The 72089-nt window shown below is 40.2% G+C and overlaps 1 protein-coding gene across 5 annotated transcripts; it reads right to left on the bottom strand.

Moving 5' to 3' along the window:
• Window positions 1–17890: 17890 nt before the first annotated feature.
• PRMT8 (protein arginine methyltransferase 8) lies at window positions 17891–65102 on the bottom strand. 5 transcript variants are annotated; one of them, XM_052701694.1, is made up of 10 exons: window positions 64897–65102; window positions 62313–62468; window positions 51501–51564; window positions 47541–47683; window positions 47047–47134; window positions 43394–43509; window positions 40389–40539; window positions 37761–37882; window positions 34105–34206; window positions 17891–23836 (listed from the first exon to the last, which is right to left on the bottom strand). In XM_052701694.1, the coding sequence occupies exons 1-9, from the start codon at window positions 64975–64977 to the stop codon at window positions 34120–34122; spliced, it is 1008 nt and encodes a 335-aa protein (XP_052557654.1). In that variant the 5' UTR covers window positions 64978–65102; the 3' UTR covers window positions 17891–23836; window positions 34105–34119. The 5 variants fall into 5 exon arrangements, with proteins under 5 accessions (XP_052557654.1, XP_052557655.1, XP_052557657.1 ...); XM_052701695.1 differs by lacking the exon at window positions 17891–23836 and having other exon boundaries at window positions 32762–34206; XM_052701697.1 differs by lacking the exons at window positions 17891–23836; window positions 34105–34206 and adding an exon at window positions 34557–37571.
• Window positions 65103–72089: the final 6987 nt, after the last annotated feature.

Genomic DNA, 72089 nt, shown 5'->3' with positions numbered 1-72089 from the left:
TAGTGGCTTGGGTAAGGTGGCTGGAAGATTCACCAGCACAGAATGCTGCTTACCAGTTATACAAGAAGTTGTGACATACCAGACAAAAGTTGATGTGGGCAGTAGTAAAAGCATGAAGAATGCCTGTCCAAATATCAGATATTGGACACACCTGTCCGGGTATGTCACAGCTATGAAGCCTGTGCCAGAATGCAACCAAGACCACTACTAGAGATGACAGCTCACCTTGCCAGAGGACACAATCCCTTGCAGAGCTGGTACGTTGTCTATATAGTTCCCTCTACCTCAGGTCTGAAGGGACCAGGAACACTCAAACCTGTGTTGATACAGCAAGGCTATCCAGTACCTTGTGCAAATCAGTCCTATGCCATCAAGGCACTCACCAAATTGATCGCAACATGCAGTACTTCTCAGGTCACAGTGACCAAGGAACACATTTTATGGGTAGAATGACACGGAAGTGGGCTGAGTAAAAAACTTCAAATGATGATTCCATCTGACTTCTAATCCACTGGGAGTGGGCCTGATAGAGCAGTATAATGGCATTCTAAAGGCCACTCTGAAGACTGACTCCCAGTCCCTGTAGAGGACTGCAAAAACTGTACGAGATGCTGAGAGGTTTAAATTAAAGACAGAAAGATGGTTGACCCAGTTCTCTGCATAGGATCCAAATTAAGGGAAATGATGTATGCTTGAAACCCCAAGTTTGGATGCTGAATAATCTGCTGCTGCCTGCTCCTGAGGACCTTGCACCAGGGACCCATAAGGTAAAATGGCCTTGGGAGGTGCAGGTAGGACTGAAGTGATGCAGCCTACTTGCACCATGGGGGATGTTAGTAGAAAAGGAGGGTTTGGAAACTCCACAAGTAATTGGTATATGGATCCCAGATATTATAATACAAACCTGAATTTTCATTATGAAAGGAGCACTAATTGGGTTGCTCTGGCAGGTCAAAAATCCTCCCTTTGATGCCTGATACAATCATCCAACAATCAATTTCAGGCCAAAGGGTGTGGTACAAACAGCTTGGGCATGCCCCTGTTTGGGCAGAAATATTGAGCCAGGACTGTAATGCTGCATGCATGTTAAAGGGCAGACTTGCCTGTTATGGTACTGGTTAAGCATTTGTTTTACTCCCCCTGCAATCCATAGCCCACAAAACCACCAGCAAGAGCAACATTTCTGAACTCTGATATGCTCCAGTGTTGCTGAAGAGACATCATAGCATTCTGCTCCTCAGTGGCACCTGGTGGTGGACTTTCTTGAGGGGGAAAAAACCTCAACAAACTGGACGTTCTGGAAACATCCACTGAATAAATTCTGCAACATATGCAATCCTGTGACAACTACAAACCTTGTATGTGATCCTGCAACAACTACAAAGTCTACGCACTCAATGTTTACAGACGTCTGCGTATTTTGAACACGAGTTGTTGACTCTATATATTGTAATTCAATGTATGGCTCGTCTCCCTGCAAATGTGCCCAATCACTGTTCATTCTGTGAAGGGTGGAGTGTAGATGACCTGTATGGCCATGACTCAAACTGGTGATTCAGCACCTGGTGAAGGGGTATCCTGGCCAAGAGAGCACAGGCAAATTGTTTTCATCTCTTCACCCCATGGCACCAGAAGGGGTAGAGCCACGCTGGGCTCATATAGGGGCCAGTCTCTGAAGGGAGAAGAGAGACTTTTGGATTTAGGCTGGCGTCTGTGAAGGAGTGCTGTGGTCTCCTTCACCAGCTGGGTGACTTCAACTCTTCTTTCTGTATATGACTGTTGTCCTACCTGCAAGTACTTTGCGTGATATTGCTGAGTACCTGCCAGAAGCAGTTTCACTTCTTCATGGGCAGAATAATCCACATGATAACTGAATTATGGTCCTGCAATGAATCTTGCCAAATGTCACATGAGGCATGGAAAAACACCACAGTTTGTCAATAGTACCTTTGAACCATAACCATAGGTGTTAGGGAAAGCTTTTTGCTCCTTTTGTATTGATGCTGCAAATTCTGGGAGGGAAAAAGACTTACGTGAGACCTCCCAGAATCATTTTAAGATCAAAGTTATACTCAAACATGAATACATATTTATTTTTTTTTCGTGAAGAAGATATAAAAAATTTTCACAAAATCTCTTTGGAATGTGACTAACTTATGCAATCTTACCACCATGTTCACCAGGGGTTTCACAGGTGGAAGTCAAAGCCGTAAGATGTTTTAGAATTCCATAATCTATTTTCTTTCTCTTAATTTTAGTGATTTAAAATTTCAGTTCACATAGACGATTCCTCAAGTTCCATCAGTCATTATATATCTTCCATTCATTGCCTATCATATGCACATAATGTACTGCAAGTTGTGATATGTGCTGTTAGGATGATCAGTCAGAAGCGTACCACTTGAACATCTTGTAAGGGACTTTATTCATTTATTTATTTTTGTATGTCTACTTTTCTCACTTTCTTTTTGTTCATGATAATTGATTTTATTAAAAAAAATTGAGATTCCTTTTAAGACCTAGGTTTTTTTGTTTTTGTTTTTTTTGTCTTGTCCTTCAGACTCTCTCTTCTGCAGTCACCATCCCAATTGCTGTCCTTCGTGCAGCGAATTAAAAACAGACATTTTCAAAAGGCTTTTATTCTTCTAAGCTTTATATTTGTCTGAGCTTTTGTGGCTAATTAAATTAAAGAGGTGGATGCTAAGAGATTGTGGAATGTATCATTAAGAGTGTCTAATTTGCACACTTTTTTTCTTCCTTGCACAGATTTCAGATCAGAATTTGTGAGTAAATGAATTGGCAGCATCCCAAAATATTCAGTGACAGTGATGATGGAAGAAAGGGATGCCACTCAGAGGGACCTCAACAGACTTGAAAGGTGGGCCTGGGTGAACCTAATTTCAACACAGCGAAGTGCAAGCCTTTGCTCTTGGGCCAGAGGAATCCCAGGCATCCATACAGACTGGAAGGAGCAGTCCTTGAGAGCAGCCCTGCAGAGAAGGACCTGGGAGTCCTGATGGATGAAAAGCTTAACATGAGCCAGCAATGTGCTCTTGCAGCTCGGAAAGTAAATGGTGTCCTGGGCTCCATCAGAAGAGGGGTGGCCAGCAGTGAGAGGGAGGTGATTGTTCCCCTCTGCTCTGCTCTTGTGAGGCCCCATCTGGAGTACTGTGTCCAGATCTGGAGCCCCCAGTACAAGAAGGACAGGGAGCTGTTGGAGAGGGTCCAAAGGAGAGCCACGAAGATGATCAGGGGACTGGAGCATCTCCCCTATGAAGACAGGCTGAGGGAGCTGGGCTTGTTCAGCCTGGAGAAAAGAAGAAGGCTGTGAGGAGACCTCATTGCAGCCTTTCAATACCTAAACAGAGCCTACAAACAGGAGGGGAATCAACTCTTTGAAAGGGTAAATAACAGCAGAACAAGGGGAAATGGTTTGAAGTTGAGGGAGGGAAGATTTAGGTTGGATGTCAGGGGCAAGTTCTTTACAGAGAGAATGGTGAGGTGCTGGAACAGGCTGCCCAGAGAGGTTGTTGATGTCCCATCCCTAGAGGTGGTAAAGGCCAGGTTGAATGGGGCCCTGGGCAGCCTGGTCTAGTATTAAATGGAGAGGTTGGTGGCCCTGCATGTGGCAGGGGGGTTGGAGATTCATGATGTTTGAGGTCCCTTCCAACCCAGGCTGTTCTGTAATTTTGTGATTCTGTGATTCTATGATAGTCAGAACACAGGGAGTCAGGCCAGTCCTATGCCCCCAGAAGAAACAAAGAGGAACAGGACTGGAGAATAGGATACAGGACCTGCTGTACTGGGAAAAGCGCATCAGTTCTTTCCCATTTGTGATGTGATAGACAAGGGCTTCAACACTCACCAAGACATCCAGGTGAAACAAAAGAGGCTATTTGAAAAGTACAGTAAGAGAAACTGCCAATGCCCTTAATGAATTGAAATTTTAATTAAAATTTGTAATATTCTACTGATAAGTTAAAGAGATGCATAGGAATTAAATTAATCTGATTGAACTCTTACGTACTGTTCTCTGATTCTGTGATAAACCTTGCATTTGTTCCCACAGAAAAAGCAAGAAGTAATGGAAAGTTGAAGTATGTGCTGTTTTAAAAAAATTGCCTCAGAACTTCTATTATTTTGGGAATGTTGAATGTCCAGCAAATTCATAACTTTGCAATTTGCCTCCATATTACGAATGTCCATTAATGTTGCCTTTCTGTTTATTGTTTTTCTTTTTTTTCAGCAAAATTTTGTAAATAAAGTTTTTCACTTAAGTTCTGCCTATCAAACAGTGGTAAACTCTCTGTTGAATAACATATATATGAGGGAAATACAGAGGAACAGGCTTTTAACATTCAGAGTTCTTTATTATCTAATCAAATTGTACTTAAAATAGTAATAGAATTTGAGAGTCCAAATGCAGATTTGCTGAAGTTTATGGAAAGAAGCAACCATTTAACAAAATCTTTTGGAATCGCTGAAGAAATGATGAGGAGACTTGAGCCACGATGTGGTAGAAAGCAGGAATGTATTCATTAGTTTTCCTAAACTTTGGTCCTAATTTTACTCTTTGCCTGTCTCATATCCCTCCGAAGTGTGAACTCAACCATAGCATGATCACTACAGCCAAGGCAGCCCCCAGTCCTGATGTCACCAGTCAGTTCATTTGCACTGGTGAGTAAAAGGTCCAGTATTACAACCCCCCCGGTAAAGTCTTCTATTCCTTGACTCAGGAATTTATCCTCAATGCACTCCTGGAGCCTCGTGGATTGCCTACAGCTTGGCCTGCTACTATTCCAGTAGATGTCAGTGGTGGAAGTTCCCCAGCAGGACAAGCACTTGAGATCATGACACCTTCTGTAGCTGGAGGTAGAATGCCTCATCAACAGGCTCTGCTTGATTTGATGGTCTGTAGGAGATACTGATCATAAGGCTCCTTTTGCTGCCTTGGTCTCTAACTGTCAGCCATAGGCTTTCGACTTACTCATGGCTATACTTTAGGGACAACTCTTCACATTCGATTCCCTTCCTGATGTAGATAGTAACACCCCCCACCCCTCCTTCCTCATCTGTCCTTTCTGAACAGCTTGTAGGCGTCAATAGCCACACTCCAGTCATGGGAATCATGGTTTTCTAGAAGCACTGTAGCTTTCCAGCTCCTCCTGTTTGTTTCCCAAGTTGTGTGCATTATTGTGGAGGCACTTGAGCTGGGCAGCTGGTCTTTTCACCTCCCTAAAAGATAATTCCTTTATTCTTTTCAAGTATTTCCTTAGATTTTCCCCTCTTGCCTCAGCAGTTACTGCCTCATCATCATATGACTAAGAATGTCTATGTCCAAATACAAACCTACTAGCAAAATGCAAGTATACTTAATGTTGTTGCAATGAACTGCAGTAGTAGAAGTTGTAGCTATGTTGTTAAGGTAGCTAATGCTTGTTGATGGATAGCCCTGCAGTTTGTTTAGAAAACAGGAAGAGTCCTTTTGATAGATGACCCTGTAGTTGTTTAGAAAAGAGGAATAATCTGTGTCTTTGTACCAAGTATTATCTACTTGGTACTTGGAGATTCTGCTTTGAATCAACTAATTTTGTGAAAGCAAATATTGTGCAATCAAGACAAGGGGCTAACTGAGCATCCATGAAGATTAGATTCAACCAACGGATACAGTGAGGAACACTACTAACATCATTCAGAGGGTCCATGGATGACCACCACAAGAAGACTGAATACGTGCGAGGAAGCAGAATACTACGTTAATGATTTTGGGGAATATATTGAATATGTATGTACTGCCCAGGAAAATGTTTGCATGTGTAGCGCAAGTAATGTATATAAGTGGAATATCTTTTGTACAACATAAGTTCTTAGCTGTTTGACCTCTGTATTTTTATGTAGCAGAGTAAAAGATTGCTATTGTCAGTTAGGATAAGTGTCAGCATAAGTGTCATGAAAGCATAGAGCATATTAGGTAGAAGCGTAGACAATTTTCTCATTAAGTACCAGTTGTATCTTTGGATAAGTTTTCTTTTTTTTCGTTCTTTCTTTCTTTTTTCCTTTTCTTTTTTTCTTTTTTTAATGAAACTCATACTGAATGGCTATGCACATTTTTAACAGCAAACCCTAAATGAGAAAATTAAGAAAAATACACATGTGAGTCCAAGGACAACATTTTACTTTCTTAACAACAACTCTTGAAGAATTAAAAACGAGGATAAAAATCTACTGACTTAATAGCAATGCTAACAGTGGCCCTAGATCATAGAAGTCAGTAACTAATCCTCAGGGAATTTAAAGGAGCAAAATGTTGGTCCATATTTCACAATCTTTGTTTTATATTTATTCATGGAAATGCAAGTGATTGTGTTTTGCCCTGCAAATTTAGTGTAATTTAGTTCAGAATTTTCATTCTGCAATAAAGCAGTCCAGCTGCAATTGAAAAAGCATTCATTATCTCTCAGGGGTGACTTATTTGGACCTGGTTTTTCCTTACCACCTTCCCCTCACTCCTCCCATTCTACTAAAAGTACACGGTGAACCAAATACAGTACAAGTGGAAAGTGAAGGAGAACAGAAAGGAGAAAGGAGAGCAGATAATTTTAATTTCTATCTGTCAGTCTGGTTTGTAGCAAGACACATGAGCAATTATACTGGATCAGCAGATGGGTCTGAGTCTTACCTGTAGAAGATAGCCAGCTCTCATGAAGCATTTCTCCAACATTTCTCCAAGGTCCCCCAGATCTGCTACTACTATGCAGAGTTTCTCTTTTTAGTAAGAGTAAAAAAAGTCATTAGTTTGGATATCTCATCCCTTTCCAGTGCAATGTAGGCTGTAAGAATTTTACAGAAGCAGCTAATTTTTAAAGTTTACATTTAGGTCTAAGTGATTAAAATCTAAAGGTTTAGGAAGATGGATGTGTTTACATGAGAAACTGATTAGGTGATTCTGAAGTTCTGTGCTTCAGAAATGTTGGAAATATCCAAGTAATTTTTATCAGGACAGTATCTCTGATAAAAGCAGAATTTATTCGCGATTGCAATAGCGGGCGTCCCGCAAGCAGGAGCGCGCCTATGGACACAACATGACAGCCTTTATACCCTGCTTCCCCCCCCCCCTTGCTTCCCCCTCCCCCCTGTTTTCCCAATGGCTGGGTACTCGAGGTTCACAACCTTATCAGAAGGTTTACATCTGCCATTTACTTGTTAATTTATTTGTTATCTGGTGTCTGTCAGTAGTCATCCTGTTGTTTCCAAGATGTCTCGGTGCTCTCCTTGTACTGATATGATGATTTCCTTTAAAGTCATCGTTAAACACAGAGCACTGGGGGGGTGGGGGGGGATGATGCCAGGCCTTCCAATGCCTCTTCAGGCGCTTCCTTGGGCATGCCATGGCTTGTTCTCTGGTTTGATCTCGTGCAGGATATTCTTGCAGTATGTATGACAAAATATACATATATACACTTGTATACAGAGCGTGTGTTCCTGGGAAGGTTCGTCTAGAGGATAAGTGATGTAAACTTATCAGAGATCTTCCCCAAGCTAAGTAGAAGGACTCCCAAAAAGATCTATGATAGCAGAGATCATGAAATAAAAATATTATCCAATTCTAATGCAGAAACAACATTTCAGAAGCTCTCCTGCTTTCCTTTCACAGGATCACTTTGGAATTCCATTTAGTGATTTTCCCTTCAGCTCATACAGGTTTATAATCTGTATCTTAAACTTTTCTTTGCAGCCAGGAGAGTCCTGCTTAAAGCACATAACCAACAATTCCTTATTGTCTACTTTTTCTCTGGTTTGATCAATCCTGTTCAGGATGTTCTTGCGGTGTATGACAAAATATACACATATACACACATATACTGAGCATGCATTCCTTAGGAAGGTTCATCTAGAGGATAAGTGATGCAAACTATCAGAGATTCTATTCTATTCTACTATTCTGATAGTTTTCATCACTTACCCTCTAGATGAACCTTCCCCACGAATGCAGAGAACAAGTCATGGCATGCCCACAGAAGCGTCTGAAGAGATATCAGGAATGCCTGGCATTTGCTCTTTGTTTAATGAAGGCTTTGAAGAAAATCACCACATCATAGGACAAGAAGAACACTGAGACATCTTGGAAACAGCAGGATGGCTACTGACTGACACCAGATAACACACCAATTAACAACTGTAAACTTTGATAAGACTGTGAACCTGGAGTACCCAGCTGATGGGAAAACAGGCAAAATGGGAAACAAGGTACAAAAAGTTGTCATTTTGTCCTTAAGGGTACTCCTACTTGATGGACGCCCGCCATTGCAATTGCGAATGAAATCCGCTTCTATCAGAGATACCGTTCTGACAAAAATTATTTGGATATTTCCAACAGTGATTATGTGGAAGTGATTTAATGAAATTTATCTTCTTTGGTGTGAGCTTGTTACGTTGAAGGAATAGACGAACATGAAACTAAATGGGTTTGGACTGCAGCTTTCTTAGGTTTATTTTCTTTATGTAGTTACACATTTTAAAGAAGCCACAATTAGAAATCTATACCTCTTTTGAACTAAGTCTCTGTCCTTGGAGGGTGATAATCCTACACTTAGAGTGTGATGACCCTGTACTTTGCAGGTGATAACAGCCTAATGAACTTACCTCTCTAGTGGCAGGGTACTTGCACACATTGCTCATTGGCCCTGCACAACCTGTCCCCAAAAACTGCCAGCCACATCCTGTTTGCACTGTTCCTGGGTCATAGAATCGTAGAATCACTCAGGTTGGAAAAGACCTTATAGATCATTGAGTTCAGTCATGACGTAACCATACAACCCTAACTAACAACCCTCCGCTAAATCATGTCCCTGAGCACCACATCCAAATGGCTTCTAAACAACACATCCAGGAATGGTGACTCAACCACCTCCCTGGGGAGTCTATTCCAGTGCTTAATAATCCTTTCTGGAAAGAAGCGTTTGCTGATATCCTACCTAAACTTACCCTGGCACAAGTTGAGGCCATTTCCCCTGAGTTAGGAAAGGACAAACTGAGGGTTAACCATTGTATAGGAACGCAAGTAAGCAGGATGAGAGGCCAGATAAGAAAAGAACATCTCAAAACTCTATTGTAAACTTGAAGAAACATTACACAAGAAACAGGTCTGATAGGATTACTTCGGCTGAAGACAATGAACCTTCATCCCATGACCACCAGAAGGAGACCCCCACTGCTCACAGCACACATACAAGAGGGAGGCACCATATGCTGATGGGTTCTTGGAAATGTAATGAATATGTATAAAAATTCCAGGAAAATCATTGATTATGTGTTAGTTCGACCTATATCTGTACCAAATTTTTGCCCTACGTTGTGCAAGTTATGTGGATCTATCCCCCTTGCACCCGGCGTCTGCACAGCACTGAATAAACCATACCTGCTTTGTAATCTTACTTGTGGTACAGAATTTGATTCTGCACGTCAATTTGGCACTCTAGATGGGACAACGTCTGCTTGACCACAGGCTGAGAGAGGGGACACCTTAGGAGCGCCTCGAGATTTCTTGCAAGGACTCCCCTTTCTCATCCAGTCATTGCAGGAGCAGACAAGGACCATCACCTGGCAGACCAGGTATTGTATGGAATGAGGGGAACCTGTAAGCCGTATGTCCTACACTGGGTATAGCTGTTGCTGCTGCCCCTGAGTTAGTGAGCTCACGGGTTTGGTAGGTTGCCAGCTGGGGTGGGCAGGCTCTGGTGAGCAGCTCCTTGGGGGAGCACCCACAAACAGACCTTGTAAGTCGTATGCGGGGTAAGGAGACAGGATATAGTGTGTATCCTGTCAAATGGTTATCTGGGTTCTCCTGGTTGTGATAACAGGAATTACAGGTTGTGTAATTGCTATTATCATCTGTTATAAGTGTTTGGTACCATGTACCTGAATCAATACCATCAGAATGGTATCACCCCTCATCCTGTCCTGTCACCAGTGAGATCAACCCCGCTCTCACTGTAAGAACATGTCAGATATTGGAAGAGAGCAATAAGGTTTCCCTTCAGCCTCCTTTTCCCCAGACTGAACATCCCCAGTGCCTCCAGTCTCTCCTCATAGGGCATATTATCCAAACCCTTCACAAGTCTTCTTGCCCTTCTTTGGACCTGCTTCAGCACCTCAATGTCCCTTCTGTACTGAGGTGCTCAAAACTGTACGAAGTACTGGAGGTGAGGCCTCACCAATGCCGAGTACGGGAGCAGGATTACTTCCCTAGTCCTGCTCACCACTCCATTCCTGATACAAGCCAGGATGCCATTGGCCTTCTTGGACACCTGAGCACACTGCTGGCTCATATTCAGCTGTCTGTCCATCAGTACACCAAGATCCCTTTCTAACAGGCAGCTATCCAGCCACTCCTCCCCAAGCCTGTAGGGTTGTCTGGGATTGTTGTGACCAAAATGCAGGACCCAACACTTGGCCCATCAATCCAGTCTATCCAAGTTTCTCTGTAGTACCCTTTTCCCCTCAGGCAGATCAACACTCCTTCCCAGCTTGGTGCCGTTGGCAAACTTACTAACAGTGCACTCAATCGCCTCATCAAGATCATTAATAAAGATATTAAATAGAAGTGGCCCCAGTACTGAGCCTTTGGGGACACTGCTCATGACCAGCAGCCAACTGGATTTAACTCCATTGATCACAACTCTTTTGGCATGGCTATCCAGCCAGTGTTTCACCCACGGAGCATATGCACATCCAACCTGTGGGCAGCCAGCTTCTCCATGAGAATGTTATGGAGGACAGTGTCAAAGGCCTTACTGAAGTTCAGGTAGACCACATCGACAGCCTTACCCTCATCTACTAAACGGGTCACCTTGTCATAGAATGAAATCAGGTTTGTCAAACAGGTTTTATCGTTCAACCCATGCTGACTGGGTCTGATCCCCTAGTTGGCCTTTAATTGGTCAATGATGGCTCCCCAGATTATCCATTTTATGACCTTCCCCAGCACCGAGGTGAGAATGATAGGTCTGTAGCTACCAAGATCATCTGTCCAGCCTTTGTGAAGATGGGTGTCACATTTGCCAGTCTCCAGTCCGCCGGGACAGTTAGCCAGGACTGCCGAAGAATGATAGAGAGTGGCTTGGCAACCACATCTGCCAACTCAGCACTCTAGGGTGCAATCCATCCAGTCCCATGAACTTGTGAGCACTGAGCTTTCAGAGCTGGTCCAAATCATGGATCATGCAGGACCTATTCTGTTACATCCCTATCTACCAGCACAGGGGGCTGTGTTCCCAGGGAGTAACAAGTCTTACTATTAAAGACTGAGGCAAAGAAGGCATTCAGTACCTCAGCCTTATCCTAATTCTTGGTCACCGACTTGCCCTCAGCATCCAACAAGGGATGAAGATTCTCCCTAGCCATCCTCTTGCTGTTGATATAAGAATATTTATTGTTTTCTTTTACCCTAGTGGCCAAGTTCAGTTCTAGTTGGGCTTTAGCTTTTCTAGTTTTCTCCCTGCACAGCTTCACTACATACCTGTAATCATCATAAGTAACTTGCCCACTCTTCCAGAGGCCATAAACTTTCCTTTTGTTCTTGAGATCCAGCCAAAGGTTTCTGTTCAGCCATTCCAGTCTCCTTGCCCATCGGCTTGTCTTCCATGACTTGGGGATGATCAGCTCCTGCACCTTTAAAATAACTTCCTTAAAGAATTCCCAGTCTTCCTGGGCTCTCACGCTCTCCAGAGCTCCCTCTCAAAGGACTCTCTCAACCATGGTCCTAAAGAGGTTAAAGTCTGCCCTCCAGAAGTTCAAGGTGGCAGTTCTGCTGACTCCCCTCCGTGGTTCAACAAGGATTGAGAAATCTAGCATCTCGTGATCACTATGCCCCAGATGAACTCCAACCTTAACATCCCCCACAAGACCTTCTCTGTTAACAAACAGCAGGTCCAGGATTTTGCTTCCCCTCCTTGACTCCCTCTCCAGTCATGTCAGGAAGTTATCTCCGCGACTGCTCCCTATCTGCTATATTGTAAATCCAGCAGATGTCTGGGAAGGTGATGTCCTCCATAAGAACAAGGGGGAGTGAGCTTGAGACCTCACTGAACTGTTTATAAAGTGTCTTGTCCACCTCTTCATCCTGGTTGGGTGGCCTGTAGCAGACCCCCATTCGCTCTGCTCCCTACCAGCACATTTTATACATGTGTTGGGGTTCAGCCACTGTCACCTCCCACCTCTGCCCATACCGCGTCAGTGCTGCCAAATGTCAGGGGCTGTGCCCTCCCTTCATAATGGCTTTTTCCACTGTGTATTACCACAGATTTGCCTCTCTGTGAAGGCTCCCTTGGTGCAAATTTCCTCTATGCAGCTGATCTGCACAAGTCTTTGCTAAAATGCTTTATCAACCTGTACAATTCTGTGCTTCTGTGTGATTAATCTCTCGAGATTATTGCTCTTCTCCCTGCGAAGAGGGAGCACAAAGAAAAGAAACACTAAGGCCAAGTATTTAGGACTTGTGGATTTTCTACTCAACATCAACGGACTGACTGAACAGTTGACAGTATAAAAAGCAAGAAATTAATTTGGCATATCTCCACCCTTTAATCATTACTTATATTATCATTACAGTCCTATGTGGACCATTTAGCCTTCAGTGAGGCTATGTCAAACAAGAATACTTGGTATCTGGCCTTCATTACGTATGTTATAAAGACAAATGCCTTAGTATGTAGAAACCTGTTCTAGTCAATAAGCCTTCACTTATTCTACTTACTCTTCCCATCCCCCTTCTTGTGCTTTCCCACATGCCAGAGTTTGAACTGAAGGGAGGCTGCATTCCTCAGCTCACCCTTTTTATCAAACTGTTGCTAGGAGGGGTGAGTTAATTCCTTTTTCTTTGATATCTTGTTCTATAGCACCTTTATCTCAGATAAAGGCTCTGTCATTGTCTTTGTTTGCTTTACATGTATTTTCTCTTTTTTTGAGAAAAAAAATGTGAAGAAAAACACACAAGTTTAAAACCCAGCGAAGGACTGGGAATGTCCAGTGCAAACAAAAAATTGCTGAAGACAGTTATTGTTCTCCCTCAAAGTCGGCCACATTAAGCACACTCTGTGCATTGTCCTTATTTTTCACTAAGCAGCCATAACATGATAGAATGGGCAGCAGAGCAGCAAGAACCCAGGCAGTTCTTGTAACAGTGAGTGAGGATTTGCTCAAACACAACAGCACTAGGGGGAGGGAGGGAGAGAGGGAGGGAGGGAGGGAGGGAGGAAGGCTCTCCAGAAGGAGATACCCTTGCCTCCGTTGTCAACCCTTACTACCAGCTGCTCAATCACTGTTTCAAGATGTGACTTAGCATTTCCACTACAGCATCTCTTCTAGATTTCTTTTCTCTCCCTCTTTTTTCTTTTTTTCCTATTTCCTTTAGATATGGAAGAATGAGAAAACATTTGTTATAAGATTGGGGACGGTTTTTCTTGTGCCTTTCTTAATTATCACTTGATTTTCATTTTTGAATGTTACTGAATGCTGAATCTATTTCTCGTGGATCTCTTACTCAGAATACCAAGATCATGCACTCCAGTGATTGTCATTAGCACAGAATCCTTAAGCTTAAGTGAGAAGCAAAGTAATTCTCCTGAACTTTCTCTAGTCCCCACCTATTTTCTTCCCCTAAAACAATACTCTGTGCTCTAGATGTTATGCTGGACATTCTCTGTTGCCCAGTGATTCCTTCTGAGTCACATATCTGTCTGTGAACACCAAGAGTAATGCTCTATCTAAGCCATCTAGTATGAGAGCAAACTGACAGTTCAAAATCATGGAAGCCATCAGAAAAGCCTAGACAAAAGAATGCTGGCCTCTAGAAGACTAGTTGGAATGAAAACAGATCAGGATTTCAGGCTTTTATCCTAAGAGTAGTTTATGATGCACAGAAGAGAGCTACACTGTTCCCAAATGCAGCATATATATATGTAACAGTTGAAGCAGTGGTCTAAATGGTATCTATAGCAATTCATTCTGATCAAAGAGCTCCAAGGTCTTTCTTTTCTGTGTCAGATGGGAAGTCATGGCATAGTACAAGACATATGACGTAACAATCTGAATTTCAATTGTTTTAAGCCATGGGGTAGATCTGTGAAGAAATATTGGAAAATTTCCTTTGGGGGAAAAGAACTTGTGTTTTGTTTGTTTGTTTGTATCAGGCTATAAGACCTGATAAGAAAAACCACACAAAATATTTTTTGCTAAAATTATTGTAAAACTGCTTAAAATGTGTTACTCCCACAGCATTTACAAAACTATAGGAATACTTTCTACAAAAAAAAAAACAAAAAACAAAACAAAACAAAAAAACTTCAAGTGTTGTTACTTTATTCCAAAGCAAAACAGGTTTATTCAATTATTACTTCATAATGTGAGTGGATAGGTGTAAAAGTTGTTTGTGACTGTCTGTTTAGCAGTGGAGCTCTCATCATCATGTTCTTTGTGAAAGGGCTGTTTTCTCTCCAACTATAGGACTGTAGATAACTTGACAATGTCAAGTGATATTGTGTTTGCTCAAAAGGTTGATTGTTTATCCACAATCAATTTTGTTTTAAAATTTAGTTCTGCTAACTATGCTATAATCATAAGCTTAAAGCATTTTCCGTAGAAAATGGAATCTCTTTCACGCGTGGATTGTAATATTAAATCTACATTGAATTACTTTGTATAAGCCTTGCAAACAGGAACTTTATTTCTGTCTGCAAATCATCAATTATTTGAAGTTTTAATTCTCACAGGTTCCAGTTCTCCAATTTTAGAGCTACGTGAAATAAACAAACAAAAAAAGTATTCTAATAAATGGTGTGCTTTAATCTGCAGTTTACCATTATTTAAAAATAAAGCAAGATACTACAGCTTTACTTTTCATAAGGGAGTTAAATGTATTTTTAGATATGTAAGATTATTTTCGTAACTACTCTCTGCAAAACCAAAATTTGTTATGGAGGAAGAGAAACAAGTAAGGAAAAACCAAAGATTTTGTTCACAGGAATTTTGGCAAAGTACTTGAAAAACCATTATTATTCACCATAGGACATTATTTGGTTGTTTATTTTTCTCAGTGTCTGCTGAATACATTTGGAAGCAAAATGCTCTGTTTTTAAATGATCATAAAATCACAGAATAGCTTACGTTGGAACGAATCTCAAAGACCATCTAGTTTCAGCCTCCCTGTTATGGGCAGTGTTGCCAACCTCTAGATCAGCCTGCCAGAAACCTATCAAGCCTGGCCTTGAATCCCTCCAGGGACAAGGCATCAACAACTTCTCTGGGCAGCCTGTTCCAGAGCCTCACCACCCTCCAAGTGAAGAATTTCTTCTGAATGTCTAACCTAAACCTTCCCTCTTTCAGTTTAAATCCATCCCCCTTGTCCTGTCATTATACACTTGTGTAAAATGTCAGTCCTCCTCCTGCTTGTAAGCTCCTTTCAAGATCTGGAAGATTGCAATGAGAAAGCTAAGCAGTCTTTCTCACTAAGCTAAACAATCCCAACTCTCTCCACCTTTCATTGCTGAAGAGGTGCTACAGCCCTCTCACCATCCTTATGGTCCTCCTCTGGATCCACTCCAACAGCTCTGCATCCCTCCTGTACTAGGGGTCCCAGGCATGGACATAATGTTCCGGATGAGGCCTCACAAGGGCAGAGTAGAGGGGGACAATCACTTCCCTCTGCCTGCTAGCAGCCTCTCTTTTGATGCCGCCCAGGATACCACTGGCCTTTCAGGCTGCAAGAGCACACTGCTGGCTAATTTCCAGTTTTTCATCCATCAGGACCTCCAAGTCCATTTCAGTAGTGCTTTTCTCTACAAGTTCTTCTCTCAGTCTGTACTCGTATCTAGGATTACCCCCAACTCAAATGCAACACCTTGCACTTTGCCTGATTCAACCTCATTAGATTGTCATGGGCCCACTGTTCAAACCTTTTCAGGTCCCACTGGCTGGCACCCCTTCCTTCTGTTGTATTGACTGCACTACTTAGCTTAGTGTCATCAGCAAACTTGCTGAAGGTACACTCAATCTCATGGTCCCAGTCATTGATTAAAATGTTGGACACCTGGGGGACACCACTCTTGACCAGCTTCCACCTTGAACATAGAGCCATTGAAAACAACCATCTGGCTGAGACAAACAAGTGGCATGTAAGTGCTAAATGGACAGAGTAGATATCTCATACACAATTATGTCTCCTAAAATACTGCACTGACGAAGGAAAGATGAATCATTCTAACATACAGATCTTACAGCCCACCACGCCATTAATTGTAACATGTTACGCAAGAAAATGTTTTATAAAATACTTGTCAAATGAAAGATGGTTATAATCAAATGACTAGACTTGAATGACTCATTTATGTTTGAAGGTGCTGCTTAAAGGAGCTAAGGCAGCTGTGTGCAATCTGTGGGCTGCATGATGCCCAGCACGGCAGGCAATGCGGCCCATCCGCTCCCACCGCATAAAGGTGGTGGCTGTTCCAGCGGAGCAGCCCCAGCTACCTGTCCATTGCTTAGCAATAGTCAAGCAGTCAGTGCACCATTAATGCTGCGTTGACTGAAAGCAGGGTGTGGGGGGCAGTGCTGTGCAGTGCTGACTCACATGATGGCAATGGTGCATTTTGATACACAGGCTAAACATGGGGCTCTGAAAAGCAAAGAATACACAGCTGTGCTTTTTGTTTTGATAAAGGAATTTGAAAATAGAATCACGGGATTGGTTGAGTTGAAAGGGACCTTTAAAGGCCATTGAGTCCCTTGCACTAAACAGAGACATGCACAGCTAGAACAGGTTGCCTGGAGCCTGATCCAGCCTTTCCTTGAAGGTCTCTAGGGACAGGGCATCACACCACATCTCTGGGCAACTTGTCCCAGTGCCTCACAAGTCTCACTGTAAAAGACTTTTTCCTTACATCCCGCCTAAATCTACCCTCTTTGAGCTTGAAGACTTTTCCCCTTGTTCTAACACTAACACCCTGCTAAAGAGTCTGTCCCTTCTTTCCTATAGCTCCCCTTTAGATACTGGAAGGCTGCTATCATGTTCCCCTCAGAGTCTTCTCTTCTTCAGGCTGAGCACCCCAGATCTCTCAGCCTGTTGCCATAGGAGAGGTGTTCCATCCCTTGGATCATTTCTGTACCCCTTGACTGGATGTGATCCAACAGGAACTCACATGTAGACACAGTACTCCAGAGGTGAATCCTCACCAGCACAGAATAGAGGGGCAGGATCACTTCCCTTGACCTGCTGGCCATGCTTCTTTTTATGCCACCCAGGATACAGTTGGCTTTCTGGGTTGGGAGGGCACATTGCTGTCTCATGTCCAGCTTCCCATCCATCACCAGTCCCGTGTCTTTTTTGGCAGGGCAGTGCTCAATCCTTTCATCCCCCTGCTTGTACTGGTAGTGATGGCTGTCTCTGCCCACGTGCAAAGCCTTGGATTTGTTGAACCTCATGAGGTTCTCCAGGGTCCAATGCTGAATGTGTTATCTCTAGATCTATCCCTGTCTGTGACAGGGGAACAGCAGGCCAACAGGCCCAAAAAAAGTTTGTGGGGAGGTGGTGTCACTGGTTTATATGCTGGTTTGACTCAGTTCTGTGATTAATAGGGCAGGGGGACCCAAAGACCCATGCCTGGGAAATAGGATTTGGGCCCAAAAACAAAACAGCGGCAACAATCAGGAGGAAAGTTAATTTACTAAATATGACATTGAAATGCAAGATAACACAATATAATACAATATAATTGGGACTGAGGCTAATAAACCAAATAAAATGAGGGAGAGTCCAAAACCAAAGGCCTTACTCTAATGCTGAAGGTGAGGTGGCTATGGAGCACACAACCATAGATGAGTAGGAAGGGAAAGACAAAAAGATGTTTTGTGACTTGCAGAGAGTTTTTATCTTTTCCTTCTGAATGGAAAATAGAAATGGAACAGCGAGCCTCCTGGAAGATGTAGTTCTTTTTCTCTTCTGAGAACCAGGTACCCAGAAATACTGACAATCCATGAAACTAGAGCATTAAGTCTTTAACTCTCAATGCTCTACATGGTGTTATGATGTGTAATACCAATAACAAAAGTCATAAAACCATAGCACCTGTCTAGATCTCTCTGAATGGCTTCCATCCCTTGGGCATGTATACTGTGCCCCACAGCTTGGAGTTTCAAGACTGCAAAGACCATTTTTTATGGCTACAGATACATGATCTGGGATTCCTGGGTTCCCCTTGTCTGGATGAGTTATCATCGAAGAATGGGAACCTATAAGGGACAATGGTCCCATTATTAAATCCCCTTTGAAAATGGCCAACATTTTGAAAAAATGAGAACAAACTTTCCTAACTGGAGGAAAGAGTAGCATCTGCTGTAGTATAGTGTCTAATACTGTGTATCATTACTCTGAGGAAGGACTGAAAGATGAAAACGAACTTTTAAAGGCTTGTATCAGACAACTGAGAAATGAAACTACATCTCTGATAGAGCAAACTGCCTTCCCTTCAAACGGCATTTCTCCTCCAAAATTAAGAACTATATCATTAGAAGAGGAAAAGGACTTAAATCAGCAGGATTCTTGGATCCTGGTTGAATCTAAGAATAAAAAGAAAGCCAAGCAGACTAAAATCCAAGTAGAGGATCTGGGAACCTGAGGTCCTCTAGAAATAAGATCAGTAATAACTTAAAAAACAAAGAAAGTCCAAGATTGACCAGTGGGGTTGTCACCTGAGGTGTGGCCCCCCACCCACACCACATTACATGTAATGGTGTGCTGGTACACAAGCTGCCAAACTCATGGATCTGTTACAGCGATTTAAGCAAAAAACATGAGAGGGCATACCAACTTGGCTCTTGAGATTATGGGACATGGGGCTGAAAGCGTGATCCTGACATTTCTAAACTTGCATCCGTTACTGGCCCTCAGAGAAACACTGTATGCAACTGTAATACATAATGAGGAAAATCATTCACTAATTCAATGGATAATGATGGTGTGTAAAACCATGCGGCCAAACAAATGTGACATACCAATAAATACTGGTCTGTGGACTTGAATGGAGGAACTTCACTCTCAGTTCTCTGATATAATTTTGAAGGAGACAATTTATGCTTTTGAGAGTCCTGGTTAAGTATTCAGCAGGAATGAGAGACCTCTTCTTGCAGCAAGCTCCTCCCCACCAGTATGGCACACTGGTGTCCATACCAAACCCTGTATTGGCCTTGAGGTTCTCCAGGGTCTAATGCTAAAACCTGTTTTCACTGTGTTATCTCTAGATCTATCCCTGTCTGTGACAGGGGAACAGCAGGCCCACAAGCCCAAAAATAGTTTGGGGGGAAAGGATGCTCTTTGTAGCTGTTGTCATTTCCAGGTGTCATGGTTTTAGGAATTTTGTTATTTGTTTTCCACATCTTAACATCATGTAAAGCACAGGGAGCGAGAGTTAATATTTCAGTTCCATGGACTGATGATTTTGTGGATACCTGGTTCTCCGAAGAGAAGAACTATGTACCCCAGAGAACTTTGCATTCAGAGGGAAAGATAAAACTTGCAAGTCATAGGACCTTTCTTTTACACTGCCTGACAGTGTGTGGGTATGCTCTCCAGTCATTTCACCTTCAATTCAGAGTAAGGCCTTCGGTTTCAGATACTCTTTCTCTCATTTTATTTGATTTATAAGCCTCAGTTCCAATTATATATTGTATTTTATTGTGTTATCTTGCATTCCAACATCATGAGTAACTTTTCTCCCAGATCATTCCTGCTGTTTTGTTTTTAGGCCCATTTCCCTACCCTTCCCCTTTACCCCTTTTCTTGGGGGCATCTGTCTGTGGTTCCCCCACCCTGTTAGTCACAAAACCTGGCTGAACCGGCCCATAAACTGTTGACACACTTTCCCCTCTTTGGCCTGTGGGCCCTGTCATGGACAAAGATAGATCCAGAGATAACTCCATGACTGTGGAGAATGTGGGCAATCTGAACTGAATCTGAACCTTGTAAAGTTAGTAGAAAAATAAAGGCTTTCTTAAAGTTAGAGAGTTGCAGAGTGCTGTAGCTAGCCTTGGCCTTCATAGATTAGATTGTAGGCTGGGTGGTCTGCCAGACTCTGGACACTGTACCAAGTTTTTTTCCTTTTAGCATCTGCCAGCTATGAATCTTCTTTATTTTAGGAGCACTCTATAAAGGATTAAAGGCCATTATGTTTTTTGGAACTTACTGGTTTCTTATTAATTTCATCATGTTCTGTTTTGGAGTTGTATATGTATATAACCAAGTAAGAGCACTGATGGAGACACCTGCCTGGTACCTATAAGCAGTGCTGTATGATTTGAACATTAACAGTTACATCACAGAGGGAGTAGCTAATTTTACAAACAGCTCGATATTTAGACCAGTTTCCCAGTTCTCTTCTTGGTTCTGGTTCCTTATGCATTTTTGAAATGCCAAATTAATGGTCATGTTATTAATTCCCCTGAATTTGTTCCTCCTAATAATAATTTATATTATCTGGAGGAAGCTTTCTCCAAAACTGGAGAACGCTGTGTGACAAGGAATATGGAGAGGTTTAGGAGAAATCTTAGAAGCATGGGGACCCCTGGTGTCATGGTATTTCACTCTTGAACACCTGTGGGATCCTGAGACACTAAGCAAGTATTTAAGTCAGGGATAATCTAGATTAGGTAGATCTGAGGAGGTACGACTTACTTGAGGTTTGGCTTGTGCTTACTGAGCTCTATATAATACTGTTTCAGAGAGAGAGAGTTTCTGTGCTATGACTCAAGACAAAGAGGGAAGTCTGCAAGCCAAACCTGATCAGTCACAGAAGGCACCAGTATCAATGTCAGTTGCCCCTGTGGAAGGCCAGAAATGGAAATGAGTGTTGTCGTGTCCAGAACAGAAAGAAGTGGAAGAGGGAGAGGAAGATCCAGGCAAGGGGCCATCCCCAGAACTACCATCATCGAGAAAGGCAACAGAAAAAACTAAGGGACACGGAGAGGAGAGTGAGCAGGAGGAAGTCACTGTTACCACTACTCTACCAGCACTCTTATTAGGATGTATTTTAGCATGCACAGAGATCTTGCAAGTGGGTTATGCGTAACTTAAGGGCAGACAATGCTAAGGAGAGGCTGAATCCTAAGATCCAAAGGATTTATTTGTGTTTATCCACTAGAGATGAATCTGATGCAGTCTAAGATCTAGGACGTATCTCCTACCTCAGCTTGATAGATATGGAGCTTCTGTTCCTCTTTTTAAAGGTCAAAGAAAAACCCAAACTGAGTACATATTTCAAAGATGCAGATTCATACAGAGCATTGATGTCAGCTGCACAGAAAACAAAGAGCAATGCCTTCACGGCTCATCACCTGTATACACACAATCATGAATACACAATGAAATCCTTTTGCTTTCTAGCTGATCAGGGTAATGCAGAAATTAGTTAGAAATAAGACTTAATGCAAAGATAATTATACAGTGCAGGAATCAGATAAGCAGTCAGACCAACAGCTTGCTTGCTTACAAATGGTCCTTTTTCTTACACCTCATTTTGATTTTTCTCATGATTGTTCTTCCCACACCCACCATGACTCCCAATCTTTCTCTACCATTCACCTCTTGAAGAAGAAACTTGTTTCTTGTTGCTTCCTCACCAATGGTCCCAGTTTTGCCATATTTGCAACCACATATATTTTATATTTCTGAGAACACGTATGTCGCTTTGGATTTACACATTATTAGTGGTATTAATACAGTTACCACTGACTATTCAATTTCTACTTGCAAAAAAGTCCTTATCTGTGAATTTAACTGTGAGATTTGCATATAACTCCCTCCTAACCAGCTGTGAAGTCAGCCATTACACACCTGTAAATATTAGCTTCTCACTTTGTTATTTATTATGACCTAGGCCAGGTCCTAGCCATCTCTCTGTACACCTTAAAAGCAATTATTTAATCAATCACAAAAAAGGTAGATGTGACTAATTTTACTTCTAGAAGGCTTTAGCCAGCCAGGTGGTCAGCAAGTAGAAGTGGGAACTGTCAGCCTCCGATATTCTTTGACACTAACACATCCTCTGTCTTGTTGGATTGCTGTTTGCTGATTCTGGCACTGCATCTGACATTGTTCTGTGCTACATCTTTGTTGAAAAATTGGAGAAAAATGGATCTGATGAATGGACCACTTTCTGGAGAAGGAATTGGCAGAATGGCCACACTCAGAAAGTTGCGGTCAGCAGCTCAATGTCCAAGCGGAGGCTGGTGACAAGTGGCATTCCTCAGGGATCGGTGCTGAGACTGGTGCTATTTAACATCTTTACAGGTGATGTGAACAATGGGATTGAGTGCATCCTCAGCAAGCTTGCGTATTATGTTAAGTTGAGTGGTGCAGTTGACACACCAGAGGGAAGGGATGCTATCCAGAGGGACCTGGACAAGCTTGAGAGCTGGGTCCATACCAACCTCATGAAGTTCAACAAGGCTTAGTGCAAGGTCCCTACAAGGACAGGCTAAGAGAGTTGGGGCTCTTCCCTCCAGGGAGACCTCATAGCAGCCTTCCAGTACCTGAAGGGGTCCTACAGAAAAGCTGGAAAGGGACTTTTTAGAAGAGCATGTATCAACAGGAGAAGGGGAAATGGCTTTAAACTGGATGAGGGTAGATTTAGGCTAATACCTAGCCTAAATCTAATTATTACTAAATTGTTACTCTCTTTTTTAGGTGAGAGTAGTGAAACACTGGAACAGATTGCCCATTGAAGTTGTGGATGCTTCAATCCTGGAGGCATTCAAGGCCAAGCTAGATGGGGTTTTGAGTAACCTGGTCTAGTGGGAGGTATCCCTGTCTACAGTAGGAGGTTGGAACTAGATGATCTTACAGGTCAAGGAACAGTACAGCTAGAATCCCTATCTGCAGGAAAATTGGAAACATTATGTACCAAGTGGCAGATACCATAATAGTTAAGATGCCTGAAGGCACTGTGCGCACTGCCTCAGCCTCTGTGCTGTTTGTTCATTGGATGAAGCCTGGCAGAGTGCATCTTACACTGAAAAGAAGGAAAGCCAAAACGTGGGGGCAGGGGAGGCAACAAAACACAGTAATACGTTTGTCTAACTGCTGGTATTTTTTTCCTCTGTACCAGAGTCAGTGCTAAAAGATTTGTTTTTGTTGACAGTAACTCATTAAAATTCTCCCCCATATACACCTCTATATAGGCAGAATTTTCTGCTGTGTCAGGTCATTATGAGAGAACTCTACTTCATCATCTAATAAAGTCGAAGCCTGTTTCAGAAAGCAGAGACATTCCCACAAAACATATCAGTAGCAACTGCCTGAATTCAACAGCTGTTGAAGCAATGGTTGTAATTCTTGTTATTTCAGTAAAAATAACAATGGCAAACGCATCTTCCCTAGGAAAAAAAAAACAGCAACAACAATAGAGAAAAATGGGTACTTTCACCTATTTACACCTCAATCAATTGTTAATATGAAACTGATAAAAAGATATCTGATTTTTGTATGATGAAAATAAACATCTCAAGAAAAGAATATTTCATAGGTAGAGTTTTAAGGACAGGAATAAAAGTTCACTCATGCTAATTTAATATTAATTTCATGTAGACAAACACAGACCAAATAACTTCAAATATTCTATCTAGTGACACTTGCTCCTTCCAAATACAGTATTAGTTAAAGGTCATCTGATCAGTCAAATAAGCTTTGCTTCTTTCCTCTCAAGCACTGAAGAGGAGAGCTTCAAAGATGTTTACCTGTACTGAAAACCAGTGTGTAGCTTCTGCGGTTGTCAGCCTCTTCCTGGTACCTTTTCTGCAACACGAACAGAACAGTCATTGAATCGTAGAATTATTTAGGTTGGAAAAGATCCTCAGGATTGTTAACAATCAACATCACCTACTGAGTCCCATCACTAACCCTTAGTGCCCTGTCCATAAATCCCTTAAATACTTCCAGGGATGGGCACTACTCCACCATTTTCATGGTCAGCTTGTCCAATACTTGACCAGCCTCTCTGTGAAGAAATTCTTTTTAATATCCTATTTAAACCTCTCCTAGTGCAATTTGAGACCATTTCCTTGTTTCCTGTCACTTGTCATCTGAGAAAAGAGACTGACACACTCCTTTTCTATTGGGAAATTTTCCTGATAATTTTCCCTGTAACTGCTTCATGGACTTAAATGGTGGATTTAGCCTTGTTGAACCTTATGTGACTGGAGTTGGCCAATCAGTCTTGCATATCCAGCTCCCTCTGCAATATCTTCCTACCCTCAAGTAGATCAACAGTCCTGCCTAACTTGGTATCATCTGCAAACTCACTGAAGATGCACCTGATAAAAATGTTAAATAGACGTGACCAGTCACCAACTGGATTGAACTCCATTCTCTATGACTCTTTGAGTCTGGCTATCCAGCTGCTTCTACCCTGCTAACTGTACACCTGTTCAAGATATGATCAGCCAATGTCTCCAGAATACTGTGGGAAACAGTGGCGAATGCTTTACTAGAATCCAGGTAGACAACATCTAAATTTGAGGTTCAAGAAAAGACTTTTTCACACCACCCAAATGAACGCATTGCTACCTGCTTACTTCGATGTTGGGCCAACAGGGCCAACAGTATGTTGCTAGACAGTAGAGGGGCTTGCCAACTGGGTAGCATTGCTAAGGATTCAGCCACTGACAGAAGTACTAGTAGATGTCAGGATGAGGCTTTCACCCTCTGGAAGCAGGTGCTGTTAGCCATGAAGGAAAAATACTCCTTCAAAGATGATCTGATGCCTGAGATAAAGAAATTATGGACTACTATGGAAAAATGCATCCTTTTTTTTTTTTGAAAGAATGCACTATGGTGGAAATGTTGCCAGACTCCACTTTCATTCCTGATGATCCAAACCAGGAGTCAGGTTGATCCTGAGAGTCAGGTGTACACCGAATATGTGGTGTAAATTCACATATTCACCAGAAAAGTATGCTGGTACATTAACTGCCATGCATGGCAGAAGACAAAGATGACCCCTTTAAAATGAACTGATTACTAGACTTCATGACTTTGAGCTACATTTAACCTCTCTACAAGCTTATGTTTCAGCCATTTCAAAAGTAACTGAAAAACTGGATAGAATAGAGAGAAATCAAGGAGAGATGGCCAATGGATGAACTGTCTACTGTGCTTCATTATGATGAAACTGATGAACCCAAAGAGACACCTGATGAGAATCAGGATTATCAAAATAGTCTACTGGAGGGCTGATCAGATTGGTTTCCTGGCATGCTGCATCATCCAATATCTCAGCTATTAAAAGAGGACTCACAATTTGTAGCTCAGAGATGCAGCACTAAGCCACAAAACTCAAAGCAGTTCCCCTGTGATAATGAGTGCACTTTCTGTTTGTTTCCTTGCTCTCGGTCATTGCAAGTGCAAATAACTGCACAACATACTATGCAATTATGGTCAAGGTCATTTGAATCTTAACTATCAGAGTTCATCAGCTGTCACAGGAACTCTGTTTCTATTGTCAGTCTGTTACACAACAGTTACTCACCCCCCTTGAAATAAATAAAAGCCACTAATACAGTGTCTCAGTAACAGGATTTCTTTACACAGAGTAACTTATTTGTATTAAATCACTTCTGTTAGCAGAGGAAGACAGGTGAATTTTAAGAGTTTAACTTTTCACATCTATGCCCCAAGTAAGGTGTGCTATAAAGAAATTGAATCAAGATAATCAAATAACAATTAATTAATTAGTGGAAATTTCTTTAATATTTGTTTCTCATTAATAGGATTCTTAGGCCTGAACAGTGCAGAACAATGGCTAAAGTGTTTTGTTTTTTTTTGTCTTAGTTACAGAAAAAATTGATGTGTGCGCACAAGCACAGTATATTTAGACTTCTATGGGGCATAGTTGATCAAGAAAATAGATCAATACAAAGTTTTGAAGTTGGGCTTGTTCAGTCTGGAGAAAAGAAGGCTGTGAGGTGACCTAATCACAGCCTTTCAGTACCTGAAGGGAGCCTATAAACAGGAGGGGAGCCAACTCTTTACAAAGATGGGTAACAGCAGGACAAGGGGAAATGGTTTTAAGTTGAAGGAGGGGAGATTTAGGCTGGATGTCTTTAGGGGGAAGTTCTTTACAGAGAAAGTGGTGAGGTGCTGGAAAGAGGTGAGGCTGCCCAGAGAGGTTGTTGATGCCCTGTCCCTGTTCAAGGCCAGATTGGATGTGCCCTGGGCAGCCTGGCCTAGTATTAAATGGAGAGGTTGGCGGCCCTGCCTGTGGCACGGGGGATTGGAGATTCACAATCCTTGAGGTCCCTTCCAACCCAGGCCATTCTGCGATAGCAGAGCAGCAAGATCTTAGGCTACAGCAAGTGAGAATCTGCTTAGATGTGATATCAGAAGGCACAGAAATAAGAGAAATTACTTAACTTCAAAAGGCCTATAAGGTCCTCAGGTGCATACAGATCTCCAGATAAAATTTTCTCACCTACACTGCCAACCCTTAAATGATGTCTGTAAAGGAGTGGATCTTGGCTTCACCCCTTCCAGTCACTCAGATGCATTGCTTGCACGTGAGCTCTCCTGAGCTGGCCCTGCCTTCCTATCGGATGTTCAATCGCTGGTTCAAGCTGTGACTTAGCATTTCTACTACAGTCATCACTACTAATATCCATCACATGGTTTTAAATTATCTGCTAGCAGATATCTAAGGAAAATGCTAAATCGGAAATGCGTGTGGAAGATACTGTACAAAGACTCTTTTGTCTCAAAGTCTGCCTGAGTTTCTGCAAGCCTTCCTACTGGATAGACCTCACTTCAACCAACCATATGGTTGCCAGGGACAATGAATATAAGAGGAGAATCCCAGCTCACATTACATTCTAGGCTACTCCTGAGATGAGACAGGATGATCCTAAGGTGAGGGGCCCTGAATTCCCAGATGTAGGTAGGTGTAGTATCGAATGTGCAAAAAAAACCATTACCATTTCTCTGGAGAAACCAGAGAAAGACCGGACAGTTTATAAGGACTTTGCAAACAAAAGACTCATGCCTTTTTCATCTTTTCCCGCCTTGATTAGAACATCCCATCACTGACCAAGAGAGAAGATGCGACCCCCCCCATCTCTACTGCTTACTGGGAGAATCATGGAACACTGTGAAACTGCAGTGGTGTTATATCTCTGCTTTTCTATAATGAACCCTTGCTTTTTCTATCTTCTTACTATTTTTACTTAATTTTTACTATTGCATTCTTCAACTCCCCCCCCCTCCAGGCCTAACTAATGATGAATGTATAATAAATGTCAGATGTTGGGCAACATCTGAATCCAAAAACATCTTAATCTCACTCTGGGTGTATATACATATATCAGAAATCATCTCTCCTCTGCTAATTGGAGCAAGACAGCATGGTATATTGCATCCAATTTTAAGAAGAGTAGAAAGGGTGACCCAGGGAACTACCAAGGTATTAGTCTCACCTCAGTGCCAGGAAAGATCATGGAGCAGATTCTCTTAGAAGCTATGCTAAGGCACACGGAAGGCGAAATGGGATAACCAGCATGGTTGGCTTCACCAAGGGCAGGTTCTGCCTGACCAACCTAGTGGCTTTTTATGATGGCATAACTGTGTCAGTGGACATGGGAAAAGCCAATGATGTCACCTGTGTGGACTTTAGTAAGACATTTGACATGGACCGTCATAGCATCCTTCTCTCCAAATTGGATGGATATTGGCTGGATATGGATTTAATGGGTAGGTTGAAAGGTTGAACTGGTTGCAAGATTGTTCCTGGAGAGCGGTGGTTCAATGTCTGGATGGAGATTAATGACCCTCATGAGTCAGAACTGGAACCAGTGATCTTTGACATCTTCATCAGTGACACTGACAGTGGGTTCGAGTGCACCCTCAGTGGATTTGTGGATGACACCAAGCTGTGTGGTATGGCCAATATACCTGAGGGACCTTTTGCCATTCAGAGAGACCTAAACAGGCTTGAGTAGCGGGCCCAGGATAACGTTATGAGATTCAGCAAATCCAAGTGCAAAGTCTTGCACTTGAATTGTGTCATTGCCCATTATCAAAGCATGGAGACAAAAGGATAGAGAACAACCCTGCCAAAAAGGACTTGGGTATACTGGTGAATGGATGGAAGGTGGACATGAGCCATTGATGTAGCCCAGAAAGTCAACTGTTGCCTAGGCTGCATCAAAAGAAGCATGGCCAGCAGGTCAAGGGAGGTGATCCTACCCCTCTTCTCTACACTGCTGAGACCACATCTGAAGTCCTCAGTACAGTAGAGACATCAATCTGGTAGAGCACATCCAGAGGAGGGCTACAGAAATGATCCAAGGATCTCCTACAAGGACAGCCTGAAAGAGCTGGTGCTGTTCAGCCTGGAGAAGGCTCCAAGGAGATTTAATAGTCATCTTTCAATCCCTAAAGGGCCATAAGAAAGAAAGAGACAGACTCTTCATCAGAGTCTGCTGTGATAAGACAAGGGGAAATGGTTTCAAACTAAAGAAGGTGAGATTTAGATTCAATGTAAGACAGATGTTTTTTTACAATAGAAGTGCTTGGGCACTGGAACAGTTTGTCCAGAGAGGTCATACATTCCCCATACTTGGAGACATTCAAGGTCAGGCTGGACCAGGCTCTGAGCAACCTGATCTGACTGTAAATATCCCTGTTCATTGCCGAGGAGTTGGACTAGATGAACTTTCAGGGTTCTTTCCAGCTCTGAGGATTCTATGATTTTATGGTTGTGTTACACTCTATGGAAAGTTTTAATGTAGGATCACAGAATCACAGAATTTCAGGGATCGGAAGGGACCTCATGAGAGGTTGAGACCAACCTCCCTGCTAAAGCAGGTACCCTACAAGAGGTTGCAGAGGTAGGTGTCCAGACAGGTCTTGAATATCTCCATATTGAGATTCCACAACTCCTTTGGACAAACTGTTCCAGTGCTCTATCACCCTTACTGTAAAGAAGTTCTACTGCATGTTGGTATGGAACTTCCTATGTACAAGTCTTAGGCCATTACTCCTTCTCCTATCACAACACACCACCGAGAAGACCCCAGTCTCATTTATTTGCCTCCCACCTCCCTTTAAATACTTATCATTCAGATCCCCTCTCAGTCTTCTTTTCCCCAGACTGAACAGACCCAGGTTCCCCAGGCTGAACAAACCCAGGCCTTTCCTCATATGGGAGATTGCTCCAGGACATTTACCATCTTTGTGGTCCTTCACAGGATCCCCTCTAGGAGATCTCTATCTTTTCTTGGAATGGGGAACCCAGAACTGGACACCGTAGCCCAATGCTACCTCTTCAAGACTGAGGAGATAGTTCACAGAGAATCACTGTGAGCTTGGAAAAATGTTGGACTAGGCACCAATACACAGCTGACATCTCTGGATGATGTTTTTTTGATTCAAATGTCATACAGCATCCGGGGGGACTTGTCACAGCTTTGAAGATGCCAGTTTCTTCATGCAGGCCATACAGTCCTTCTGTAATGGATGATTCAGATAATATAAGAATGATCTTTTTTATTACTGCTGTTGGAAGCCAAGGACTTACTTCTGTAGTAAACACTCCTACGATGAATCTAGGTAAGGGTCACAGCATTCAGTTCATCACTGTGAGCAGAACTTCTGCTGAGGGAGATTGGCAGCCCTCTGGGTATTCTTCCAGTTGATGTTGACTTGCTCCATAGTCCTGCAGTTCCTTAGAGAGCAGGGGAGCTACTTTTTGGTGCAACTTTATTCTCACCTGTCAGGTTCTCAGTGGAAAAGTTCAGTGTTTTCTTATCTGGCATTGTTCAGGTCACATATATTGCCCCCTGTAAAGCGTACAGAGAACTTTGCCATTTGTTGGTTCAGCTAAGACCTATAATCCAAGTGGCTAGATATTTTCTAGACTTTTCTTCCTGACCATATTCCAAATGGTGTGAAAACACCCTGCAATACATGCCCCATATAAAAACTGAAATGACAGGATACATTAGTTCATTCATTCCAATAAACTGGACTAGAGACCTCTAAGGATCTGTTACAACCAAGATAGTTGTGGTGCAGATGAAAAAAAAAAAACCAACAGATAACCATTTCTTGCATGGTTTCAGTCACACAAAACATTTTGCATGTCTTTGCGTACCGACACTGAAGCCTAACAGTTGGTCTCACACCAACTACAACCCCCCATAATATAACTCTGAAATAAATTATGAAAGCACTCCATGGCGCAAGAAGATGTTATGCTTTATTGTCTCAGCTATACTTAATAGTGGGTGGTGCTGAATCAGCTTATCAGATGAGTATTTTCACAAGTCCTTTCCTCAGAAATCTTTAGGTATTTACTGGTAAAGGATACCACACATCTTTTGAATTCTGTTGCTCATGTCCTCCCATATTCTCACTTTATTGCTTAAAAATTGCTGTAATCATGTGTGTTATTGTCTAACTGGAATAGAAATGCTTTCCTTCACATACTGCTGTTACAGCTTCACACAACACTTGTTGGCCTCCTTGAGAGAAGTTAGAAGATCTGACTTCCTCCCACTTGACTGTGCTCTTTGTAGCATGATGTATTAACATCTGAGATGAAGTCTCAAAGACGCTGAAAAGAAATGTTTGAAAAGGACTAAGGACCTCACTTTTCAAATTGGAACTGGTCTGTGAATGTGTCCTGGTTTCATCTACTATAGATTCAATTTTCTCCATGGTGGCTGATACGATTTTGATGTTGAGTTTAGGATAAAAGAAATGTTGATAACACAGTGATGTTTTAGTTGTTGTTGAGCAGTGTTCACAGTGTTCACAAGGACTTTCTTTCTTCTCATACTGCACTGCCAGCAAAGACACAGGGGTGCTCAAGAATCTGGGAAGGGACAGAACCGTGAAAGCTGACCCAAACTACTTAAAGAGATATTCCATACCACCTAAATATTCCTCAAAAAATGCATACACATACCACAACACAGTAAGAAAACACAAAATTATCTTTAATTAGTCTTGAAGTTACATTTTTTGCAAAACCCTTATATATATTTAGCCAATATGTATACACCTAGCTTCTGGGGGACAAAAAGAGGGTGAGAAGGGAAGGGGAGATGAGAATGCAGTTAGGTGATGTAACTCATATAGAAAGGCTAGGGTGCGGTCACATAAAGGTAAGAGGGGAGCTGCCATGAGTGGTGTAAAGTGAGAACTAACTGTATCTTCCTCTATCTAATTCTTCTCAGAGATGCATAGTAAAAGAACAAAGCAGTAGTACCAAGCTATATGGGAACTGTTGAATCATGACCTGAACCTCTGATTGATCAGGAAGAGAATTCACCTGTGCTGCTGGAAGGGGTGGAGCCTGGCTCCACCTGTCCTAGACTCATTTAAGAGCTGACTACCATAGGGAAAGGATCTCTTCTGGAGATCCCTTCTCTGCAGTTTTGCAGGGAGCCCAGGGTGTAGGTAAGCATTCTATCTATTCTCCTTTAGTTATTATAACAGAGCAGTATTTTGCCTAACGCTCTCGTTTATTTCATGATTATAGCATCTTTGCATTCATTGATTATACATAAGCTGTAACAAGAGAAATTCTGGTTGAATGTAGGAAAAAATAATAATAATAATAATGAATCTGTCGGTGCCTGTAGAGGCTATGAAACCTTTGCTCTTGGAAATGTTCAGGACTTGTCTGAACAAAGCTCTGAGAAACATAATCTAGCTTGAAGTTAGCCTTAACCCCTAGCACAGCAAGGATTTTCAGAAGGCTTTTCCATCACTAATTAGTCTATGTAATTAGTCCTATAGCAAAATAACCCCACCTCATCTGTTTACCAAATCCACTATCCTTTCTGTTTGGATATTTCTCTCAGTGTGCCCCCTCCCTCTCTCTCTTTGAGTTGTGGGAAACATGGGCCGGCTGTAAAGGAAGGCAAGACAAAAGAATGTAGCAAGCAGGATGTGCAGTAAATAAGGATTAACCATTGCATAGTGAATAAAGAGAGGACAAGATAAGGGTTAACCACTGCATAAGAATGCAGGTAAGCAGGATGTGAGGCCAGATAAGAAAAGAACATCTTGAAACTCTATTGTAAACTTGAAGAGAACATCACACAAGGAACAGGTCTGATGGGATTATTTCGGTTGAAGACAATGAGCCTTCATCCCATGACCACCAGAAGAAGACCCCCACTGCCCACGGCGCACGTGCAGGAGGGAGGGACCGTATGCTGGTGGGTTCTCGGAAATGTAATGAATTGTAATGAATTCCGAGAAAAACACTGATTATGTATTAGTTCAGCCTATATCTGTACCAAGTTTTTGTCCTATGGTGTGCAAGTTTGGAGGAGCTATCCCCCTTGCACCCAGCTTGGTGCCAAATGCCATAAAACATAAACGTAAACATAACATAAAACATACCTGCTTTATAACCTAACTCTGGGTTATAGAGTTCGATTCCGTAAATCAATCCGTGTCCGTGATCTCCCTCTTGCTGCATGTCCGTGATCTCTCTCTCTCTCTCTCTCTCTCTCTCTCTCTCTCTCTCTCTCTCTCTCTCTCTCTCTCTCTCTCTCTCTCTCTCTCTCTCTCTCTCTCTCTCTCTCTCTCTCTCTCTCTCTCTCTCTCTCTCTCTCTCTCTCTCTCTCTCTCTCTCTCCCCCCCCCCTCCCTCCCCCTTTGCATCCCTTTCTCTTTCTCTCCGTCTGCGTGTCCCCCCCTCTGCATCCCTCTTTCTGTGCGTCCCTTCCTTTCTCTCTCTATCTCTCCTTTCCTCTCACCCACCTTCTCATATGTAGCAGGAATCATTGTTGCTAAAACATTCTTCTCTTTGTCAGCTGACTCCAGTTGAACAAGTGAGCAGGCAGATTCTAATAAGCAGCAAGTCATTCTTTTGCCTTCTTGCTCTACCACTTGCTCTACTGTGTCCTGGGATATCGTTAATTTTCTTCCTAACTTTAATAACATCTGGCAAGAGCTAGTTGGTACTGGGAGTGATAAATGCTTGCGAGTTATAGTATACTGTTCTGTAAAGAACTTAAGGACCGTAGAACGGTGTTCTTAACATTTGTGAGGACTGCCTCCCTAATTCTATAGGCGCTGCCCATACAAATTGTACTCAGTGCATTTTTGAGGCATACCTTGGATCTAGCTTCTTTGGATGCTCCTTTGTTCTTGAAGTGACAGGACAATCCCTGATGAGTTTTAATAAACTTTCTTGAAGATCACAGTCAAGGCAGAAGTGACTTTCTTTCTCATTTTGCCAGTGCTGTATTTATTACTCATCAGGGATGTGTTACTATTATATTTAAATTTATTTTATGCTTTGAGCTCAGCTCTTGATCTTCTTTTCCTATTGGTGGAAAGTAAACTAAAAGCTTTAAAGATGTGTCTGTTTCAGAGGTCAAGTTGTTTTGTCATTAGTATTTTAATGTACAGCTTTGAAATTGAGTGACTTGGATTAAATCCTGATGCGTGTGACTGACTTTCTTATTCAAATCTTAATAAGGTTAGGCTCAGACCTTGTGTTAGTTACTTGTAATTAGTTCTTTACTTGCTGAATTGCTGAAGAAAGCCTATCAGCTAATCGCATGTAGCTGTCAATCTTGCATTTGTTTCACTAATGACAAGATAACAGACACTATGTATGCTGAACTCATTGGTGGTTTCAGAATCTTAGTGGTTTGAGACATGCGTATGGAACTCAGAAGCCTAATTTTGTCTTTTGATCACTGTGATTTGAAGATAGCCAGCTCTGTAGCATGTTCTCTAAGCTCATGTGATGGAGAAGCATGTGCTATGCTTTCAGTGTGATGTGAAAGAGTAGTACAAGGATAGTTTTCCAGAGACAAATATGACTTATTTTGCCATCCTCTCTGAATAAACTAGTCACCAGTGCATGGCTTGAAGTTCTATCAAGGAGTAAGACAGATAAACAAAGCCGGAGTTTTTCCTCTCTAAGTTATAATCACCTGAGTGATTTGCAGAAAAGGAGAAGATAAAAACAAACACTGTTTTAAATTTGAGAGTCTCTTTAGAAGTGGAAAGGACAGAGGAAAAAAATCTGGTAGAATTCCTTACCTTGAAGTCCTAGATTCATGAAGTCATGAACTTGACAGAAAGGTATTTCTTGAAGATTTTATGTTCCAAGCCCTCACTCAAAGTGTTGTTACGAGCTGATTCCTTGAAAATGACAGCAGTATTTGACAGGAAAAAAAAAAAAGCCAGTAATTTGGTGAGGAAAGTAGTTTACCCTCATTCCGGGAATATGAAATGAAGTGCTTTAAAAGAACTGCAAGGAACTGCACTGCAAACTGCATTTTTCTGCTAAATTATAGTTTAATTTCATTCTCCATAGATACCATGTGGTACAATCCCTAGACCGTAATTCTTAGATATTACATTTAAATGGAGGTACTGTACCGTTTTCATGAAGGGAAAAGCAATAGAAATATATTCTGGAAAGTAAGAAGCTGACAAACTTATACTGGCAAAATAAGAACCTACAAAAAACTTACTGTTGAGCAACACTGTTTGCTTGTATATTCACGTAAGCTTTATTTATAGGTGATTAAAAAGATTTTTCAGGCAAAAAATAGTCTCATCCAATATATGATGGAACATGATGCAGTGCACTGCACTAGAGACTAGAAGATGCATATTTAGAACTGATGATTCACTTTTTGACAAATTACTTGTGATTCCATGGTCAGCTTTCATACAGTAACAACACATGTGAATAACTACAGTCAATATTTACCTATAAGCATAAGATTTTGTAAGAAAAACAAGGAGTGTAAGAGGATGGGGAAGCTACAGACATCTTAGTAATATTGGAAGCAATATATATTTATTTAAGACATTAACTCATTCCAGCATACCATTGCACCCCTTGAGAATAGTATTTGCAATTTAAAACTTATCTGAAACATTAATGAAAGAAAAACTCTAGTTTTTAAAATGATTCTGTATTTAGAATCTTGCGGAGAACTCAAATGGGCAAAAACTACATGGCCACAAAACATGAATTACCCACCATTTCAGAGACTTTGCATTCATCACATTTAAGTACTACGTGCCTGATTTCAGAAGGTCTCATGCAAAATCCACCTATAGGAACTCACTGCAGGATATTTGCAAGCTGATGTTCTTTAAAGCTCTAACAAACATCCAGTTATGAAAGTGAATTTTAGAATTCATGGTCCAGTTTCCAGATGATATTCTAAGAGATGCTTGCTGATCCTTTATAAACTCTCAGCTCTTACCTGCATTGTGCTCAGAGTATTTCCCAAAGCTATAATTTAGGCAGTTAATTAGAGCTGAAAAGTAGCGCTGTCTAGAGTAGTGATATCATCTTTCCATAACTGCATAATTAAAATTAAGTAATCACAAAATGAGTTCCTATTACGAATAAACATTTTTCTCATGTACAATATATATCATATTATAATATACTATTTTATACTATATTATATAGTATTTATATTGAACGTAAGTCCAGCTATAATGTCTTTTAGTGGTCTTCTATATTGAAGAAACTGCCCTAATCAACTTGTAACATGCAAAGCTTGGAAGAACCAGAAATTCATTATAAATAGTACAATTTTATGTGCTTCTTCTGGCATCCTAAAGTCAAACAGAACACTCAATTCTGTTCTTTGTTTTCCCCGTATATTTGACAAGAGCTGTAGTTCCGTATGTTGTACATTCACAGTGGGATCCCAACCTTCTATACCATCTGTAGGAGGGATCATGTTACCACTTTCCACTGGAGTAAACATTCTAATATTTAATATGGTAATCGTGCAAGCATTTGCTCCTAGCTTGAAGTTCAGCAGTTCAAGATTTCACAGAATTTGTTTCATCTCTCTGAAAGGTTTCTTGCTAGCGCATTTTGTAGTCATTAGATACTGATGCTTCACATAGCTGTCCTTTAAAATCCAAGTCAACGGTGAAATCCAGGTCGCGCTGTAGAAGATGTAAATGTAAGCAAGACCATAAATCCAGTGTTTGAATTCAGTTATTGTTCAGTTTGAAAAGACCCGCAATCTTAAGAGTTACATGCCGTGGTTTCTGAGTTCTTTTGTTTTGAAATGTTGCTAGCATTGAAAAAGCAGGATGTAAGAAGTATAATGTCACCATGTAATCTTTGTCTAAGGTATATTGTATTCTTCTCAAGACTGCTTTACTGTCCTGGTTACAATTAGAAGGTTTCTGAAATACTGTGCTGTTGTAACTATTCTATAATTTTTAAAAGCATATCTCATTGAGTAAAGGGTCTTCAATCGAACAGCTATTCCAGAACAGATTAGGTAAACTTACCAAACTTACCATTGTAGACCAGTCCTTAGTCTTTTTTTTTTTTTTTTTTTTTTTTTTTGGAAAGAGGCACAACACAGTCTCTCAAAATGATGAAGGTGTCCTACAGGCTTTTGGAAGACTTCATATTTCAGAAGGTCCAAGTGCTAAGAAACAATTTTTAATCTAAGAATACTAAGATAGTCTGTCTTATGATAACTATTAAGAAGATTTTCATTTTACCACCTGCAATAGGTGTTGTGAGAACAAATTTGATTTTTGTTTTTTTCCTTGAGAAAAGGGCAATGGACTGACACATTCAAGGCAAAAGAAAATGTTTCCATGCCACCTGAAGACAACATTAAAGCGGGAATCACACTGTCCGCCTGTATTCTCACAGCAAAGAGTAAGTTTCAGAAGTGAAAGTGATTGTTTTAATGCTAGGCTTAATTCATGTTTAATTCTTCCTATGCATCAACACTTTCATGAAAATTGTATACAATTTAGTTTTGGTAGAAAAAAATAGGGCAAGTCATGCAATAAAAGAAAGCAATGGAATGTTAAGATTCACTGCAGTCAATGAATACAATGTTCCAACAATTACAATGACAGCTTGAATGGATTATTATCACACTATATTAATGGCAGTATGCGACAATTGCAGTAATAAAAACCAAGGAGATTACATTAAAGGGTTTTGGCAGAAAATGGTACCACAGTTTCTCATGGAAGCAATACTTCTCATATCTTGCTTTTCTGTACTGGTAGTGGTTGTCCATCAGACTCTGTCCCATAGTCTCCTCATAAGCTAAAAGAGGCCCTAACTCAAGACATCAGCCCATAGCAGACAAACTGAGGAAGTTCTTGGTCATCATAGAGTGATATCTATCATGTTTTGGCTTTGGTCTTGAACAAAACATCAGTATTTTCTATAGACAGCCACAGTTTTGAAATAACCATAGTGAGTTTGAGTAGTGAGTTCATACAGAAGCAACTGGAATCTGTTACTTAATTTCCTGAAAGGTGAATTCTTGGGTGCTGAGTGGAAAATGTGGCTCTAATTATAGGATTTCCTCAATCATTCTGTACTGGTAGGGGGCTCTTATTTCTGATTTTAGTGACAGTATGAAGAAACCCTTGCCTGCTTTTTTTCACAACCTATGATTCTAATTGTTTCAGAGGGCAGCGGACCTGGTGATGTAGCTGGACGATTTCTTCCTTCTCTTGCTAGCTGGTTTGCAAGCTGTCTTCTGTAATGTAAGCACTATGTTATCATTGCTGTCACCAGTTTTGGTGAAGCTATGAATACAGCTTTTACTAAAATACACAAATTTAGTGTTTTTAGCGTACTCGGTGTTTTACTCATACACAATTTAATTACTGCTGATTATTATTTGTCATCAGTAGCGTTGGAATTAGAAGCAGTGATGCTGACTTACCACATTTTTTGCGTTTGGTTTCATGGATATTGTCCCATAGATTTCTTCTCCTCGTCTCACAGTTAAATAGTCTTCTAAGTAGAAGACAGTTTGCTTCCAGTGAGTATAGGGAGCATCAGGTGCTAGAAAACATACATGGGCTTTATTTAAAGAAATTTGGTCTTTGTCCTTAATTCAAATTAAGACTTTCAAACAAATGAAAAAGGGCCTATAATACTTTTAACTCATATACAGTATTAATAGTTGAGCTTAAGGACAATCATAGCAACTATGATTCTACTGACTGATAGTGGGTTTTCATCCAAGTTTTACTGGAATGTGTTAGATGTGATTACAGACAGCAAGAGGGATTCCAAGAAGAATGTTAGTGAGCATGACAGGCACTTTCTGTATGCATTCCTATTAACTTAAACACATTCAAGTTGGGGAAGTCTTCATCACTAAGTTATTTGAATGTCAGAAGTATAGATTAATTCAAAATCAGAAAATCACAAAGAATTGTGCATGAAATGTTAACCACAGAAGAATCTTTGATTCACCATGCTGAAAGAGTACAAAACAGAGATTTTTCAGGAGAACATGTCTGGGGAAAAGGCATTTGAACCTGTTTGTTTTTTATTTTTTTCAAACATCATATGCTATGGATGATTGACAGAAATGGATACCAGCCTAAGTGAATTCCTAATCTCTCTTAGTAGAACCACTTTGATGCCCTTTAAATTTAGAACAAAACGATAAATTTTGCCAAGTGCTAGTCTTAGTTAAATCTGGGGTTCCTTTGCACAAGTATTTTAATTAATTAATTCTATTAGAATTGAATGCTTGCTTTGGTTTGTCTTCATTTTCTGTTTGTCTTCAGGACCAAGCACACGCTATTCAACTATTTTGTATTCAGGTTTTTTTCCCCAAAAAATTCTGTTGCTGCTCTTTGTATTTGGAAGAGAAAAAAATACTATAAATCCTGAGGATGGCAGCACACACTTTGCAATCATTCTTCAAAACTTCTGGTATTATCCTACTTGATGTTTAGAAAATGCTTGCCTTTTCAAGTTAAGGAGACCTAAAACGGATTATCCGAAATTCAGAACTCTCACCTGTTCTTAGAATACTACAGTGCAGAAATTAAGTTAATGTCAGAGAGAGATGACAATGCTAAATCATCATCAAGTTTAATAAAAAGAAGAACCGGTAACTACTGTTTGTTGTTCTCATCATTAAAGCAATTGCAAGATTTTTACGTTTCTTGTGACACTGGTTTACTCACTCTGGCACAGGACTGGAATTATTCCAATTATTCCTTTAAGTATCTGCTCACCTAGGGAAGTTAGGGCTTCATGTATGGATTGACTGAGCCAATTTACATAAGCAGTATGTGTGTGGTTATGTTATTGAAAAACTGATAATTTTGTTCTAGATTCTGAGTCAAGTAAGAAACTTTTGTTGAGTTTCGGATTTCATGGAAGCTGGGACCCAGAGCTGCTATTTCTTACTGAGGCAACAATCTCTTGTTCCTTGTTTCCCACAAGAAATGTGATATAGGATTAAGATACTGTAAGAGATTATTATTTTACATCATTGTCTCAAAGCTTGTTGGAGACACAGATGAACAAGTCCAGGCAAGTCCTAGGCAGGGGTTGAGAAATCCTTTGTCTGAAGGACGCAGCTGGACAAGGCCAGGGGCAACGAGAGCGAGATAAGCTGCAGCTTAATGGCCGTGAAGCCGTCTTTTGTGTGGGCTTATCTCGAGGAAGATGGCCATCTCAGGGGATACTCACATGACTCTTGCTCAAGCACCCAGGGATGTCACATAGGCAGAAAAAGGAGGATAAAATGGGGACCTACAATCAGGAGGTTTAGATTTTCTGGCAACAGATTCCTCATGAGGAAGAGGTTTCTGCCATGAGAAGCCTCACGACCTGCCACTCTCCCTCCTGGACTTGCTCTGCACACTGCCACAATGCTGAAGAAGAACAAAGGTGTCTGCCTTCAGATTCCTCACTATGGAATTCCTGCATGCTGACGGACTTTCCTGGGCCTGCTACCTGAGTTGTGCTGCTTCCTCCCGGATTGGCTCTGCGACTGTCTCTTGCTACCTGCTTGCTGCCCAAGGCCGGCCACTCTGCTGCTCTCCCCCCACCCCCTGGTGCTTTTGCCTTGGACCTTCGTCGTGCAACGGGACCGCTGCTGGATCCTGGTGGTGGCTGTCCCCGCTTTACACAATTCTTGTTTCTTTCCTATCTTTTCTATTGCCCTCCTTCCCTGTCTGCCTGATTAGAATTTATAATAAACTGGTTGGGCTAACATATGAACTGTTGTTTCTTAATCTCACGCCAGATATACAGATATTAAAAGAACCTCATCTCCCTCCTATAAACTGGAGCAAGACTATAACTGCTGATGAGCACGAACTCCAGGATTATAGTTCTTTCTGAGCTGTAAGATTGGTAGCTATGTGAAATACTGCCACTGCTTTTGCAGAATTTCTACAATTGTCCTTTCTCTATCCTGATCACTTCCTTCAAGGATGATAGTTTTTATCACTGAAATGAAAACTTTTTGTTACAGTAAACCCTCATGTACCATCTGACCAGCAGTACTGACAAACAGTTTGAAATAGAAATGGATTACCTGTAGAAAATCCCATCTTTTTGTGGCACTTTGTAAATTCAATATTAAAGTAGGTGACCAATGCATGAATGTAATCATTACGCTGAATTTGGAGGCAGAATGCTGAAGTAAATGCCAGTTCTTCAGTCTTCACTGTATAAATATCTACTTCCTGTTTTGAAGAGAATGAAGTAACTCTTTAGATTCAGATGTCTGTGACTAAGGTAACTGTTAAGGTGATGTACTTAAGCATTTTATTTAATGATCAACAACCAAGATAACTAGCGATCATTTATGCTGTAAGAAATTCATGGTACAATTGAATATATTAAATCAGCAAATGATCCAGCTACCTGACTGAGCTGATTCTATGATAAGAGAGGCCAGTCATAGAAGAGAGTGTGCCCTTTGGAATGGGAGGGAGGAATGACGGGTGCTGGAGAAAACTAAGGTAAAATGATACTTTGATAAATATAGGTTCGATGGATGCTGAAATGGAGATACGTAACCCAGTTTTAAGATCTTTCCTCTCTGGTACAGTCAGCGTAAGACGGTAGGGTTTTTTATTATTATTATTATTATTATTATTATTATTATTTTAAAGTAAAAACAAACTTCTGATTTGTTTGCACTTTTCTGGGAGGGATATTCTGTGACTATGTTGTGTTAAGCAGTGAAAACATTTGAGTCATTTGAGGAGACTGGTTTTTGCTGGTAACTTTTCTAATCTTGTGTCAGACAAAGGTTTCTAATTAGCAGGCAGAGAGATATTACCCTTCAACTATACAAAAGCAGATTCTGTAAACTGTTTGGAGCAAAGATGAGTCTACAAGATTGCTTATTTCTATTGATATTTAAATCACGCTTTTCAAGGCTTAAACTTTTTTTTTTTTTAATTGATCTGATTTTCCCAGCTAGGTATTTATTTAGGTTTTATCAGGGATGCTTCCAAGATTGATACTGATTGATAGGTGTAAGATTGATAGGTATATTACTAAGTCATATATATATATAGAAATATTATCAATTATTTTCCATAGCATTGGAATGTCTTTCCTATCAATTTACTTTTTGATATTCTTGTAAGTATCTCAAGCTTCACTATCTTTGTCAGGGCATAATTAGCAGGAGATCTCAAAATACTTTGATTTCTGTTATTAGGAAAATCAGTTTCAACAACAAAATTATCCATGCTATCCATAAATATTTTGTAGGCAGAAATCCAGGATTCCTCTACTGCATCAATGTAAACTGTGAATCATATCATTGATTTCACCAGCATTACTTCAGACTTACACTTCAGGAATGGAGAGCGGAGATTAGAATGTCCATGCAGAATAGAGGGATCTTACTTATACTTTATAACCTAAGAGAACCGTGTACAAATAAGCGTTAAAAGCACAACCATATTTCAGTTCCTGGACTCTGTGACTCTCTCTACATTTCATATCTTTCTGATAAACTGAAAACTTATGGTGAGATGATCTGTGCAAGTTATTGGTTTGGTCTATCTGTCTATTTGAAACATTCAAAAATAATCTGAATATAATGAAAATGATTCTAGTACATTTCTATGTAACCATGACTCGCTACATTTTTTTTGTCTGAAAAGTGGATTATTTTTTTTTTTTAATCCTGTGTGCAGTGAACCAATTCCTAGGCAGTCAGGAGAGAGATTTCTTTTTTTATTTAGGCGTAAGTGCCAGCAGAAGCACAATAATGCAAGTTTCTTCATTATGTTTTACATTAGATTCCCAAATATTCCACCTATCCAATACAGAAAAAACATCTACTACCTACATATTCAAATACTTTAAATGTTTCAGAAACATTAAGTTCTGGGTAAAATTGTTTCACTTTTGAAGGGTATTCTAAGAACAGAAACCTGCTTTTTACATTTATTTTTTTATTAGTATGCAGGATATTAAACTTTGCAGGGGGTTAATTAGCTTATTTTTGAGCCTGGCCTGATCCTGGTTTTGCTGATCCTCTTATTCTGTCAAGTATATGTTTATATGTTCTACTGAAGTACACAGTTCATTGAACATTACTAACAGTTCAGGGGGTAAAGGCTTAGAATAAAGTAAGTAGAAGAGTTGTGATTTACCACATTTCATTTTAAATAACTTAATGGAAAAAGGATTGAATAATGATTATAGTTAACCAGAGAATGAAAAGGAACTGAGTCTTTGCGGTGAATGAGCAAACTTCTGCTTCATTGACCTGATTCCATTGCTCCTATTGAAACAGAAATCTTTATTCATGTGAGTAGTCCCACATCTCGAGGATTCCTGCACGTGAGAGGAATTTTAGAGCTTTCACATGTTCCTGTAGCTACAGACTTCTAACCTGGTTTTGTGACCATTCTGTCTTTTATGTACAAGAGGGTAGAAGTCAATCTCTGTCCGCAAGACTTGGTACTGGGAGAGAACAGCAACATTCTGGATAAGCCTAAGAATTAGGAATATTCACAAAAATTAGGTTCCAATTCTGATTTCATTGTCTGGAATAAACTAGAGTTACTTCATCAGAACCAAGCAATTCATAAACTACAAACAGAAATAATTTACTCTTTCTCAGCAGCTTGCCGTTGGTAATTTTCAGCCTCTGTTTACAAGAAGGTAAGGCAACTAGAATTCATATTTAATACATCATGTCTCTATCCAGTATTTGCACATTATAATTCGAAGAGTTTAAGTTACAGTTTGACAACCGTTTATAGAAGTAGTCCAATGAGTGGAGTTACAAGGAGCGTCTCACTTTGAGGCATTCCATAATATGTACTGCTTAGTTTAGCTGACAGCTGAGCATGTGCAACATACCAATTTACTCTATTTTTAAACTAATTTGAACTAATTTTAAAATTTCTAAAAATTTGTCTTACTGTGATAGTATTCTACGGTGATGGCTTGTCTGGCTAGTTAGAAGCGTACGAAGATATTAGTAAAGCAAAAGCAGCAGGTTTCCAAAGAATCCTACAGTTAGATGTAAACATTCGTAGTTAGATGAATTTGGAATTACCAAACCTTTATTAAACAGGCATTGGTCACCACTTGCTTTGGATCTACTATGTCCACCAAAGGCTCCTTCATGGCAACATCCCTAATACAGGTCATGTCAAAGCCGTACACATTCTCCCACCCTGTCAATGCAAATGGATGTGTTAGAAACCAGCAGTAATATAAATATTTTTTGCTTCTCAAGCATATTTCCTTTGAAAGTATTTCTATGATTAGCTGATTTTGTTCTCATTAACTCTTTGCTGAGGTGCCACAATTGTCCATGTCATTGCTGCTATTTTATGGATAATGCAGTTGTGGCAAAATAAACATTGATGTACATCTTTTATCAAGTGGCCTGTGTTTTTGGATGCCCCCACCCTAAACTCTGTTACGAGACTTGATGATTGTTCAGAGTTCTAGATATTTGGGAGTGTTGCTCAAAATTATATAACGTGTCAGACCGAGGCCTAGAAATGTATTCTATCCTTTCATATTCATCTGGGATTTTTTTAGGTTGCTATTCAGTCACCTGGTTTTACATATGCTCTTTAAGAAGCAAATTAGTGACAGAAGTAGAATTTCATGTGTGTTTCAGCATTTGGGAGATTCAAGATCTAATCTGCATTGACATCATGGCAAAAAGCAAAGTATCCTTCCTCTAAACTATTTTAAATCCATGCTGATCTCCAGCATTTAAACTTGCTGAGTGTTTTTGGTTTTTTTCCTTGAATTAATAGTAACTTAGGGAAAAGTAAACTGGCTCTACGTTTAAGATTGATTCACAAAATAAAAACTTCAAAAAACATGAAATATTCTTATCACGTGAATCAGGTTTAATTCAGCAGTCTATTTGAAAGTCTAAAAACAACGTTGTAAGCGTCACTGGGCATTACAGCCTGTGTTGAGTAGAAGGCTGGCTAGAAAAATTCAGTGAATATATAACAATTATACTATTTGGACAAGTGTAAAATACATTGGTGTTTTTTTGTTTGTTTGTTTGTTTGTTTGTTTTTTCAATTATTTCTTCCTCCCCGGAACTGTGGTACTGGTGTTCCAAGTAGGTTATGACCGAAAGAACTTCAGATTCTATTTTGAGAAGCCAGTTGTTTTTATATGATTAGTCAGACCTAGGAAAATCATCATCACCTAGGAAACATTGAGGAAAAAATTCTTTTGGTGTATTTCAGCCTACATGAAATGTCATTGAGTGCATGCTACAGTCTATGTTAGAAACCTGTCAAAGGAGTAAGGAGATAAAAGCTAAGAAAAGATATTTTACAATTTGCAGGAAATAAGACTAATTGACTATAGTAGTCCTCTGTGGTATTACAAGTTTGAGACATCAGATGTTTTTTAGAAGTCTTATATTTTATTACTTCATTTGCTGGCTTTTGAAGGTACTTTGAAAAGTTCAGCCCTCAAGCTCACATGAAGGCAAGATTTTCTCCCCCATCTTAAGAGAGAAAAAAGAGGAAAAAGAGGAAATGTAAGAAGATACGATCAAGGAGTTACAAATTGAAAAGAGGCAAGATGGCAGTGCAGCTATGAGTGAGATGGAAATAACTAAGAAGTTACAGAGTGAACACTGGAGGTATAAAAAGTGAGGGAAATCAGGTGAAATCAGAAAAGAAAGTGTCTTAAAGAAAAACAACATTTTAGAAGAGAAAATAAAACCTGAAGATTTTCAAAGTATAAAAAAAGAAGAGTTAAATCCTGAGATAAGAACAAAACTCAAAGCCTAGAAAGGAAGGAGTTTGAAAGAAAGGAGTTTGACAATAAAGGAGTTTTTAGCCCAAAATGTCTTTGAATCTTTTTCAGAATGGGTGCCACACGCATCTGAATCTGTAAATTTTGTAATGAATTTAACTGTTAAGGTCACCACAAGAGAAGAGAATAACCTGGGAAATGCTTGAGGAGTTGATACAATTTTACCTGGCACTTACAGAAACATTTTTTTCACTGTCTTACTGCACTCGAGTTGCTTTTGACCCGTGATGACCCATATGCATTGCAGTTCTATGTATTGAAACTGAATTTGATTTTTTCTGAGAGGAATTTTAGAGGAAAAGGAGGAAGTGGAATTAGGCATTTTCATCTGTAGATGGACTGGACCAACAAATTTTGCTGAAACTTCTGTGTATATCTTTAATTAACAAAGCTGCTTAGGAATTTTTGTGGTTCCCCCTTCCCCCCTTCCCCTGCCTTCTAAAACAAAAAATGCGTGTAAGTGAAATTGACAAACTCTCAGAAGTAAATAAATAAGAGTCGAAAAGAAAAAAATAAAGTGGGGGAAAAAAAAAAAAAAAGCAATGTAGAATTTGTTTCTTTCATCAAAACTATTATGACCAAATAAATCCAGGACTTGGGAGATCTGGGGGATTATAAATTGGACGTGAACTAGGATTATGACACAGCAGTGATAAAAGTGAAGCACTCAGATATGAAGTATTTCCAGGAAAACTGTGTTTGAGGTGACAAGAGACAGTGGATGCAATTCCAGAATGGAAAATTCTGGCTGAATGTTCATAAACATGTTTACTCTTGAAGGTACTTTAGCGTTAACACAACAGCTTAGAGAAAATAAGGAATCCCTATCTCTGAACTCTGCTGGATTGGGTTCTGTATGACCCGATTTAATTTTGAAATTTAGTGTGCATTGAGTAGGAGGTTGAAGAAGATAACCTCTACAGGTCAATTAAAGCACAAGTTATTCAATGAAACCTAAGGCAAAAAAATTAAATGTAAATGCCAGGTTAATTTTATGCATCCATGAAGCAAAAGCAAAAAACCTTTGGTCTTTTTCACATTAAATGGAAAATTATGATCCTTATTTTTTATTTAAAAATGCTAATATGAAGTGCTTTAAAAAGTGTTACATGTTTTTTCTCCCTGACAATTTATTAGTGAAATGTAATTTTGACACTTATTTCTTAATCTTTACAGTTCAAATGCATCAAGTTAATTTTTTCTGTTGTTATTTTTATTAAAAACAAAACAGACAACAAAAATAGCACCCAAATGACAAGAATTCTCTTTTTCGTAGTGTTCACTACGAAGTGCTTTATGATTTTAAATAAAAGGGGGCAGATTCATCTTAGATGTTAAGAGGAAATTCCTTACTGTGACTGTGATGAGGCACTGAAAGATGTTGCCCAGAGAAATTGTACTTATAGGTGCCTCTTTCCTGGAAGTGTTAAAGGCTAAGTTGGATGAGTTTTTAAGCAGTGTGATGTAGAGTAAGCATCGCTTAGCATGGCAGGGAGTTCAAACTAGATGATATTTAAGGTTCCTTCAAACTCAGACCATTCTGTGATTCTAATTTTAATGAAGGGATATTTAATTTTTTAAAATTTTAATGTGGGATATTTACAAAATCAACAATGAAACTAAATCTCCTAAAATACACATTTTAAAATAGATTTAGAGCTATTAATAAAGCTGTAAACATTGTATCATTCATGTGTATGTCCTTTGCAGACTTTAAATTATTGAAAATTTACTTAATTTTTCATCAGACTAGAATTTTTGTTTTTGTTTGTATTGGAATTCTGCCTGGCTAGTATGAATTCTTGGCTTTTGCAAAATGTTGTTGGTAAGGAGATTACAGAAGGCAAATGTAAGTCAAATATTTTAGGTAAATAACAGGAGAAAATGGTTATCCTTAGGCATGTACTCACAGTGAATTTTGAAGTCCTTGTATTGTCTGTCTTCAATTGCTACCACGTACAAAGCAGCTCGGTCTGGAAACATTAGCCCTCCTGGTTTCTGTTGATGAATTGTGGGGAAATGGATCTCGTAATCTATTCACCTGACAAAGACATCACATTTTGAACTGCACATAAACAAAAAACAGACAAGCATCTCTTGCATGCCTTTTCTGTTTTACTTCAGATTGTCACATCAGCTTTAATCTCAGCAAATCTTGCATCCTGTAGCAATGCTATTATAGAATGCCTATATGAATTTCAGCGGCAGTCAATCAAAACCAAATCTCCTTTACTGAGAATTTTTGGTTTTTGTTTTGTTTTCTTTTCTTTTCCATTAAAGCCTACAAAATTGTATTGGAGATGTAACTGTCTTTTGTTATGAGAACAGTAGGAGAAGGAAGGCTTGTAGTCTGAAAAGAAGTGTTGACTGTTTCAGAGAGGAGCATAAAATGCAGGGCACCTACCAGCCATTTATCTCGTGCGAAGATGACTGTGTTTAACATTGACTCATAGAAAAGACAATAACCCATCCACTCGCTGATAATGATGTCTACTTTATCCACAGGTAATTCAACTTCTTCCACTTTACCTTTAAATATTGTGATTACTGAAAAAAAGAATCCAAAGAAATACGTTTCACGTAATAAAACACCTGACTTCCTTGCTAGTGAAAGTCAGGTTGACTTTTTCAATATCATTCTCTTCTTGACCGCCTGCAGATTAGGAATGATCTCACAGGACTCAGATAACCTTTACGTTATTTTAAAGTTTTCTTCAGTAAGCATCACTTTTAGCATAAATGGAAAAAAACACCGCCACACTAATAGAGCACATATATAAAAACAAAAAGAAGAAAGATCTTACTCTGTTTACTTGCATGATCTCGTTTTTCATGCCCTAATAAATTTCGTTTTCTAGATTATTAACAAAGTAGTGCAAATAATCCACTTAAAATATTTAAACGTTCTTGTAGAATTACACATCTGATCTCATTATTGAGATATTAGAGATTAATGGAGCTAAAATGTAATTCTCATCTGCTTTTCAAGTACTATTCTGACTTTACAGTGAGAAAACTGAGACAGCGTGTGAATCATGGGAAGTTGACTCAGTTGAGAAAGTCAAATCCAGCCTGACTGTATGCGAACAAGGAAAGTTGTACCAACACAGTTCTGTCATGAAAAAATATTTGTTAAGTAAATACTAAAAATTAAGTACTAGTCCATATCCAGTTGTAACAAACAATTTCCTGTTGGGATCATCACACTATTCTCCAATCATTCTTGAATGTTTTTCATGTATCTTCTATTTTCTAACACAGGCTAAATTCTTTAGAAAAATATTTTTTAGCTTGGGTTTGTCTGCTATTCTTTGTTGCAGGGGGCAAAGTCTAGTGGTTTTGTGTTTTGTAAGTTTGTTACCTTGAGAAGGCAACAGATGCGCTTTAAATTCTGGAAGACTAGGGAAAATTTTACTTTCATATAATAATGGACTGCATAACTGTATAACTCTTAGTATCCGGCAATTGTTATTGGTGGTAAGCTTTCTTGTTGAAAGTGGTCAACATTTAGTGTGGGGAGAAGTAAAGTACCTTTATTTAGCTGTAACTAGGTAAGCTGTTCAGCAATTTTAGAACTTAGCCCAGGAAAAATGAGGTTCTATTCTTCCAAAATACATGCAGTATTAGTCATACTCTAACCAGATATGGCTACTATATTTTCACAATAAGCAAAAACAGATTGGCCTTCTATGAAGTTTGCAAGTTCTCATTCAAACAGATAACATAAAGTGTCAACTAGTTAGAGGACCCAGCCTGGATGAGAATACAGTTTCCTCCTCATTTTCATTTGTTAAACTCCTTCCTTTTGCAGTTTTTGCAGGTCAATAGTTAATTGGTTAATATGTTACAGACTCTTTGTGTTTATATGCTCCTGCCATGAATTGAATTCTCTTTAGTTCACTTTTTTTTCCTGAGAACGTTCACTGCCTCCACTATTTTGGCATGAATATTAGGGCTGTTAACAGCTGCCAGTGTGACACATCTGCAGACTTTGAAGCCATATGTTTATACAAAAAACAGCCAAAGCATGAATAGTTCCTCCCACCTCCCTTTACTTTGATGAAACATCGTTAGGCACCATCTGAGAACAAACTGTGCTGTCCCCAGCTGTATTACATCAGTACATCAGTACATCAGGAAAAATTGCCATAAGCAATAAGATCCTTTGACTCAGTACCTGCTCACATTAAATTAAATGTATGTCAGTGTAAACTGTAAATCAGCCAGTCTCCTGCCACAGCAGAGCAGTCTCATTTTTCTAGGATTTTTTCCTATTTAAATGAGAATTTCTCCCTGGAAAAAGTATGGAGAAGACTAACCTCTGGATCACACTGGATCCTTCTTGGAGCCATTCGAACTCACCAGGTAGTGAAATGAATCTGACAGTGGGCCTACTAGATGACAGTGCTAGAACAAGGTAATCCAGAAATAAAGAGTAGGAAGGAAAGGAAAAGAGATGGGGGACTTCTTCCCTTCAGTAGAGATGACCTTAGATGTTCCTCATTATCATGCAGCCTTACAACTTTGAACTATATAGAAGGAGTAACTTCAGCAAAGAGAGATTCTTTTTTTTTTTTAATAGTAGTTTCAGTCTGACTAACAAATACAATGATTCTTGGGATGTAGACATCCAGACCACAGAGAATCAAGCCAAATTATTCATAAGGGAGAACTACAGAGTCACTAATGATATTAGGTCTGCATCTATTACCAGATCTCAGGTGTATCTGTCTGTAAACTGAAACATTATTCACTTATGCTTTTCACATGAAGGAAGTCTATGTTGGTCTTCAGAAATAAGTCTTAAAATTCTTAAGTATTCTTAAATAGTCTTAAGTCAAAGACAAAAGTGTGGAGGAGATCTGAAAAGTCAACTGTACTGTAGGTTAGATTTTCTAACATTCCACTGGTTTTCATAATGGACGCACCCTAGCCTCTTGGTCCAAGCATCAAGAAACTTTGGTTTTTTTTTTTTTTTTTTTTTTTTTTCCCAAAACTGATTATTTTAATATATGCACAATTACTGTGGAAATTAAGCAAAACAGGATTGTTTTATGAACATATATGTTCATGTGTATATAAAGGCCAATTCTTTCTAGATATTGACAATTCTATCTGAATTCTATCTGAATTTAAAACTCTCACTGTTAAATTCTGAAACTAACAAGTTACTCTGTTATAGTGTCCCTTAACATGCAATTTCTGGTGTTGGAAATCCGAACAAATACAAATGAATTTATGGTAGGCTAGTGTGAAACTAGTTTCACTAGTTTCACTAGCTAGTGAAACATTGTAAAATGTCTTTCTAGGAACCCATCTGCTCTGCACTAAGGGTGTGGGCTAAGCAAGCTGTGTTGTTGACATTGCTTCGATGCCTTCTCCATCTAGTGGAGGAGAGCATTTTCTGGTGCTTTACTTCCTTCTTTTTGTGAAGTAGCAGCCAAATACACTGGCTGCCTATTATAATCCATGTTACTGTTCTTTCTGATTATTTTTGCTGCATTTTTTTTTTCTTTCCCAGCTTTATTTGAACAAACATATATGTATGAGAAACTCTCTTCACAAACATCTACCATTGTTTAGATGCTGCCAGTGACAGCAATAAAAATTAAGGCAGAAAACTAGTCCTGAATTTGTGCTTGCACAACACCAGAACAGGCACAGCTAAGAGAAAAGGAAAATGTTACAATCCAACTAATGTGATCAGTGTCGCTCTGCAGCAAATTCAACCTGTCTAAAAAGAGCACCTTTAAAAAACTGTTTCACGGCCTCAGTTAAAAAAGCCTGATTTCTTCAGGTTACAAAAAGAGATATTTTGTGCTGTGATTTGGAGGACTGAAAACAAGGACTAGAACTAGCTGGATTTTTTTGATTATTTGTTTAGTTTTTGATAGGTTGGGGAGATGTTTATATATATATATATATGTATATATATTTAAATTGAAGTATTTCCACATTCTTGGAAATTTTACAGTTTCTGTTCAGAGAGAAAAGTTCTCAGTGATACTGCTATTCTGGCAATTAAATATTTTGATTGGTAGAACTGAAATGGCAGAATTCATTTGAAAGAGGAATTTTGTTGCTTGTTCAGCTCTACTATGTGACCTTCTTACTGCTTTGCTAAATAAAACTGCCATCTATCACTTCTGTTGTCTATGAGCCTGGAAGTAAGGGTAGAAGTAATTCCCCTTGTGAGGAGTTGCTCTAGTCTCTACAATGAGCACTTGTTTTAATTTTGTGATTATACAACTGAATAATGCAAAATTATAATTTACATACAGACCGCACAATATAAATTAACTAGGAAAATTAAAAAGCACTTTTATTTCTCCTGAAAAAAAAAATATTTTGTAATATGCCTTACTGTTGTCCAAGTGGTTGGCCTTGATAATTTTTTCAGAGTAGTCAGATATACTTGAACATTCAATCTAGAAAAAAAGAAGAAAAGAGGAAGGGTAATTAGACGTTACTGTTATCAGATGCATGAATATATACAAAATCTACTGAAATCAGCAGAGCCTGTGCAGAACATTCAGTGACTGTTGAAGAGTAAATCAAACCTGTGTGTTCAATATCTTGAACAATTCTATCTTAATATTTAAACTGAAGTCTGTGCATAAGTTAAACTGGCTCACACAGAAAAGACTGTTTCTAAAATTGTTAAAATGTAGAAAAAAAGAGATCCTAACTACAAGTTTACTTAATATATAATCATAATGTATAATTTATTTTCACTACCTCAGATATCACCCTTCATTCAGAAACATCTCGTGAAGGGAATGATGGTACATTTCCTCATACATTTTAAAATAAAATAGCTTTGTGAGTAATGTTAAAATTCAAACCATGGAAATAGGGTCTGTTTCCAAAACAACTGCTTTTAATTGTTAAATTCTATCCCAATGCATGCTATTAAAAAAGAATAAAGGAATTTTACACAGAAGTCATTGAAATAAGATTATTTATAAATCATCCGTATCTACTTTTCCTATGACCAATGTAGTGGAAATGCTAAGTCGTGGCTGGAAACAGTGATTGAGCACATGGTAAGAGGGCAGGGGCAACCCAAGAGAACATGCAATGGACCTGAGTGACTAGAACAGGTGGAGCGAGGCTCCATCCCTTCCTTCCCAGACCTCATTTAAAGGTTAGCAACAGAGATCCCTGCGTACCTTCAGGCCCTCTGAAAGTAAGCAGATTATTTTCCTATATTTCTGTGTCTTCTGCTGTTATATCTAACCAGATCCCCACTCCCTGTAACTTAAGACCTTACTACCTTGCCATTTTGTTACGCTTTCTATCACATTGCTCTTAGCAAGCCAGGCAGAAGAGACAGCTGTGTACATACTTAGGATGGATTATCTTAAAGGAATAACATGTTGGCTGGACACCGGGACCCATAATATCCCAAAGAAGGAACTCCTGGGATTCGCGAGTTTCCCTGAGTGCTGCTCAGATTATTTAAGAATGGGGACCTATAAGTGACAATATCAAATCTCCTTCTAAGGTGGCAGAGTTGTTGAATAAATTAGATCAAACTTTCTCTAACAACAGAGACATTCACTGTGACATGTCTCCGACTACTAGCACATATCATTCCTCTGTGGAAGAACTAAAAGAGGAAAACAAGTTTTTTAAAGCTAGTAGCAAACAACTGGAAAACAAAACTACACTTCTGACGGGGGGAACTGCCCCATCTTCAACTGTCATTTCCCCTCTAGAAGTAAGAGGAGGTAAAGGCCCCAGATCTTTGGAACCTGGCTGAATCTAAAAAGAAAACTAATAAGACAAAAGCTCAAACAGAGGATATGGGCTCCCAAATCTTCTAGAGATAAGACCAATCATAACCCAAAAAACAAAGGAAGTCCAGGACAGACTGGTGGGTTTTCCACCTGAGGAATGGCCCCCTGCCCACACCATCTTAAATATGATGGCATGCCTGTGCATGGCTGCTGAGCTGAAGGGATCTGCTAGAACATTTTAGACAAAAACCAAATGAGTGTGCCAGAATGGCTGCTTAGGCTGTGGGATATAGGGGTGGAAAGCGTCACAGTGAGCAGGCCAGAAATTTCAAAGCTGGTGTTCATCACTACTCCCCCTGCCCTCAGGCAAAGGATTTATGCTGCAGTCCAGCACAATCAGGAAAATCCAGTGGTTAATGTGTAGAATCTCATGGCCAAATAAAAATTTCATTCCCATAAATACAGTTTATAGACTTCAGTGGAAGAACTCCAAACTTACGCAGGAGTATTAGGTATGGAAGAGGCAATCTGTGAGGATGTGTTTGAAAGTCCAGACCTAGTTTTCAATAGGGATAAGAGATCTCATCTTACAACAAACACCTGCCATACTGGTATGGCACACTAGTGTCTATACTAAGTCCCCTGGTGGCCTCAGAGGCCACTGTCCAACAGGCCGCCCAGTTAGTAGCCAATCAGAGGGAAACAGTGCCTGAGGGCCAGACACAATATTGGGATGTTGGAAGGGTCTGAGGTCTTACGCATAGCTAAAACTAGGAGGCCTGCACAATAGACATCACGACTGGGACTCATGCGAATAACCTCAAAACAGACAGTTCAATGATTTAATCCAGGATGGAGTTTAATTTGCAAAAATTGATCACCAGCTCAATCATGTTCTCCTCCAGCTATGGAAGCAGCTGGAGGAAAATAAAAAATTTCGAAACACCCCCAGAAAAGTAGGGTAAGAATTATTGAAGATGTTTTAATGGGAGCATGGAACCTAGAAGATTTTATAGTTCCTAAAAAAAAGGAAAAGGCCTCCTGAAATGACTTGGGTGATTATGCCCAAGCCACATGAGAAAAAAAAATTGGTGATTGTGCAACTACTTGCATGGTGGGGAAGGTCAGCCCCCCTGCAACTAGGGCACCCAGACAGGACCAGATGCCCTATGTAGAATTGGCTGTCTTTTGGTCCCAGAAAAATATACAAAGAGTGGTGGCATTAGTGGACACAGGCACAGAAACCTCAATTATTTATGGTGATCTGACTAAATTTCAGGGAGATGGAGTGATTGGTGGGTTTGGGGGCAGACCATCCCTGTAACCCAGACATGGTTGAAGTTTACGAGTTGGGTGTCTCCCGTCCTGGGAGTATAAGGTATCTATTTCTCCAGTCCTAGAATAAATAATGGGCATACACATATTATGGGATCTGACTCTCCACTGACTGTGGAAGAGTTCAGACTGAGAGAGAGATGTATTAGTATCCAGGTGGTACAGGAGATATTAAGAGGCCATGTGAAACATGAGCCTATCTGCCTGCCAGAGCTGTGCTGGATTACTAATACAAAAAAGAGTAGACTCCTGGGACAGCAAGAGGAAATCTCAAGAATGGTGCAAGAACTAGAAGAAGAACTAGAAAAAGTGTGTATCAAGACTTGCACATAGCCTACGTAATTCCTCTATATGGCTGATATGGAAGTCATACAGCATGACAGCATGACATGGAGAATGACAGTGGATTACAGAGAATTCAGTAAGGTCACACCACTTGTGCATGCAGCCATACCCAATACCGCATCTCTCATGAACACATTCAGTAGGAAGATAGAAACCTATGATTGTGTCCTATATTTGGCAAATGAATTCCTTAGTATTCCCATCCATGAAGAATTGTAAGATCAGCTTGCATCCACGTGGGGAGGCAGGCAGTGACCTTTCAGGTCCTGCCATCCTTTCAGGTCACGTACATTCACCTACATATTGTCATAACCTAGTGGTACATGACCTCGCCAATTAGAATAATCCTAATAACATCAAACTGTACCACTATACTGATGATCTCATGCTGATTTCTGACTCACTGGAGGCATTATGAAAGGCAGTAAGATTTGCTGACTACCTATCTACAAGAGAAAAGGTGGGCTATAAACCCACAGAAGGTGCAGGGACCAGGCCTGTTTGTGAAATTCCTGGGTGTAGTTTGATTGGGAAGGATCAAAGTACAGCCCAGTGCAATAATAGACAGGGATCATGTGTTCCCAGTCCCTACCACACCAAAAGCAGCTGCTAGAGTTTTTGGGTGTATTGGGAGACTGTCATTCCTTTATACCCTGGAGTATAAAGGGGATGCCGGGGATGCTGCTGTTCTAGGGGATCCTACATCCTCTTAAAGGCGGTGAGATGGAAAGCAACGCACACAGCCTGGGAAATAAACAGCACAAGTTGGAAACTGTGATGCGCTTGGAAAGTTATGACCTTGTTGCTATCACGGAAACATGGTGGGATGACTCCCATACCTAGAATACCACTAATGAGGGATATCGGCTCTTTAGAAGGGATTGGCAAGGTAGGAAGGGTGGGGGAGTTGCCCTCTATGTCAGAGAGTGGATAGACTGTGAGGAGCTTCCTCTGAGAAATGGTCAGGAACAGGTGGAGAGCCTGTGAGTTAGAATTAGGGATGGGTCTAACAAAGGTCAGCTGGTGATAGCAGTATATACTACAGGTCACCTGATCAAGGGGAGACTGTTGAGGAGGCTTTCTTGCTTCCAGTGCAGGGGGCTTTGTGCTCGTGGGCTCTTGTTCTGATGGGGGACTTCAACCATCCGGATATCTCTTGGAAAGACCACACGGTGAGCTGCAGGAGGTCCAGGAGGCTCCTGGAATGCATTGATGATAACTTTCTGGTCCAGGTATTGGACAGACCGACCAGAGGTGAAGCGTTGCTGGACCTGCTGCTCACCAATGCAGAGGAATTCATTGCGGGTGGTAAGGTTGGAGGCAGCCTGGGCTGCAGTGACCACGCCCTGGTTGAGTTTGTGATCTCGATGGATGTGGACCTGGCAAAGACTGGTGTCAGGACCCTGAACTTTGGTAGGGCGAACTTTAAGCTGTTCAATGGGCTGTTGGCCAAGATCCCCTGGGATGCTGTCTTTAAAAACAAAGATGTTGAGGAGAGCTGTCTACTCTTCAAGGATGCCTTCCTGAGAGCACAAGAGCTCTCCGTCCCTCTGAATAAGAAAGTGGACAGAGGAGATAGGAAGCCGGCGTGGCTCGGCAAGGACCTGCTGGCATGCTGAGGGCGAAGAAGGTGCATACAAGCTCTGGAAACATGGGCGTGTCACCTGGGAAAAATACAGGGATGCCGTCCGGATTTGCAGACGTGGGATCAGGAAAGCCAAGGTGCAGGCAGAACTGAACTTGGCAAGGGACATGGAAAACAGTAGGAAGACTTTCTATAGGTACATTGGCCAGAAGAGACAGGTCAAAGCGAGTGTACCTCCTTTGGTAAATGTAAAAGGAGGTAAATGTAAAAGGCTTCAGTGGACGAAGAGAAGGCTGAGGTACTGATTGAGTTCTCTGCCTCAGTCTTCACTGGCGGCCAGAATTCCAGTACTTCTCATGTCCCTGACCCTGCATCCATAAACCATAGGTGGAGACCGGGGCAGTAAATCCTCCCCCACTGTGAGGACAGAGCAGGTCTGAGACTGCCTCATGAGACTGAATGTGTACAAGCCTATGGGACCGGACTGCATGCATCCCAGGGTTCTGAAGGAGCTGGCTGAGGTGGTTGCCAAGCCGCTCTCCATCATATTTGAAAAGTCGTGGCTGTCAGGTGAGGTCCCGGATGACTGGAGGAAGGGTCACGTCACTCCCATTTACAAGAAGGGGAGCAAGGAGGACACGGGGAACTACAGGCCGGTGAGTCTCACCTCTGTGTCTGGGAGAAAAAGCTTAACATGAGCCAGCAGTGTGCCCTTGCAGCTCGGAAAGCAAATGGCATCCTGGGCTCTGTCAGAAGAGGGGTGGCCAGCAGGGACAGAGAGGTAATTGTCCCCCTCTACTCTGCTCTTGTGAGGCCCCATCTGGAGTACTGTGTCCAGATCTGGAGCCCCCAGTACAAGAAAGACAGGGAGCTGTTGGAGAGGGTCCAAAGGAGAGCCATGAAGATGATCAGGGGACTGGAGCATCTCCCCTGTGAAGACAGTCTGAGGGAGCTGGGCTTGTTCAGCCTGGAGAAAAGAAGAAGGTTGTGAGGAGACCTCATTGCAGCCTTTCAATACCTAAACAGAGCCTACAAACAGGAGGGGAATCAACTCTTTGAAAGGGTAAATAACAGCAGAACAAGGGGAAATGGTTTGAAGTTGAGGGAGGGAAGATTTAGGTTGGATGTCAGGGGCAAGTTCTTTACAGAGAGAATGGTGAGGTGCTGGAACAGGCTGCCCAGAGAGGTTGTTGATGTCCCATCCCTAGAGGTGGTAAAGGCCAGGTTGAATGGGGCCCTGGGCAGCCTGGTCTGGTATTAAATGGGGAGGTTGGTGGCCCTGCATGTGGCAGGGGGGGTTGGAGATTCATGATGTTTGAGGTCCCTTCCAACCCTGGCCATTCTGTGATTCTGTGTGATTCTGTGACTTTATACTGACTCTCAAAGAAAGGCCAAATATGAGATTGGTGGGAAAAAAAAACAGAATGAGAGTCCTTCCAGCAAGCAAAAACAAGCTGTTAAACAGGCCCAGGTGCTGGGTATATTTGATCCTACCCTCCTGCCGAGGGTAAAAGCTGCTGGTAGGTCCAGTATCCCTTGTCTTGTTTGTCGTTCCAATCTGTCACCTCAGAGTTGGAAACCAGCTTGCCTTCTTCCAACTGCGAGGATTTAAGCCTGTGTCAGTGCACAATACTACTTTCACTATGAATCAGGTGTTGTGAGTCAAACCTACTGATCAGGTTTGTTTGTGGTTACACTTGGTCTCTATTACTGCTTCTTTTTCTTTTTATCCCCTGTTGTATAGGGAAAGGTCTCTGGCCAGACACCCTCAGAGGGAGCCGTCACTTTCCTTTTACATAGCCTTACGATTAGAAGTCTTGTCCGTACCTACAACCACTTTTATTTATTCAGTTTTTCTGTCTGCATTCCCATCTGTCTGCGTTCCCATCTGGTGTTTTCAGTTTCATTTTTTTACTTGTTTTGGATGATTCTTAAGGAAAAAAACAAACAAACAAACTTGGGTTTGGCTTTCCAAACTTTCTAGAGAAAAAAGGTCAATACAATCAAAAATTCTGTTTTATGAGCGACTACAAGTTTTTTAAAAAAAAAATTAAAAAAAAAAAACAAAAAAAAAAAAAAAAAAAAGGAAACACAGAACAAGAATATGCTTAATTGTGTAGGTGAAGAAAGAGGAAACTAGATTCTTTGCCAGACTTTTCCCCTATTCTCTTTCCATTCAGTAATCTGCTTAAGTTTGTCCAATTTTATAAAGCACTTGGATTTCGTGAAAGCTGTGTGTTCCAATAAATAAAACCTCAATTTCTACAGCTGTGTTTAGTTTGTTGCATGTATATTCACTCATACTTTCATTATGCTTCTCAGACATCATCTTAATGCTGTATCTCCTCTTACGAGATATTTTTTATTTTTTTATACAGTCACTACTGTCATTGTAAATATTATTCACAGAATGGCCTGGGTTGAAAAGGACCACAGTGATCACCTAGTTTCAACCCCCATGCTATGTGCAGGGTCACCAACCTCTAGACCAGGCTGCCCAGAGACACATCCAGCCTGGCCTTGAATGCCTCCAGGGATGAGGCATCCACAACCTTCTTGGGCAACCTGTTCCAGTGCATCACCACCCCCTGTGTAAAAAAACTTCCTCCTAGTAGCTAACCTAAACCTCCCCTGTCTCAGTTTAATACCATTCACCCTTGTCTTATCACTATCCATTCTTATAAGCAGCCCTTCCCCTTCCTGTTTGTGTGCTCCCTTCAAGTACTGGAAGGCTGCAATGAGGTCTCCCCACACCCTTTTTTTTTCCAAGCTAAACAAGCCCAGTTCCCTCAATCTTTCCTCATAGGAGAGGTGCTCCAGCCCTCTGATCCTCTTAGTGGCCCTCCTCTGGACCCACTCTAAGAGCTCCACGTCCTCCCTGTACTGGTGGCCCCCAGGCCTTGACACAGTACTCCAGGTGGGGCTCACAGGAGCTGAATAGAGGGGGACAACCACCTCCCTCTCCCTTTTTTTTTGGCCACCCTTTTTTTTAATGCAGCCCAGAACATAATTGGCCTTCCGGGCTGCAAGCGCACTCTGCTGGCTCATGTCCAGCTTCTCATCCACCAGTATCCCCAAGTCCTTCTTCACAGGGCTGCTCTCAAGGAGATCTTCCCCCGATTTGTATAAATACCTGGGGTTGCCCCAACCCAAGTGCAGCACTCTGCACTTGGCCTTATTGAACCTCATTATGTTTTCATGGACCCACTTCTCCAGCCTGTCCAGGTCCCTCTGGATGTCTTCCCTTCCCTCCAGTGTATCAACCACACCACTCAGCTTGGTGTCATCTGCAAACTTGCTGACAGTGCACTCAATGCCATCATCTATGTAATTGATTAAGATGTTGAAAGCACTGGACCCAAGTCCGACCCTTGAGGGACATCGCTTGTAACCGGCCTCCATCCTGACTCAGAACCATTGATCGCAACCCTTTGGCTGTGTCCAGCCAGCCTAATCCATTAAACAGTCCATCCTTTAAATCCATACCTCTCCAGTTTAGAGAGAAGGATGTAGTGAGGGACCCTGTCATAAGTTTTGTAGAAATCCAGGTAGATGACATCCATCGCCTTTCCCCCCTCCACCAAAGCCATCACTCCATCATAGAAGGCCACCAGATTGGTCAGGCAAGATCTGCCCTTGGTGAAGCCATGCTGGCTCTCTCAAATCACCCCTTTATCTTGTACGTGCCTTAACATAGCTTCTAAGAGGATCTGCTCCATGATCTTCCCAGGCACAGAGATGAGGTTAACCGGCCTGTATTTCCCTGTGTCTTTCTTTCTCCCTTTCTTAAAAATGGGAGTAATGTTTCCCTTTTTCCGGGGACTTAATCTGGACTTCGTCTGGATAGCCATGATTTTTCAAATATGATGAAGAGTTACTTAGCAACCACATCAGCCATCACTTTCAGAACCCTAGATGGATATCATCCAGCCCCATGGACTTATACACGTTCAATTTCACAAGGAGGAGGGCTTGGACTTGTTCCACTGTTACAGTGGGATAGAAACCACTCCCCACACCCTCACCTAGAGGCTCATGGTCCTGGCAAACATGGGAAACCTGATCACCCATGAAGACTGAAGCAGAGCACTCATTGAGTACCTCAGCTTTTGCTATGTCTGAGGAAGCCAGCTCCCTGTTACCTTTCATCAGAGGGGGGATGCTCTCCTTGGCCTGTCTCTTCCTACCTGTGTACCTTTAGAACGCCTTCTTGTTATCTTTTACATCCACTGCCAAGTTCAGCTCCATCTGCGCCTTGGCATTCCTAATCCTATCTCTACACACATGGACAACAGCCCTGTATTCCTCTCAGACTACACAACCCTGCTTCCATTTTCTGTACATTTCCCTCTTATCCCTTAGTTTGAGCTGCAGGTCAAACTAGCCATGAGTTTGCACAGCCATGAGCCATATATATATATGGCTCATGGCTGTGCAAACTCACATATATATATATATCCATAATATACAAAGGAAATATCCCCATATTTCTATTTGCTCCCTGGGCTGGATCCTCACCACTGCTTTTTTTTAATATAAATCAGATAATGTCTACCATGTGTCTTGATATTACGTGTCAGTTTAACTCATTAACTATACAATGTCGTTTGTGTGAATGTTCAATGAAATTGATTTGAAATTGGTCTGAATTTTATATGACTAAATGCAATGGATAAGACAAGGTTTTCAAGGGATAATTGAATATATTTTTCCATCCACTTCCCACTGACAAGCATAAACAGGCCTTCCCATCATATGTTTATACATCTTCCAGCAGCTCCCTAGTTGGGATCTACTGTGATATCTTTGTTATCTTCCATGATGGCTAGAGTTTTGGAGCACATGAAGAAAGAACAGCTGAGGAGACAAGTTCTGTTTCTTCTATAGAAGGCAAACCTGAGGGGTCATCCAATAGTTATCTTCAACTATCTAAAAAGGACTTGCTGAGAAAAAAATGTCAAACATTTTTCAGAACTGAACATTGACAGAACAAAAGGCAGCAGTTATGACCTGTGGCAAGGGAAATTTCCCCTAACTGTAGCAATAGAGTAAGTGCTGAGAGAGAATTTAGAGTCTCCATCCATAGATGTTCTTGAAACTAAGCTGCACAAGGACTTGAGCAACTTGATACAGCTTCATATTTAACTCTGCTTTGAGCAGGAGGTTGGATAAGAGAATTCCAAAACTAAATATTTCTGAAGCGATGACTCTATGATTTGCACATCCTGGAGACCCTGAAATGATTTTAGCAGTTTGGCTGAGTAGCAAAGAACATCCAACAGTGGTTTAGAGGGAACAAGAAGAAACAGATAGGACTATGGATGAATTCGAACCTGAAGACGGGAAAAGGGGATAAAAATAATGATTTCGGTATCACGGTAGCCAGAGAACCAACACTCTGCATTTGTCAACAGTGCCCATAACACACTGAAAAATCAAATCTAACTTTAGAGAAGGAACAGTAACAACTCAGTTCTGTGTAATAATTCCTGTCAAACATTTGCTTTTAATAGGAACACTCACAGTTTCCAGTGGAAATCTTTGCTAAAAGGACCATAGAGTTAAATTTGAATTTGAAAGTGATTTCCACTTCCATGGTTCTGAAATGTCTGCTTTTCCAGCACAAATACAACTCTGTAGCTTGATAGGTGACAAGTTCATGGTGACATAGCTCTTGTGACAAGAATATTAAAGCTAAGTTCCTTTGAGTGCTAAGTTTTCCTGGCTTCTCAGCTCTAGTGCTGAACAGTCTGTGGTTGAGCTGACACTTCAGTGAGCTTTATAAATGCTTGAACTCGAAAGAAATTCGAAGGAAACCAAAAGAAACCTGTGAAAAGTATTTTATTTTTTTTTCACTGGTTGAATTGTCTGGCAGTGAATTGTCTTGGAAATATGGGTATGTAGCAGATAATTGAAGATTCACTTTCCCTCCCTTCCCCCAATGTACACAAAAATAGCAAGCACTATTTCTTGATTTTAAAAGCGTATACTACTGTAAGTCCTAGAAAACTTCAGACCTCCACTGAAGACTCTGTAATTCAAAGCTTGAAAGGGAGAATTACAAACCAAGACAAGCAAGAAATAGAAATCAGTGCAAATCCATTTTGCTTGTTTCTCTCTCAGGCATAATTTGCAAACAAACTATGAATATGAGGGAAAGTATTCTTACCCCATATACCTTCTTGGCTCCTGCCTTTGCAGCAAACATGGAGAGGATTCCTGTGCCACTTCCAACATCAAGGACAATCTTATCTTTAAAAACATGCTTATTGTGATACATTGAGTTTCTGTAAGTTAATGTACGCACTTCATCCTTTAACATTTCCTGTGGTGAAAAGAAAGCATAATGTTATTATTTAAGTGCTTATTTATATTCAACATTGCTGCTGAATTAATTACCTTATTGTAATTTAAGAATTATTAGCAACCTGAAGAGTTTTCCAAGTACTTCGGAGTGCGTGCATCAAAGCTATTTTAAAAGGCAATCAACTTAGGAGTGAATTATTAAGAATAAGCATGATGTCTTTCATACAATTTTATTTCTATAAATATTGTATCACTCTTACAAATGGCAAACAGAACTTAATCTGATCACAGCAGTGATATGAGTGTAGACAGAAGCAATAAAGAAAAACAAACTTTTTCCTATGTTGTGAACAGCCTAGAACCTCAACTTTCTCCTTGAGCACAAGAGAATAATTCCATAAAACATTATAAGAAGGCACGAGCCTTGCAGAAAAAGGTGAAGCTAGTCTACAGTAGAGCTTGGAAATAGTGTTCTGTTTTTGGAGCTCTGTTTCTACTCCTTTGTTCACCCGTTCATTCATAGGACCAGATTTGAATTAGAATGAATAGACTGGAACAACAGTACTCTGGGATGAATCCCAACAGGCATGATAAGTTTAAGAACAATCCACTGATAAAATAAGTTCCTTACAGTTTTGGTGTTCCGGAACAGAAAGTTGCTGCTTCCACAGTCATGATCCACCATATCACAGGACAAGGCCTATCATTAATACTAAAGACTGAGGCAAAGAAAGACATTTTCTGCCTTTTCATTATCACCATTTTTCAGGTGACCAGCTTCATCCAGTAATAATCCAATATTTTCTTTTGAGCTCCTCTTACTATTAACATACTTTTTTATTATCTGAAACATTGCCGGTTAGTTTTAACTCTGGCTGAGCTTTGGCCTTTCCTGTACTCTTCCAGCAAATGTGAACTGCAGCTCTGTAATCTTCATGTGTGGCCTTATTTTGCTTAGAGACGTTCGTTTTTGGCTTGAGGAGTTCTCTCTTCAACAAAACTGATCTTAAGCCTCATTGACTTGACTTATAGCACACTGTGATTGCCTGCTCCCCCGTTTTTAAAAGGTTGTCCTTAGAAAGGGATCAGCTCACCCTAAGCCATCAAAAGCAAATTCCCACAGAACTCTACTCACTCACTCCCTGAGTATTTTGAAGTTTTCTCTCTTAAAATCCAGAGTAACAACTCTGCTCATCATTTTTGTCATTTCACCAAAAATTTTAGACTCAATCGTTTTGTTGTTGCATTTGACTGAACTGTATTGTATTCTCTATCTAAAGGTCTTCTCTGTTCACAAACAGTGAGTCTAGGAGGACACCTTTCCTGGCTGGTTCACTAAATACTTGTGAGAAAAAGTTATCTTCAAAGTACTTCAGGAATTTCTCAGCAGTGCAGTATTCCTGAACAAAATTGGAATCTTCTGGAAGAGCAAGGGCAACCAATCCACAGATTTCTCCTAATTGAATAAAATAACCAATCAGTACTATCATCCTGGTTGAATGAACAATAATTCAATAAATCCCGCGTGACATCATCTTATTTATTATCCATACCCCTCTCAACTAACATCATCTCTTAACTAGAAATTAAAAGAGACCTCTAGAAGTCCTCTAGTTTATTTGTCTGCTTGAGGCTGAATAACCTAGAACAGATTTCTCAGAGCCTCATTCAGTCAATTTTTGAAAATGCCTAAGGATGGACACTCCACAACCAGCATTTGACTAACCTCACAGTGATGATTTTTACCAATTAAGTTTGTTGGTAACAGGACTGCCTGTTGCCTCTTGTGCTTTAATTACTAGAGTAGTGGAAATAGTTATGTGATTGTGAAAAATGCTACTGTATGTTATATTGTAGCTTTTTACAGGCTAGTCTTTAAGTTTCCTTCCTCTTGAGTCATGTAATTTATTAGTGATTTCTTTAGACTTCATCCACAGACAACTTTTTGCTTGTAAACGTGAATTTTCTAGATGCTATTGGGCTATATGTTCCTATTAATGCAACCTGCACATTCAAATAACACGTCAGGAGTAAAAAAAATCACTTGGCTTCGTATGTCAGTTAAGTAACTTTCCTGCCATTATCTGTAATCAAATACTCAAGAGAACAAAAGACCTATGTTAACAATGAGGTAGTTTCCATTTGTGATCAGGTTAGTTTCCAGTCCTCGTAAACATACTAAATTAATGTGCTCAGATAAGATCACCATTGTACAAATAGCTAATAGAAGCTCTGTGGAGATCTTGTTTAAGGATTCGAGTGGGACAGACGGTTGAGTATGGATCTCTGGAGAAGTGGCACCTGACCAGTTCATTCACCGTTTTGAAGAAAAGCTGAGAAACAACAATCATTAGGAAGTGGGAAGGGATAAATGATAAATCACAGACAACTTTGTGGGTTTTTTTTGTTTTTCTAAAATAATTACTGAGATAAAAAATAAATATTACCTCATGAATTCCAAAGTGCGCATAGGAATCAAAGTAATAATCTCTGGATGTCATCTCTTCTGGACTGAGGAGCTTTGCCATTTTGCCTCGGCCTGGACAGCCTGGTTGCAATGGGACATGTACGACAGACTGAACTGGCTTTGGAACGACAGTAGGCTGAGGAGTCTGGGATGGGACAGAGCAAACCTAGAAGAATACAGAGTGTTGTTTGTTAAGGTACATCATTAAAAGAGGGTATTTCTCTCAATGCCTAGTGTAGTGATATTGTAACTAGCTAAGAGGCAGTAGCACCAAAGACACCTGGGTTATCATAAGAGAAATCTAAGAAAATGGATTTTTTCTATTCTGAGCTCTTATTTGCTCTGTCTTGAAAATTTTCCTTAATGGCTTTTTCTTTGTTGTTGCAGCACAAAGTCACTGGAAAATACTGGCGTTGACTGAAGTGACTGACTCCAAACGTGCTCAAAATAACATTGACACACAACAGTTAAGAGCCAGCTTTTCTCCCTTAGGGTCACACTTTTCTAGCAAGTGACCACAGCCTTGTGAGAGGCAAGTTGTCGTAACTAAATAGTTCCCCACAATGAAGGGGTTTTTAGCCCTGTGTTGCTGACGTGAAAGGCAGGATTGAAGAAGAATAGATTCTTAATTGTAAGGTGACGTATCTGGCTCTATAAATGAGGCAGGCCTGAGAAAGTCTGAAATATCTAAAAATCCCTATCACTCTCTAAAAATCTATCAGCATGTTCAGAAAGCAGCATTAGGAGCTATGTGGAACATATTACTGTACTGGATGTGACTGGGATGGAGTTAACTTTCCCCACACCTGTCCATATACTGCCATGCTTTCCTCTTTTATGTAGAATAGCTTTGATACAGTACTAATGTTTTGGCTATTGCTGAGCAGCATCAAGACTGTCTCTCTAAATTCCCATTCACCAAAGGCGAGAGATTGGCAGGAGACAGGGAGAGAACTTGGTCTGTACAGCTCACCTAAAACTGAGGAGATATTATATGACATCATCCTCTTCAAAAAGAAGAAGGAAAGAGGGGGAAAGGGAGATTCTCACTGTGAAAGTGTTTACCCTTCTGACCAACCACTACAAACACCAAGGCTCTCTTTCACAAGACATGACTGAATATCAATTGATGTTGGGAAATAGTTTTTTTCCACGGGACCTTTTTTTTTTTTTTTTTTTTTTTTTTTTTTTTCCCCTCCCATTTAACTACTCCTTTTCTAAAAACTTGATTTTTTTCTTCTTTTCATTGTATTTTATCACTCACTTTCTGAGACAGGGGAGGTGAGAGAGAAGCATGTTATTTAGTTAAACATGCTGTTAGTTGCTAAAGAATCACAGTTACCTCTTAATTTGTTTTACTATTTTAGAGAGTCATGTGGTACCAACATGCTCTGGACTACTGCATTTTGTTTCTCCTTGGTATCACATTTTCAACAGAAAACTTTCAAAAGAGCCAGAATTGTCACACTACCTTGACTCAGATCTGACAGCTGCAGTCACTAAATCAAAAGACAGAAAGTTTCACAAACAATTAAAATGAAACGATAATAGTCAAGTCTATGAGTGCATCTCCATCTTTCATCCTTAACACGAAAATTATGAAAACTTAGATGGAAGAAAAAATTAGAGCTTCACATGTGCACTAAGTGATTTGCAAATAATGGCTAAACAACTTCAGGTATTGAGAAAGACAATCCCACTTAAACTTTCTTTTCTACTTTCTTCTGATTTTCAAACTCAGAAGTTTACCAGTGGGGACCAGATTTGCCTCAGCCTCTCCAAGGCAATTTTTAAAAAATTGCCCTATATTCTACGATAATGTAAGACATCATTCTCTTGTACTCTCTATGAATAGCATCAATTAGCCTAGTTTAGTTTACTTCTATATATATAAAAACAAACCCACACTTTTTCCCAGTTCCTTTGAAGATTTAAGTGTGTCGATTTCTGATGGTTTCTTTGGCCGGTTTGGGAGAAAGGAATACAAGTACTTCATGTTCCTGTAACACCTTTTGTACCAGAAGATCCAAGAGTGTCTTCTTTTCTATGTCTAAGTTTTTACTCCATCTCATTGACTTCACTCTTGTAAAGAATATAGTAGTTGCCAAATTATATTTTCATTTTTATCTTATCTAGTTCTGTCAAGATGTCTTCCAAATTAAATCCTGATACTTTTACTTACTTACCTTTATAATCTAATATTTTTCTCCACCAGTGTACACATTATTGAATCTTTATTGAATTTTTTATTGAATCATTTACTTGCCCTGCAGTCCTTTCTGAAATTTTCTGCTGAATTACAAAGATTTCAACGGTAGATGTTCCGCACTGCATTTTAATTTAATACGGACTCTATAAGGTCTTACGCTTTTCTCCTAAATATTATTCTCTGCATCTTCTTATAAGCACAAAACGTAATTTTAATGTTCACATAATTTTCTACTGTGTTACTCTTTTAGGCGAGAAAGACACCAGATACATCACAGGCACTTGCACGAGAGCTATCTACTGGAGATTAAGGGGTACTACTGAGCACTGAGTATGCCTACTGCCAACGTATGGACTGGATGGGAAGACACTGAGTTACTCTGAAAAGTGTCTGAATGGCTGGGCCCAGAAAGTATTGGTCAGCGGCATAAATTCTAGTCAGAGGCCAGTAACTAACAAAGTTCCCAAGGTGGGAAGAGTACTGTTCAACATCTTCAATAATGATGTAGAAAACATGACTGAGTGCACGCTCAGTAAAACTGTTGGTGATGCAAAAACAGGGAGTGGCAGACAAACTTTAATCCAGAGGGACCTTGACCGGCTGGAAAAATGGGCTGACAGTCATCTTATAAAGCCAGTTTGAAGCCCAGACTCTGGGAAGGAACAAATCCATAACCACTGGGGGCTGCCTGGCTGGAAAGTAGGTTGGCAGAAAACGATCTGGGGGTCCTGAAAAACACCATGCTGAGCATGAATCCACAATGTGCACTTACTGCAAAGAAGGCCATTAGGATCCTGGGCTGCGTTAGGCAAACTATTGCCAGAGGGTCAAGGTAGATGATACCTTCTTTTCAGCAATGGTTTTGCCTGAGCTGAAGTGCTGTATACAGCACTTCTGGGTGCCTCAGTTCAAGAGAGACGAACACACACACTAGAGAGTCCAAGAAAGACATTAGATCCTTCTCCTCCCTCTTCAGATACTGCATGACTTGTCTACTTTTCTACTCCACTTCTTTGTTAACACACAATATCTGTCTATACAGCCTAGAACCTGGTTCTTTACAGATAACAGGAAAAGTTTCCAGTCTCAGGATTTCAACCATAAGGGAATTTGGCCATATATTGATTTAATAATCCTCCAGATGGATAGTGTCTGTACTTCTCTGGTCTTCCTTCCATGCACTATGTGTGAATGATGAAAAGGGAAAATTATTTGTCTTCAGAACTGTTTTTAAATCAATCATGTCTTGAAGTTGCTCCTGTTAAGAATAAATTTGTCTTTTCAGAGACTGAAAGCAGTGTATTTACAGATACGGATGTGCACATATGAATACTTGGCCAGGCCACAGTAGTGACCTCAGTAGAATTTCCTATTGATATTGAAATGCACAGGAACACTGAATCTGAGAATATTTAAAAATTATAGTTGACCATTGAGATTGAGCTTGGGAACACATTTACGAACTCAGGTTTGTTGGATGTCAAGGAAAACAGGACAGGCACAAAGAAAATGATGTAACAGTGAAAGTGCATTTGTAAAAAATCCAAATGTCAAAAAAAATTCTGTACTTTAATACTTTATGCATAAAGTATATGTGAAGGTCACAGCATATTACAAATACAACTGTAGTGGAACTGAAGAGAAAATGGTAATGGAAGCATTCATTACTTCAGATTTCCACCAACAGCAACTATAGCCGAGTGTGGCAACAATACTGCGCTCGCCATCAGGAAATTCATACCCATTTCCAGTTTTGTCATTAGCTTGGGTGAAACCCAAGGTTCTACACTTGAAGTAGAGTTATCCCACAGATACAGACTGAGAAACTGACTGCATAGCAATCTTGCATAGCAGTCCTGACGAAAAGCATTTTGAGTTTACAGGGTGGGGGTTGTGAAGCTAGGTTAAAAATGCTTTATTATGCTTCCTCGCTACATAAGAGAGAAAATGCATAATTAGCTACATTAAATGTAATGTGGTTAAACTGCGTGAAATTACTGATCTCCCTGCGTGATATGATATGATATGATTAAGATCTCCATCTTTGATTCTGTGTCCAGTTCCGAGTCCGCCTGTCTAAAAAGGGAGTTGAATACATTGGAGACTGCACAGTGGAATATTACTAAGATGGTCTGCTATGGTGCAAAACCTCTGAGGAAATCTGGGCTTGTTGCATATGGTGAGGAAGAGGTAAAGCACTCGGTAGTGGTTTATGAGTAGCTGTACGGATTGCTAATAAGATGACAATGTGAAATGTTTGAGACTACCTAATAAATCTGAAGGTGCACAAACGTTGGGACTTGATGAGAAGCATCTGAGGGTCGGGGAAACTGGTGGATGAACTTGTTAAGACACTATCCATCATTTCTGAGAACTCATGGCAGTCTGGTGAAGTTGCTGTTGACTGGAAAAGAGGAAATAAAATTCCATTCTTCAAAAAGGACATAAAAAAAAAGACCTTGTGAACTGCAGGCCAGTCAGTCTTACATAGTCCTATGTTCAGGAGGACTATTCAGCAGATGATCCTGGAAACATGGAAAGAAAGCAACAGTAGCAGGTCACGCCCTGGGCAGTTCAGATTCACTGTTGGCAAAAGAAGGGTCTCACTGCATAAAAAAGTCTGACCACTTGTGCTTTATGCAAAAAGGAAAGAGATTTTCTTTCATCTGTCAGTGATATGTGAGTCGCTAAAAAGAAGCATACATGAAAAAGAGAAAAAAATTTCCTGCTGATAAAATCCTTCTCCCTAAAATATTTTCTTGGGGGAAAGAAGATAAAATGAAGGTGCTGCTGTGGTGATTTTAGTTGAAGTGGGCAAGAAGGGCCTCAAACATAGACAATTTGGCATAATTTCAAGTACGAAATAAGGGCAGTTATCTCCAGTTAAACTGCATGGACTGGAAATCAAAGGATGAATAAATAAAGGAAAAGAAAATATGAATAAAAAAGCAGATCAGCCGGAGAGCTGGCAGAAGGGAACAGGTAGAGAAAGGGAATGAACGTGTAGTGAAGATCTTTATGGGGAGGCACAAGCTAGGCATGATAGGCAGTGGTAGGTAGGCTGAAGGCACACACTCTGTTTAGTGGTCTCCCAAACCTCTTTTTTATCCCCACTGTTTTTCTCAGAAATGCCACTATTTCAGATACAGTAGTACAGATACTTCTCATTGCCTGCAATTTGACCATGTTCATTCTGAAGATTCTGAAGTGAAGTCTCTGACACTGTGTATTTTAATATCTGCTTTTATTCCCTCTGACCTTTAGCCTTTGTCATGCACTTCTTTGCTGACTTTTTTTTTTTTTTTTTTTTTTTTTTTCCCAGTACGTCATCTTTTTATTGTCTTCTTCATGAACACTAATAGTTTTCAAGCTTCTCCTGGACATCACTACAGTTTTCAAGCACTAATGTTTAGGTTGAGAGAGGAAGTATTTATCAAAAGCTAAGGCGACCGGACATACTTCATCATGGCCACAAGTCAAAAAAGCAATTATCAGCACCCAGATAACTCAGTGTAAAACTATGGAAACTTAGACATGAAATGAACTCATAATTGCTTATGGCAAATGGAACATCAGGCAACTACCCTGACCCTTGTGGATTCATCACTAGAATTTTCATGCTTTTCTAAGACTCTTCACTTTATATATCAACAGCTATTCTATTGTATCAATCAGTCAAAAAAGGAAAACCGCATTTGAATTTAACCAAAATGTTATGTTATGTTAATATTTTTAGTATTACCTTATTGTTTCATTATGAGTGATAAATTTATAAAAATTTGTAAGTAGGCCATCTAAAAGATTCTGCTGGAAGACAGTTCTGTTCCAAGAATTTCTATAACGGCCACCAAAATTGGTTCTCTGACAGGTTAGAGACCAGTTAGGATATTAGGACGTCTCGAAGAGCTAAGAGGGGTGTTGAGAATTGGATTTACCTCTCTCAGCAGAGATACATAAAGGCATAATATCCTGGTATGTTAAATGTTGGCCTGCATAAGTCATTATACAACCTTCAATTACCAGCCAACTGTTTGAATAATTCCAAACCACATCCATTCCAAAAAGACAGCAAAGTGCCTTTGGACTTTGGTAGTAAAGTTGTCTTCAAGTTATGAAGAATCTAAAGGATAGTATACAAAATATTTTTCAGTGTAATGCGATAAGTACTTCTCCAGAGAACTCTGCCAGTTTCAGTGATACTGTGATTCTATGTGATATAGTGAATAGGTATGTCTGATTAAGCTTTTAAAAGGAAATAGTATTTTTATACATTCTTGTACCAGAGTAATTTGACAAATGTAGCCAATGTGTTAACAGGCAATGATTATGTTGAGAGAAGTGAAAGACTGTTGCTTGCATTTTCTTGTTGAGTGCTCAGAGGAGAGAAGAGGTATATACTTGTATGAAGAGCTCAATCCCTTTAATTCCCTTCTTCAAAAGCCATAAATGGGCAGTGGATAATACGTTTGGATGCACAGTGTATCGGAAGGAAGGTGAAGGAATACTCTCAAAAGCATGTACCCAATTTTTGTTGAAATGAAAGGCATATTACCAGCTTCAATACTGTACCGTCACTTTCTATATCTTCGTGATAGCTTTTAGGGAACTTTCACTTCTGTGCCTCTGTTGCAGGAATCTGAGATGGGATTTCTGTATTCAGATGACGGACCTGTTTCGTCTGCATTGCATTTCTCTACTGCTGCATTGCAGACTGGGATGAAGATGAAATAAGTAAAAAAAATATTTTCATTCAAACAAGCTGTTTTGTTGCTTTGTAAGTATATCTTGATAGGTTTTTTTTAATTCACTGGTAACATTCTGTGCTTTAGCTTTTGAATTCTTGTGCTATATAGGTTCACAGTACTTCAGCTAGATAACTGATGAAGTTGCAAAGTTGCAACAATTGAGATGTGTGCTCTCCCCACTCTTTTTTTTTTTAATTTTCCCACTGACATGCGGAGGCC

This window comes from Tympanuchus pallidicinctus, unplaced genomic scaffold (genome assembly GCF_026119805.1).
Source record: "Tympanuchus pallidicinctus isolate F22 unplaced genomic scaffold, pur_lepc_1.0 scaffold40, whole genome shotgun sequence".
Taxonomy (NCBI): domain Eukaryota; kingdom Metazoa; phylum Chordata; class Aves; order Galliformes; family Phasianidae; genus Tympanuchus; species Tympanuchus pallidicinctus.
Note: the sequence above shows the minus strand (reverse complement) of the source record. Positions and strands in the feature narration are given on the sequence as shown.

Excerpts from the sequence above, each read along its gene's own strand:
- PRMT8 (XM_052701694.1), bottom strand. The coding sequence starts at position 64,977 with ATGGCAAAGCTCCTCAGTCCAGAAGAGATGACATCCAGAGATTATTAC. Across the intron at positions 47,135-47,540 it reads TCGCACGAGATAAATGGCTG|AAACCAGGAGGGCTAATGTT; the intron begins GTAGGTGCCCTG and ends ATTCATCAACAG. Across the intron at positions 34,207-37,760 it reads AACCAAACGCAAAAAATGTG|GAATCAGCTCGTAACAACAC; the intron begins GTAAGTCAGCAT and ends GTCATTTTCAAG.